Here is a 72,089-nt window from a genome sequence, read left to right as displayed (position 1 = left end):
ACAGGTTGAGGACAGCTGCCAGTGTGGACAGAGGACATGGAAGGGTTGGCACTGGACAAAGAACACCTTCAGGGGATGGACTAGAAGGTTCCAGAGTCAGGGGCTAGGGTGTGTGTGGGGGAGTGGTGATGGGAAGAAGTAGGAAGCAGCGTGATGTGTGAGTAATGGGGTTACCCATGAGTGAAACACGTTGGTATGTGTGTGCACCTGTATGTGTATGGAATTGTCAAATAATAAATTTTAAATATTTTGTAAAGTAGTGGCTTCAATTCTCTTTACTTTTTGAAGAAAAAAAATACTTAGAACACAAAATTGCCTCCTTTGGCCCTTTATTTGAAACCTTGAAAGAGAAAAAAAAAAAAGAATAGAGAACTGGTTTACCTCCCAAAGGCTTTCTGAGAAGCAAAAGGATACAAAAATACTTTTAAAATTTTTAAAAGACTTTCTAAAAGATTTTAAAATGTGAAAAATTAATTTGCTTTTAAATTCTAGGAGAATTCACTATAAAGAACTAAATTTGGGGCTGGAGAGATGGCTCAGTGGTTAAGAGCATTGCCTGCTCTTCCAAAGGTCCTGAGTTCAATTCCTGGCAACCACATGGTGGCTCACAACCATCTGTAATGAGGTCTGGTGCCCTCTTCTGGCCTGCAGGCATACATGTAGACAGAACATTGTATACATAATAAGTGAATAAATAAATATTTTGGAAAAAAAACTAAATTTGATTTTGTGAACAAGTACTGAACTTAATGCTTTAGTCAAATTTACTCAGTAAGTATACTGGATAATTTGATGTCAACTTGACACAGGCTAGAGTCATGTGAGAGGAGGGAACACCCGTTAAGAAAATACCTCCATAAGATCGGGCTGTACATCTTCGACATGTATAGTGCTGGCATAGCTGGATGTTCAAATGTAGAGGAACGCGAATAGATCCTTATCTATCACCCTGTACAGAACTCAAGTCCAAGTGGGTCAAAGACCTCACATAAATCCAGTTACACTGAACCCGACTGATAGCAGAGAAAGTGGGAACTAGCCTTGAACGCATTGGCACAGGAGCCACTTTCCTGAATATAACACCAGTTGCACAGGCACTGAGATAGACAATTAGTAAATGGGATCTCCTTGTTGTCCTCTTTTTTAATTGCCTACCTTTTAAACTATGTCTATCCTAGTCAGCAAGTGCAACTCCATGGCTAAGGCTAGGCTGCAAGAGACACTGCCTGAAGAAATTCTGTTCCCTCAAGCACCAACTCTTTCAAAACTACTAAGATAACTTATCTAAATCTCTGTCCCACTAAAGAACTCAAGATTCAAAGGTTGAAGTAAAATCCTGCTTTCCGGAGAAGCTAAATAGTAAGCAGCTCACCTAGCGGCCTCCTTGTGTCTCCCCAGAAGTTCTCCTATTTCTCCTCACCCCTCCTTATAAACCCTTCTCCCCCGGCTCCTCCCTACAACTTCCTGTCAGCTAGTTGCTGACAGCCTCCAGCCAGCAGATAAATTTTATTTAATCTAACACATCTTTGCATCACTAGACAAATGTTCCAGAGTATAAACAGAAGTAAGCACCTTAAAATAATATTCTACAACAACCTCCTGAAACTAAGAGGCTTCCATAAGGCTAAGGACGTGGTCAAGAAGACAAAACGACAGCCTCCAGAGTGGGAAAAGATCTTCACCAACCCCACATCTGACAGAGGGCTGATCTCCAAAATATATGAAGAACTCAAGAAACTAGACATCAAAAATACCAACTAATCCAATTAAGGAATGGGGTACAGTTTTAAACAGAGAATTATCAACAGAAGACTCTCTAATGACAGAGAAACAAAGAATTGCTTAACATTCTCAGTTATCAGAAAAATGCGAATCAAAACCATCTTACACCTGTGAGAACTGCTAAGACCAAAGATGCTAATGACGGCCTATGTTGGAGAGGAGTGCAAACTTGTGCAACTACTTTGGAAATCAATATGGCAATTTCTCAAATATTAGGAATCAATCTACCTCAAGACCCTGCTGTATCAATCTTGAGCATATACCCAAAAGAAGCACAATCCAATCACACCACAAGGACATTTGTTCAACTATGTTCATAGCAGCATTGTTTGTAATAGCCAATTACAAACAACCTAAGAAACAACCTAAGAATGGATAAGGAAAATATGGCACATTTACACAAAGGAGTATAATTCAGCAGTAAAACTATGACAACATGAAATTTGTAGGCAAATGGATGGAACTAGAAAAATAATCCCGAGTGAGGTAACCCAGATCCAGAAAGACAAACATGGTATGTACTCACTCATAAGTGCATATTAGATGTAAAGCAAAGGATAACCAGGCTGCAATCCGCAGCCCCAGAGAAGCTAGGTAACAAGGAGGACCCTAAGGGGGACACATGGATTTCTCTGGGAAGGGGAAATAGATGAGACTTCCTGGGTAAACTGGCAGGGGGATGGGGAGTAGTAGGGAGGGGATGGTTACATGAGGGATTGGGTTGGTTGAGTTGGGACCAGGACAGAGGGGAAGAATAATAAAAAAGATATCTTGATAGAGGGAGCCATTTAGGGGTTAGGGAGAAATCTATGCCAGGGAAACTCCCACAAATACATAAGGATGTATCCAGTGAAGACTCCTAGCAATAGTGGAGAGGGTGCGTGAACTAGCTGCCTCCTGTTATTGTCATCATAGAACCTTCACCCAATAACCGATGGAAGCAGATTCAGAGATTCACAGCCAAGCACTGGCCTGAGCTCCGGGAATCTAGTTGAAGAGAGGAAGGAGGGATTGTTTGAGCAAGGGGTCGGGGGTAAAAATCATGCTGGAGGAACCCACAGAGACAGCTGACCTGAGCTAGTGGTAGCTCATAGACCCTGGACTGACAGCTGTGGAGCCTGCATGGGACCCACCTAGGCCTTCTTTTTTTTTTTTAATTTATTTTTATTGAGAAAGGAAAAAAAAGTTTCCCCCTTCTCCCAGCCTCCCATTTCCCTCCCCCTCCTCCCATCCTTCTCCCCCTTGCCCCACTCCTCTCCTCCTCCCTCTCCAGTCCAAAGAGCAGTCAGGGTTCCCTGCCCTGTGGAAAGTCCAAGGTCCTGCCCCCTCCGTCCATGTCTAGGAAGGTGAACATCCAAACTGGCTAGGCTCCCACAAAGCCAGAACATGAAGTAGGATCAAAACCCCATGCCATTGTCCTTGGCTTCTCATCAGCCCTCATTGTTCACTATGTTCAGAGAGTCCGGTTTTATCCCATGCTTTTTCAGTCATAGTCCAGCTGGCCTTGGTGAGCTCCCAATAGATCAGCCCCACTGTCTCAGTGGGTGGGTGCACCACTCGTGGTCCTGACTTCCTTGCTCATGTTCTCCCTCCTTCCGCTCCTCATTGGGACCTTGGGAGCTCAGTCCAGTGCTCCAGTGTGGGTCTCTGTCTCTATCTCCATCCATCACCAGATGAAGGTTCTATGATGATATGCAAGATATTCGTCAGTATTGCTCTAGGATAGGGTCATTTCAGGTTCCCTATCCTCATCTGCCCAAGGAACTAACTGGGGACATCGCCTTGGGCTCCTGGGAGCCACTCTAGGTTCAAGTCTCTTGCCAGCCCTAAGGTGGCTCCCTTAACTAAGAATTGTGCTTCCATGCTCCCCTATCCAGCCTTCCTTTATCCCAATCCTCCTGTTTCCCCAAGTTCCCCCCATCCTCCCCTTCTCCCTTTTCTCTCCCCATCTCCCCTTACCCCCAACCCACCCCACCCCCAAGATCCCACTTCTCTCCCCGGCAATTTTGTCTACTTCCCATAGGCAAGAGGATAACTATATGTTTTTCCTTGGGTTCACCTTCTTATTTAGCTTCTTTAGGTTCACCAATTGTAGACTCCATGACACTTATTTATGGCTAGAAACCAATTATGAGTGAGTACATCCCATGTTCATCATTTTGGGTCTGGGTTACCTCACTCAGGATAGTGTTTTCTATTTCCATCCATTTGCATGCAAAATTCAAGAAGTCATTGTTTTTTACCGCAGCGTAGTACTCTAATGTGTATATATTCCATACTTTCTTCATCCACTCTTCCATTGAAGGGCATCTAGGTTGTTTCCAGGTTCTGGCTATTACAAATAATACTGCTATGAACATAGTTGAACAAATGCTTTTGTCATATGATAGGGCATCTCTTGGGTATATTCCCAAGAGTGGTATTGCTGGGTCCAGGGGTAGGTTGATCCCGAATTTCCTGAGAAACCGAAACACTGATTTCCAAAGTGGTTGCACAAGATTGAATTCCCACCAGCAATGGATGAGGGTACCCCTTCCTCCACAGCCTCTCCAGCAAAGGCTATCCTTGGTGTTTTTGATTTTAGCCATTCTGATAGGTGTAAGATGATATCTCAAAGTTGTTTTGATTTGCATTTCCCTGATTGCTAAGGAGGTTGAGCATGACCTTAAGTGTCTTTTAGACATTTGAAGTTCTTCTGTTGAGAATTCTCTGTTCAGTTCAGTGCCCCATTTTTTAATTGGGTTAATTAGCATTTTAAAGTCTAGTTTCTTGAGTTCTCTATATATTTTGGAGATCAGACCTTTGTCTGTTGCGGGGTTGGTGAAGATCTTCTCCCAGTCAGTAGGTTGCCTTTGTGTCTTAGTGACAGTGTCCTTTGCTTTACAGAAGCTTCTCAGTTTAAGTAGGTCCCATTTATTCAATGTTGCCCTTAATGTCTGTGCTTCTGGGGTTATACATAGGAAGCGATCTCCTGTGCCCATCTGTTGTAGGGTATTTCCCACTTTCTCTTCTATCAGGTTCAGTGTGTTTGGGCTGATATTGAGGTCTTTAATCCATTTGGACTTGAGTTTTGTGCACGGTGATAGATATGGGTCTATTTTCATTCTTCTAGAGGTTGACATCCAGTTGTGCCAGCACCATTTGTTAAAGATGCTTTCTTTCTTCCATTGTATACTTTTAGCTCCTTTATCGAAAATGAGGTGTTCATAGGTTTGTGGGTTAAAATCCGGGTCTTCTATGTGATTCCATTGGTCGACTTCTCTGTTTTTATGCAAGTACCACACTGTTTTCATTACTGTAGCTCCGTAATAGAGTTTGAAGTCAGGGTTGGTAATGCCTCCAGAAGATCCTTTATTGTATGGGATTGTTTTGGCTATCCTTGGTTTTTTGTTTTTCCATATAAAGTTGATTATTGTCCTCTCAAGATCTGTGAAGAATTTTGATGGGACCTTGATGGGGATTGCATTGAATCTATAAATTGCCTTTGGTAGAATTGCCATTTTTACTATGTTGATCCTCCCAATCCAAGAGCAGGGGAGGTCCTTCCATTTTCTGGTATCCTCTTCAATTTCTTTCTTCAATGCCTTAAAGTTCTTGTCAAATAGATCTTACACTTCCTTGGTTAGAGTTACCCCAAGATATTTTATGCTGTTTGTGGCTATCGTGAAAGGTGAAGCTTCTCTGATTTCCCTCTCTGCTTCCATATCCTTTGTGTATAAGAGGGCGACTGATTTTTTGGAGTTGATCTTGCATCCTGCTACATTACTAAAGGTGTTTATTAGCTGTAAAAGTTCTTTGGTGGAGTTTTGGGGGTCACTTATGTACACTATCATATCATCTGCGAATAACGAAAAGTTTCACTTCTTCCTTTCCAATTCGAATCCCCTTGATCCCATTATGTTGTCTTATTGCTATGGCTAGAACTTCAAGCACTATATTGAAGAGGTATGGTGAGAGTGGACAGCCTTGTCGTGTTCCTGAGTTAAGCAGGATGGCTTTGAGTTTCTTTCCGTTTAATTTGATGTTAGCTGTCTGCTTGCTGTATATAGCTTTTATTATATTTAGGTATGACCCTTGTATCCCTAATCTCACCAATACTTTTATCATAAAGGGATGTTGAATTTTGTCAAATGCTTTTTCAGCATCTAATGAAATGATCATATGGTTTTTTTCTTTCAGTTTATTTATATGATGGATTACATTGATAGATTTTCATATGTTGAACCAGTCCTGCATCCCAGGAATGAAGCCTACTTGATCATAATGGATAATTTTTTGGATGTGTTCTTGGATTCGGTTTGCCAGTATTTTGTTGAGAATTTTTGCATCGATATTCATGAGTGAGATTGGCCTGTAATTCTCTTTCTTGGTCGAGTCTTTGTGTGGTTTTGGTATCAGAGTAACTGTAGCTTCATAAAAGGAATTTGGTAATGACCCTTCTGATTCTATATTGTGGAATTAGGTATTAGGTCTTCTTGGAAGTTCTGGTAGAATTCCGCATTGAAACCATCTGGTCCTGGGCTTTTTTTGGTAGGGAGTTTTTTGATAACAGCTTCTAATTCTTCGCAACTGACAGGTCTGTTTAGATTGTTCACCTGGTCTTGGTTTAATTTTGGTAAATGGTATTTATCTAAAAAAGTGTCCATTTCTTTTACATTTTCCAGTTTTGTGGCATACAGGCTTTGTAGTAAGATCTAATGACTCTCTGAATTTCCTCTGTTTCTGTGGTTATGTCCCCCTTTTCAGTTCTGATCTTATTAAATTGCGTGTTCTCTCTCTGTCGTTTGATTAGTTTGGATAGGGGTTTATCAAGCTTGTTGATTTTCTCCAGGAACCAGCTTTTTGTTTCATTGATTCTTTGGATTGTTTTCTGTGTTTCTATTTTGTTGATATCAGCCCTCAGTTTGATTATTTCCAGTCTTCTACTCCTCGTAGGTGAGTCTGCTTCTTTTTTTTCTAGAGCTTTCAGGTGGGCTGTTAAGTCTCCAATATGTGCTTTCTCTGTTTTCTTTAAGTGGGCACTTAGTGGTATGAACTTTCCTCTTAGGACTGCTTTCATAGTATCCCATAAGTTCGAGTATGTTGTTTCTTTATTTTCATTAAATTCAAGGAAGATTTTAATTTCTTTCTTTATTTCTTCCTTAATCCAGGTATGGTTCAGTAGTTGACTGTTCAATTTCCATGAGTTTGTAGGCTTTCTGGGGGTAGCATTGTTGTTGAATTCTAACTTTAATCCATGATCTGATAAGACACAGGTGGTTACTAATATTTTTTTGTAACTGTGTAAGTTAGCTTTGATACCGAGTATGTAGTCAATTTTTGAGAAGGTTCCATGAGCTGCAGAGAAGAAGGTAGATTCTTTCCTCTTTGGGTGGAATAATCTATAGATGTCTGTTAAGTCCATTTGCTTCATTACCTCCATTAATTCTCTAATTTCTCTGTTAGGTTTCTGTCTGGTTGACCTGTCCATTGGTGAGAGAGGAGTGTTGAAGTCTCCTACTATTAGTGTGTGCGGTTTGATGGCTGCCTTGAGTTTTAGTAATGTTTCTTTTACGTTCGTGGGTGCTTTTATATTAGGGGCATTGATATTCAGGATTGAGACTTCTTCCTGAAGAATTGTTCCTGTTATGAGTATAAAATGTCCCTCTCCATCTCTTCTGATTGATTTAAGTTTGAAGTCAACTTTGTTAGAAATTAGTATGGCCACACCTGCTTGTTTCTTAGATCCATTTGCCCGATGAGCCTTTTCCCAGCCCTTTACTCTGAGTAGGTGCCTGTCTTTGTGGTTGAGGTGTGTTTCTTGTAGACAGCAGAATGTTGGATCCTGTTTTCTATCCAATCTCTTTGCCTGTCCCTTTTTTCTAGGTGAGTTGAGCCCATTGACTTTATGTGATATTAATGACCAGTGGTTGTTAACTCCGGTTACTTTTTTAGTAGTAGGGTTTGTGTGTTTTTCTTGTTTGAGTTACGCTGGAGAAGGGTCTCTAGATGTCTGAGTTATTGTATTCATTGTTGGACTCCTTGGTTTGTGATTTTCCTTCTATTATTTTCTGTAAGGCTGGATTTGTGGCTACGTATTGTTTAAATTTGTTTTTATCCTGGAAAATTTTGTTTTCTCCATTTATAGTGAACGAAAGCTTGGCTGGATATAGTAGTCTGGGCTTGCATCCATGGTCTCTTAGTTTTTGGAGTACATCTATCCAGGACCTTCTGGCTTTCATGGTTTCCATAGAGAAGTCAGGTGTAAGTCTGATAGGTTTACCTTTATAAGTAACTTGGCCTTTTTCCTTTGCGGCTCTTAATATTCTTTCTTTATTCTGTATATTTTGTGTTTTGATTATTATATGGCAAGGGGATGTTTTTTTTTTTGATCCTGCCTATTTGGTGTTCTGTATGCTTCTTGAACCTTCATAGGTACATCTTTCTTCAGGTTGGGAAAGTTTTCTTCTATAATTTTATTAAGTATATTTTCTGGACCGTTGAGCTGCACTTCTTCTCCTTCTTCTACTCCAATTATTCTTAGGTTTGGTCTTTTTATTGTGTCCCATATTTCCTGATTGTTTTGTGATGAGAGTTTGTTGGACTTGCTGTTTTCTTTGATCAGTGCATTTATTTTCTCTATGTTATCCTCAGAATCTGAGATTCTTTCTTCTATCTCTTGTATTCTGCTGGTTATGCTTGTTTCTGTAGTCTCTATTCATTTACCTAGATTTTCCATGTCCAGCCGGCCCTCTGTTTGTGTTTTCTTCTTTGCCTCCTTTTCAGTTTTCAAGTCTTGAACTGTTTCCATTATCTGCTTGATTGTTTTTACTTGGTTTCCTAGGGTATCATTCACTGATTTACTCAATTCCTTGAACTTTCTGTTATACTTCTCATCCATTTCTATAAGGGTGTTTTTTATATGCTGTTTAAGGGTGTTAATCACTTTCATGAAGTCAGTTTTTTTCTACTTCTTCTTGATTAAGGTGTTCATGTCCTCCTGTTGTGAGGTCGCTGGCTTCTGGTGGTTTCGTGTTGTTTTTCAGATTGTTGGGTGAATTCTTGCATTGGCGTCTGTCCATCTCTTCCTCCCAATACTCCCCTATGGATCTTCTTTCACAGGATCAGGTCTTCTTGCTCACCGATGTACCTTCCCAGTGATGTCACTCCCCAGTGATGTTTCTCCTGGTGTCCAGATCGGATCTCCTTGTTGCTTGGTTAGCTCGCAAACAAAGGGCCCACCCTGCTTGCTGCAGGCAGGCTATGGGGACAAAGGAGCTACAGCCCTCCCCTTTGCCCTCGCGATTCGGGTTCGGTCAGTCCCAGCGCCCGAGCAGGCTGAGCAGGGAGGCGCTATGCCACCAAAGAAGGGAGGGAGGGAGGGAGACAGGGGGTGGGGGGATCTGGATGTAAGCTGGGTGGGATAGGAAGAGATAGGAGGTATCAGGCAGTATAGCCCCTGTAGGATGACCAGGAAGTGTAGCCGGGCTGAGGTATGTTCGCGGCTGCCACAGCACTCACTCACCACAATGATGTTTCACTCGGTGCCCAGATCGAAACTCCGTGCTGCTTGGTTAGCTCGCAAACAAAGGGCGAAAACTATTCTTGAGCACTGGTTCTAGCATACAGCAGGGCAGGGTTGGGGGGGGTGCTGGGGGGCTGGGTTGTGCATAAGAAAGACAGCCCTGCAGAAGGAGCTGGGGGAGGGGGGTTTGTGCTCTCTTCCGGGACAATTCGCCCCTGGATAGCACACACTCACCCATCCAGATAGAACTCCTCAGCACCTAAACAGGGGTGACTGGTAGCCCAATGAGCCGGGGACAAAAAAAGAAAAAGCCCACCTATGCCTTCTGCATGTGTGTGACAGTTGTGTAGCTTGGTCTGTTTGTGGTGTCCCTAGGGGTGGGATCAGGACCTGTCCCTGGTACATGAACTGGCTTTTCGGAACCCATTCTCGATGCTGAGATGCCTCACCCAGTCTTGACGCAGGGAGAGTAGCCTCAACTGATAGGCCATGCTTTGTAGACTCTCATGGGAAGCCTGCCCATTTCTGAGTGGAGGAGGAGTAGATTGGGGCATGGATGGGAAGTAGGTGGAGGGAGTGGGAAGAGAAAAGGGAGGAGAAACTGTAGTTGGTATGTAAAATAAATGAAATAAAAGGAACAAAAGATCGGGCTGTAGACAAGCCTGAAGAGTATTTTCTTAATTAGTGACTGATTAGCCCATTGTGGGTGGAGCCATCCCTGGGCTTGTAAGAAGATAGGCAGAGTAAGCCATGAGGAGCAAGCCAGTAAGCAGCATCCTCTATGGTCTCTGCATCAGCTCCTGCATCCAGGTTCCTGCTTTCTTTGACTTCCTGTCCTGACGTCCTTCAGTGATGAACAGTGATGTGGAAGTAAGAGCTAAATAAACCTGTTCCTCCCTCAAGTTCCTTTTGATCATGGTGTTTCATCACAGCAATAGCAACCCTCAGACAGCAAGTTTATGATTTAAAACGACAAACTGAAAGGACAACCTACAGAACAGAAAACCATATTTGCAAGTCATATATGATATGGCTTTTGTGTTCAGAGTAAACAACTGTAAAGCTCAGGAAAACAGTGACCCCTGCTCATCAGGGAAATGGGAAGTTCTGTGAGACACCAGCTCACCCAGGTAGAATGGCTGTCACCCCAATAACTGACAGCAGAGCTGCAGAGGATGTGGAGAAAGAGGAACACTAGTTCACTGCTGGAGGGGGTGCAAATTGATACAGTCATTCTCTAAAGCTCCTGGGAGTCCCTCACAGCATTAGAAATGCCATGTGACACAGCTATTGCACAGGGCATATACCCAGAGACCCTGTACCCCACAATAGAGATATTTGCACCCCCATGAATACTGCTGCTCTATTCAATATACAAGGAGATGGAGCCAATCTAGATGTCCATCAACAGATGAATGCATAATAGAAGTCTAGTGCATATACCAAATGAAATATTATTCGTCTCTAGAGAAAAATGAAACCACAAAATTTAAGGAAAGTTGGTAGACTTAGAATGTATATAGTTAAATGAGATCACCCAATATCAGGGGGAAAACACATGTTCTTTCTTGTATGTGGATCCTAGCCTATGATGTATGCATTACACAGTAATTAAATATGCTGAGGTACAGTGCAACATTGAGGAAGGAGAACATAAAATTTTAAAGAGACCAAACACTCCCTGATGAGTTCACATACATGCTGTACTTTGTGGGTCCTCTGAATGCGCTCTCAACATGTGCACGGTTCAGATGTAAAACAGGCCCTTAACAAGCAATATCCACATGTGACTCTATGCTGCCACCTTACTGGGAGGACCGTCTTTGAAGGTTTTCATCCTTTAAATGTCTCTGTACAGTGCAATTCTTACAAGTACTGCCAACTTAGGTGCATTGTACTCTAAACAATAATTCTAGCTATAAAAGCTGTAGAGAGTGAAAGCTGTCCAGAGTATGCTTACATCATCATAATCAGGGAATTTTTTTCTATTTTTTTATTTATTATAGATTTCTGCCTCCTCTCCGCCATCGCCTCCCATTCCCCCCCCCCCCCTCCGCCATTCATCTCCCCCTAATTGTGGAATTTTTGAACTCCTGGGAATGCTGACTTACTGGCCCTGAGTCTCAAAACTAGCACAACCAGGAATTACCAACATTGAGAAGCTGGCATCATAAGGTTTGCTTTGATTTTCATTTTATTTTATGTTCTAGTTCTAAAGTGTGGTTTTCTGGGTAGATGAATGTGCTTCCCTTTGAAACTTAAAAATCATAACAAAACTATTTTAGAGTGAGCAAAGGACTTGGATATTCCTATCCCTGAAACAGATGTACAAAAAGCCAATGAACATCCGGGAAAAGGGGTTCAACCATCAGCCTTCGGGGAACTGCAGATCAAAGTGGCAGTGAGTCTCACCTCAGCTGTTATATTCTCCAGCAAAAGTCTACCTAGGTCCTCAAAGGCAGCTGCACACTGGGACCTTCCCTGGGAAACTTGGTGCCCAGCTCCACTACAGCCTTTGGAGCTTGCGACAGCACAGACATGAGCTGCAGGTCTCCTCATGGACACCAGGGGGCGACAAGAAACTACATAATCAACAGGGAAGCTCCCTGAGACCTGAACAAGTCTTGTAGCCTTGTCTCCATCTGGATTCCAAGGGACTTGGAGCTCCCTCACATAATCATTTCCTGTTGTAATAGCTTTATACCCGAAATAATTACACGGAAACTCTTATTGGCTAGCTCTTACATATTGATCTAACCCATTTTTAATAATCTGTGTAGCCCACGAGGTGGCTTACCAGGGAAGATCTTAACCTCCTTCTGTCTGGGAGAATCATGGCAACTCCTCACTCGACTTCTTTCTCCCAGCATTCTGTTCTGTTTACTCCACCCACCTAAGGGTTGGCCTATCAAATGGGCCTAGGCAGTTTTTTTATTAGCCAATGATCTTCCTCCATCATTTCTCCTTTTTCTGATTAAACAAAAAAAAGGAAGGCTTTAACTTTAACATAGGAAAATTACATATAACAAAACAATTATCAAGCAAGAATTACAGTTACAATATTTATATCTACTTTATCTTTTATCATAACTAAGGAAAACTAACTATAACTAACCATTCAACTCCATCAAAGACTCCAGAAGGATATAATATTACCTAAATAAATGAGAAGTAAGCAACTTATAAAACTCTAGAAATCACAGAGACATCTCGCTGCCTGTACAGTCACCCAAAGTTCCTCTGTACCATTGGGGCATCCATCTTCGGCCTTCAGGCCCATAGTATCCAGCGGATATTTCTATGAAGCAGGAAAATTCCAAAGACAGTTCAGTCACTATCTGCTGTGTCGTGCAGAATGTCTTGTAGACTCTTTCATGAATCAGGAACCCCAAAAGACCATCTCATCTTTAGGCAAGTTCAGCAGTCCTCTTTCTGTGGGTTCTTTGTGTCCAGTTTATGCATCAGTCCAGGCAAAAGCAGTTTCTTGCCCAAATGGCTATCAAACTCCATAAGGAGCCTCTTCAATGCCCATCTTCCTCTTGTAGTAGCTGGGGCTGCCAGGAGCAGACATGTCTCATTGCCATGAAAAACTCTAAGTTATTAAATTATTTTAAATGCCATATTCTGCAGTCTTTGAGAGATATGAAGAATGTCTATCTAACTGAAATATATATATATCTGTAAAATCTAACTAACATGACTACAAGCTTTACTATTATCGATGATTATCCATTAGCAACCTATATTTCCTATTACACATTACATTTTAAATGAACTATACAATCACAATACCTTAATCAATATCAGAAATACATATACATATAACAATATTGACCTTAAAATTCATACCAATGTAAATTATTCATATCTACATCATATCCCCCTTTAAATGTAAAAGAACGTTTATAAACCGTATTTGGGAAAATGGGCGCACGTTTTTCTCTCCAAACTGCTTCCTGCTGAATGGGGGGGTTGTTAATCAGGTCTTTCATGGTATAACCTGTGTGCCAGGGTCATCTCAGTTGGGAGTTGAGTGAAGTAATTTTTTGAGGGTGTTCACATTAACCTTTTAGGAGGGCGTGGTCTATCATACCATATTGGGATAGACGCAATCCACAGTGTCTCATCCTCTGTGAAAACAAAAGAAGAAACGCCTTTTCAAAGCATCATGTCCTTAGACCCAAATTCTGAAGTCATAATACCCTCATGAAATCCATTTTGGTTTAGCTTGGCAGCCCATATAATGAAATGTCTCTCTGTACTTAGCTCCTTCACAGTCAAAAAATTCAAAGAAAACACAATGTACATAATCCAGATTCTCTGTGAATTTTCCATTTTTACGTGGCTTATTTTTCTTAATCTATAAATATCTGTACTCTGTCTCTTTGAAGACTTTACCCTTTATTTTTTAAAGGCATTAACTTTATTCTCTCTCTATTTTTTTTCTCTCTCTCAAGCTTACGTACACTCATCCAACATTGTGACCCACAGAGGTCTTTTATATCTGAATCTGTCGTATTATGAATCTGTAATTTCTTTACTATCCAGGAGCATTTCTTAAAATGTTAAGCACTTCTTTAAAACTTAAGTTGCGCCAGATGGTACAGCCTGTTTCCTGCCTAAACCTTAACTGCGCTATTATTATGGTAATTATGGCAGTTCCTGCCTGAGGTCAGCACAGTTCAAAGTGGAGCAGCTGGTCCTGCCTCAGAGCCATTTGGTGCCCCTGAGCCACACACAGTTCCACACAGCAAGTCCACACTAGAGCCACAGTAAGCAGTTTAACTCTGAGACTGAGCGTGCAGCACAGAAACTCTTTTCATCCAAGTTACAGCCAAATCTGACACACAGAGCACTGCGCAGTCTGAAAATACGTCTCTGTATGGCGGCAGGAATCCGCCATGCTCTTCCGCCTGCCTAAGCCTGATTCTGCTATCTGCCCAGGTGCAGGTGGGGAGCGCTGAGCCATCAGCACGGTCTCAGAGAACTCTCCTTCTGATACCAAGCAGGAACAGAAACATCCATTCCCATAAAAGCCATTGAAATTCTTTAAAGCCAGAGTTCACGCTGGCAGCACAGCCCCAAGAAGCCACGCTTTAAAATGACAGTGTTTTTTCTGCTGCTGTTGCCGAATCAGGAAATCTTTCTACAGCACGCCACCAACAAACAGCAACAATCTGTGTTAAACTCTCTCTCCCTTATTTTTAAGCCTTCTCAGGTTTTTAAGTGGATTTAGTCCATCATGTCTGGGCGCCACTCTGTTGTAATAGCGGGCTGCTTCCTGCCACCTGGCTAGCTTTATACCCGAAATAATTACACGGAAACTGTATTCTTTTAAACACTGCCTGGCCCATTAGTTCCAGCCTCTTATTGGCTAGCTCTTACATATTGATCTAACCCATTTTTAATAATCTGTGTAGCCCACGAGGTGGCTTACCAGGGAAGATCTTAACCTCCTTTTGTCTGGAGTGGGAGAATCATGGCAACTCCTCACTCGGCTCCTTTCTCCAAGCATTCTGTTCTGTTTACTCCACCCATCTAAGGGTTGGCCTATCAAATGGGCCTAGGCAGTTTCTTTATTAGCCAATGACCTTCCTCCATCAATTTCCTGTGTCTCTGAGAACCCAACTATTCAAGGAGACCCTATGCAGTCTTCCCCCACCCCACAACACCCATGAGAAAAGATGGGGAGATCACAGGGCAGTCACCAAGGAGAGCAAAGGCATCCCAGAAGGGTCAGGGAGGGCATGGGCAGACCTGAATCACATTTGGTTAGCACAGGGAGCTGGGGAAAGGGGTGTCTCCTGGGGTTCTCCATAGGGAGCTGGAACACACAGTCCTCTTTCTAGTACACAGGTCACCTCCTCCTGCATGTCAGGATGTGAAACCCTGAGATAACTTGTATTCCTGGATGGGACACCTGACTGGTGACAGCAGTGACAATGGATCTGGTCCCTCTCCAGTCATCACTCAGACCTTTTCCAGCCCCTCTAGATAACTGCCTTTCTCTCCCTGGAGTAACTCCCACTTTCCCAGAGCATTGAGATAATATGGCAGACTGGGCTCTGCTGGGTTTTTGTGTCACAAGGAAATACACTCTTGGCTATAGGAAATTCAGGGACAAGGTCCTGGGGGTGAGCTGCTGTTCTCTCAGGGCACAGGACACTTCCGAACCTTGTGGCTCAAAGTATGTCTAGAACACTGAACCAGAAAGAAAGGAATAGAAGGATCTGGGGCAGCACTGACACACAGACTCCATCCCAGCCCACGTGACTCCAGGAGGCGTCCTCCTCTGGGAGGAGGCTCAGGTCTGAGAATAAAAGCAGAGCAGACACCAGGGCAGCCAGGCTTGACAGCAGCCTGACAGACAAACCTCCTCTCCAGAGGAAGACCTAGGCCACAGCAGAGACCATGGAGCTCTCCTCAGCCCCTCTCCACAAAGGGCAGCTACCCTGTAGGGGACTCCTGCTGACAGGTGAGAAGACATTCCTCAGGGGTGTGGAGAGCAGGGGAGCTCAGGGACTGGATGGGGTCTTCTGGGAGGGGGACTGAGCCTGAGAGGGGATATATGACACCTGCTTGAAGCCTGAGAGCAACAGGAAGCTTGCAATGAATGTGAATTGGTAAGTGGGGAGGAAAACTCAGGGGTTCCCCAACGCAAGGGGGTACTGGCCTCTGCACCCTGAAGACTAACTCCCACAACTGTGTCAGGGTGACTCTCCAAGTAAAACTCAAACTGGGGCCAGTAAACAGGGGTCATTTCATATATATGACCCTGAGGAATCTGCACATAAATCCCAGGCTCTGGGACAGTGATTTGCTCACAGGTGTCTGAGCCTGTTCCCGGCAGTGGGGTTTAAACCAAAATCAAACCAGTTCTCCTCACATAGTCCTGGGCAGGAAGACAGAGGAGCAAGGACATCTTCTGGAAGGTGGGGTTGGTGATGACAAGCATTTCAAAGGAAACAGAGCTGGAAAGGTCAGAAAATGAAGGCATGGAGTCTTTACAGGAGGAGGTCAGAGAAGACATGTCTACACTCACCAAAGATTCTGAATGTGAGCAGGGAACTGAGGGAGTGAGGGTTGAGCTGTGCAGATACCAGAGAAGACAGCTTCATTCAGTGGAAAGCTTAGGGGTACTGAGGAAAGGGGGCGATGCTGCTGATCTCCCCCCAATATGTCACACACAGCAAGGCTGACAATTGAACACACCCAGGTCTCAATTTCTACCAAATGCAAAGATCTAATATTGATAGATTTTTCTCTTTTCCCTCTTAGCCTCACTTTTGATCTACTGGAGCTCTCCCACCACAGCCCGAGTCTCTGTGGAGGCAGTTCCGCCCCATGTTGCTGAAGGGGCGAATGTTCTTCTACTTGTCCACAATCTGCCAGAGACACCCCAAGTCTTTTACTAGTACAGGGAGATAATGTGGATGAGAAAAAGGAGATTGTAAAATTTATAAAACCCCAAATAACATATAAAACAGGGCTTGCATACAGTGGCAGAGTAAAAATATATCTCAACGGATCTCTGCTCTTATGGAATATCACTCAGAAAGATGCAAGACCCTACATGCTACATATAAAAATGGGAAACCTTGATGTTAGGAGTGCGTCCGTGTAGTTCCATGCACACTGTAAGTCACCTCAGGGTCGTGGGTGGAGCTAATCCTACTTCACACATAGAATTGTCAGTGTTGGATGACTGTGTTATGGTCCCCACATTGTGGTTCAAGCATTTAGTAAAGGACACGGAGTTGAGGAAACAGCAATAAATCAGGATCCCTCACTTGAATCCACCCTCAGAGAGAAGGGGGGAGGTAACTCAGCCCAGGCATTTCAGACTCTGCCCAGGGACTTAGATGCTCCTCATGAACATGGCCTTGAGAAAGACCCTTCAGGACTGAGGAAGGGCCTGACTGAGAAAACCATGAGATTTTCACAGAGAAAAGAACACCAGAAGGTTTGCTCCAGATCTCTGCCCCAGACTGGACCAGGAATCCTGGGAAGCTTGTAGACTGGGCTGTAATTTGACCTCCTGTTGGAGCTGACAGGGGACAATGATTGATTGTAGGCTGGTAGCCGGCTGACCCTCAGCCTGTGAGAGCCATGTCTGAGGCAGGTCACCTGGGCATCTCCTCCTGAGACTCAGTGTGCTCAGCATAGGTGGAGGGCTATGAAAGGCAACCAGCCAGCTGTCCTGATGGTCTTCTGAGACCTCGCAGGAAGGTGGAGAGCCCTAAAGAGATGGGAGAAAAGTGTACAAATGGTGTCTCCCTGCCTCTGAGGGTCCAGCCCAGGGAATATTTACTGCAGGCAAATATTAAGAGACACTGCTTGGTGGAAGGTCAGGGCAGGTTATTGCTCACATTTCAGGTGAACTAGTAGACATGAAAATGATCATTTACCTTGTGTTGTATTCTAGGGAAACTGAGGCAGGAAACACAGTCACTGAGTCAGGGTCACAAAGGCCATGGGTGGCACAAGCTATCTGTCCACAGCCACATCTCCTGCCTCCCCACCATGGAGACTCTATTAGGTGCTCCTCAGTTTTATAGATCATTTCCTAGACTTGGGCTTCTTTTAGGGATCCCTGATTCATGTCAATCAACATGAAACTCCTGATAAGAATGTCTCATCTGTGGCCCAGTCGTACTTGAATGGCAGCCAGATCCTGACTGGTGTGGGATCTCTGACGGGCTGGCCGGTTCTTGGTTAATTCTTAAGCTGCTAGAAAGCTGCTGACAGCCTGCTCTCATTCTCCTGGGCTTACAACTTCATATTCCCTTATTTCTACATTCTTATTTCTGGAACCTACATTTCTATATTCTTATTGTTGGACTCTTCACCAATCCCCCTCAAGGTTTCTGAACACGTAAGGTGAGTGGCCTCCTAGTGTGGAATCTACACGAATACCCTGAGTCCGGGGTCACTATGGGTGATCTGGGTAGAGGAAGATTCTGCTCTTTCCTGAGAGACCATATCTTACACCAAACATGAGATCTTGTGTCTTCATTCTGTGGGCCCTGTGAGCTGGCTGAGATCTCTGAGGGTAAACGACTCTCATTTGGTCCCCTTCACTGTTTATCCACAGAGCCAGTGACTACACCCTCCATCGAAGCCACCAAATCTGAAGTCAAAGAACGAGACTCTGTGCACCTGACCTGCGACTTCAACTCCAGTGACTCTACAATTGCCTACCGCTGGTTCCACAATGGCAAGGGAATGGAATTCACAGACAGGGTATTCTTAATTCAAAACAGACTCCTCTCCATATCGCACACCAGGAAGGAGGATTCTGGAGTGTACCAGTGTGAGATATACAATGCAGTCAGTTCCAAGAGGAGTGACCCCTTCCAGTTGACCGTAAGACGTGAGTGACCTCCCCTCCCTTTTTACTTCATAGTGTTGAGGGTGGGGCAATTTTTTATCAGCAATGTGCAAACTGTGTAAAATTCACCCGGAGAAAAACATGACTCAAAATACAAACACAGCCAGCTTGGTGGTGGATGCATGTTAATCTCATGATAAAATAACGTGTAAGTTGAGCACGGTGCTGCGTGCCTTTAACCCCAGCCAGCACACCAGAGCTAGAGACAGGTGATTGTCTATGAGTTCCCAACCTCCCTGGTCTTTGATTAGCAGCACCGGCCACTGTATGCTGAAGACTGACGTTCCCACTCTGTCAGGGTGACTCTGCAAGTAAAACCCAGACTGGGGCCATTAAGCAACATCATGACATATGACCCTGAGGAATCCACAAGTAAACCCCAGGCTCTGGGACACTAATTTGCCCACAGGTATCTGAGCCTGTTTCAGGCAGTGGGCTTTAAACCAAAATCAAATTATTCCTCCTCACAGAGTCTTGGGCAGGAAGACAGAGGAGCAAGGACATCTAGAAGGTGGGGTTGGGACTGACAAGCACTTCAGAAGAAACAGAGCTGGGAAGGCCAGAAAATGAATGCTCGGAGTCTTTAGAGAAGGAGGTCAAAGAAGACATGCCTACACTCACCAAAGATTCTGAGTGTGAACAGGGATCTGAGGAAGGATGGGGTGCTCTGTGTAGACACCCGAGTAAACAGTTTCATTCAATGGAAAGCTTCAGAGGTACTGAGGAATGGGGGTGATGCTGCTGACCTCTTCAAAATACGACACACACACACACACACACACACACACTCTCAGATTTCAATTTCTACGAAATGCAAAGGTCCTAATAATAATGTTTTGTTTTTTTTCTCTTAGCCTTTCTTATGATCTACTGGAGCTCACCCAATAAGCCCGAAGTTACTGTGGAGGCAGTTCCGCCCCACGTTGATAAAGGGAAGAGTGTTGTTCTACTTGTCCATGATATGCCAGAGAAAGTCAAATCCTTTTTCTGGTACAAGGGAAAACATATTAGTGAGGAGAATGAAATTGCACGGTTTCTAAAATCTGGTAGCAGAATTCAAAAAGGGCCTGCATACAGCGGCAGAGAGAAAATATACCAAAGTGGATCCCTGGTCTTCCGGAATGTCACTAAGAAAGATGAAGGAGCCTATTTGCTACGTATGGAAACAGAAAACTTAAATTTTATGGCACATGTGCACATCCATGTGAACCCTAAGTAATTCTCTGTAACTGCTAGTGGAGGAAGCCATGCTGTGACCCCTGGGAATGACTCATACATGTTTTGCAAATGGAGCTCTTTAGAGGCAAGGCCCTTTGGATAATCCCATCCATTTGTCAAAGACCTTCAGAAACAATACTTCAGACGTCTGCGCTGATCCCAGGGGTGCATGGGCTTCAGGCCTCTCTAACTTCCACTATGCTTATTTTTAGGGTGATTCTTAGTTCTGCTTTGTTAGTCGTGATTGTGCCTGAGTTTACTGGGAATTAAAGATTCTGCAGAAAAATTAAATTTCTCTGATTTGTTACAGAAACCAGTTTCTTCTCTTGCTCCTGGCTGCCTTTGCAGTCATCCTGAGTGAGCAGGAGGAGCTCACTAAGGTTAATGATTATTGCTTTTTCAGTCCCCAAAGAGATAAATATCCTACAAAGAACTTAGAACATGGTTTCTTAAAGATGACATTAAAAACTTACAGAAACATATAAGGAAAAGATATAGGACACAAAAGGTCAGGCATTTCTTTGGTGCCAGGACATGAAAACTCAGATATTCTTCCAATATCAACTTATCGATAAAGGAATCTAAAACTCCCAGTTCCCTTAAGAGAAAAGTACACGTAGGAATTGTCAGGAAGAATAGGAATTTTGTCCAGCAGTTAAAGCGTTAGGTATTAATCATTACTATTTTCAGAACTTATAAAGATTTGAATTATAACTGTAGTCCACATAAAGGTGATACACAGATTACTTAGAAACTGGCATACACCTGAAAATGATATCCCAGGTGTGACAATATACTCATTTGGTGACAAAAATATGAAAGTATCACAGTGTGAAGAGCTAATCGCAGGGCTTAAGTCTCTTAGTTTGTAATCAGATGTTTACCACCAGCTAGGGCACAGTATGAATAAGATGTGCCTGGCCGGATATAAACATTTGGCTTGCACTATAATGATATGGGGTAAAGGTCAATGACGTCAAGGGAGTGGGAAGAAGAGAACCTGAAATGAATAAATGTTAATGATTCTAGGAGAGTGATTAAAGAGAAATGATTTGGAACTCCTCATGCTTGGAGGCATTAGGGCTTATAGAGATAAAGACTGCCTGAGCTAGATGGGAACATCAGGTAGAAAGACCAGTGGTCAGACCCTTCATTCTTTGCCAACTTCACAATCCGTCCTGGGGCACAGAATCCCACTGGACATGGACTCTGGCACTCATGGTCATGGGTGGAGTTAACTCTACTTCATGTAGGATAGTCAGTCCTGATGACTCTGTGTTATGGTCCCCACATTGTGGTTCAAGCATTTCTTAAAGGACAAAGAGTGGAGGAAACAGCAATAAATCAGGGGGCCTCACTTGAATCCACGCTCAGAGTGGGTTGAGTTCATTCAGCCCAGGAATATCACACTCTGCCCAGGGTCTCAGATAATCATCATGAACATGACCTTGAGAAAGACTTTTCACAAGTCAAGTAGGGCCTGGCTGACGAAAGCATGGGATTTTCACAGAGACGTGAACACCCGGGGTTTTGCTCCAGACCTCCATCCTAGACCTGACCAGGAATCCTTAGAAGATTATAGACTAGTTTGGAATTTCTTTCCTGTTGGACCTGACAGGGAACAATGATTGATTGTAGGCTGGTAGCCTGCTGACCATCAGCCTGTGAGAGCCATATCTGAGGCAGGTTACCTGGGCATCTCCTTCTGAGACTCAGTGTGCTCAGCATAGGTGGAGGGATATGAAAGGCAACCAGCCAGCTTTTCTGATGGTCTTCTGAGACCTCGCAGGAAGGTGGAGAGCCCTAAAGAGATGGGAGAAAAGTGTACAAATGGTGTCTCCCTGCCTCTGAGGGTCCAGCCCAGGGAATATTTACTGCAGGCAAATATTAAGAGACACTGCTTGGTGGAAAGTCAGGTCTTTGCTCACATTTAACGTTAACTTCTAGGCATGGAAAAGGATCATTTACCTTTTGTCCTATTCTAGGGAAACTGAGACTGGAAACACAGTCACTGAGTCAGGGTCACATAGGCCATGGGTTGCACAAGCTATCTGGATTGCTTGTTTTTATGTTGTATGAACTGGAAATGAGGGACCCACAGAGAAATGACTGCTGAATTTGCCTAAAGGTGAGATTGTCCTTGGGGTTCCTGCTTCATGAAAGAGTGTGCTAGACATTCTGCAGGACACACAAAAATGTTACTGACAAACTGCCCATATAGGCTGAACTGTTTTTGAAATTTCCTGCTTCATGGAAAAGTCTGGTGGATACTATGGGCCTGTCGGCTGAAGATTGGATGTCCCAATGATGTCCTGGCAGTGAGATGTCTCTATTAATTCTACATTTTTGGAAGTTGCTTCCAATGTACTTCTTGTTTACTTAGATAATATTATATCCTTCTGCAGTCTTTGGTGGAGTTGAAGAATTTATAGTTATAGTTTTCTTTAGCTATGATAAAAGATAAAGTGGATACAAATATTGTAACTGTAATTCTTGCTTGGTATCTGTTTTGTTATATGTAATTTTACTATCTTAAAATTAAAACCTTCTTTTTTTATTTAAACAGAAAATGGGAGGTGATTTGGGATTCCCCTCAGAATGCTGAAAATACCATTAATGAATAAAGAAATTGCTTTTGACCTATAGCAGGGCAGAACTTAGCTAGGTGGGGAAAACTAAACTAAATGATGGGAGGAAGAAGGCAGAGTCAGAGAGAAGACATGGAGCCCCACCAGAGACAGATGCTGGAACCTTGCTGGGAGGCCACACGCCTCATGGTAAAATATAAAATAATAGAAATGGGTTAAATTAAGATGTAAAAGCTAGCCAATAAGAAGTTATAGCTACATATCTAGGACAAAGATGTCCTGAGAAAACAAGCTCCACTGGGAGCACAAGCCAGGAGCAAATCCAGTCCTGGGAGCCAACCCAGTCCTGGGACATTGGTGGACCAGGATTGAGACTGCAACCTGACTTAGAGTCAGTGACCTCCACCAGAAATGGAGTTGGACAGCACCAGCTACCTAGGACAGAGAGCAAACAAGCTCCACTGGGAGCAGAAGCCAGGAGCAAATCCTGTCCCAGGAGCCAACCTAGTCCCGGGACACTAGCAGATCAGGATTAAGCTAGTGACCAGATCCAGAGTCAGTGATCTCCAGCCGAACAGATACAGGGGAATAACTGCAGAGTGAGCGAGCAGAGACTGCTAGGGTCCGGATGTGAATCTGGGACCTTCAAGGGAATAGACCTAAGCCAGGACCCCGGTGGGTCTGGGCATGAGTCTAGGACCTCCCAGGAAGTAGGCCTGAGCCAGGAATTCTGCCAGTCTGGGCGTGAGTGAACCTGGGACCTCCCGAGGGAATAGGCAGGAACCAAAGATCTCAGTGGGGCCAAGCGTGAGTCTTGGACCTCTGAGGAAGTATGCAGATCCTCTGTGGGTAGAGTTGTACCTGAGCCTGGGACCTCCGAGACAGTAGAATGGAGCCAGAAACATTTCCAGGTCCAACTCCAAGCCACGGACTTCTGCAGGAAAGGATCCCGACCAGTATTACAGAAACAGGTCAAAACCACCACTCTAGGCAAAGTAGACTTGAGATAGCAAACTCCAATGGAGCAGAGCAAAGCACAGGAGTGCCAAGCTATCTCCAGGAACATGGAGTAACCAACGGGGTAACTCAAACTGTGACACTGACTTACCACAATGAACAACCATCTGAGCTTTGATTCACTGACACCTAGAAGATTATTCAACAGAATCTAAGACTGCCCCAATCACTCATATTAGAGGAAAAGATGAGTAGAGAAGGTAAGAACACATGCAACACCGCAAAGAGCAACACAACACCAGTAAAACCTAAAGACTCTACAACAGCAAGACCTGAACAACCAAATATGGATGAAGCCGAAGAAAATGACCTAAAAAATAAATTCAACATAATGCTTGAAACTCTTAAAGAGGAAATGAAAAATTCCCTTAAAGAAATAGAAGAAAAGACAAACAAAAAATTTGAAGACATCAGCAAATCACTTAAAGAAAACCAAGAAAAAGAAATCAAACATATGAAATAAACTATTCAGGACTTGAAAACTGAAATAGAGATAGTAAAGAAAATAAGAGCTAAGGGAATTTTAGAAACAGACATCATAAGAAAATGATTAGGAACCACAAATGCACGCAGGAACTGCAGAATACAAGAGATGGAAGAGAGAATCTCAAGTGCTGAAGATAATAGAGGAAATAGACTCATCAGTTAAAGAAAAGTTTAAATCTAATAAAAGTTTAACCCATAATATCCAAGAAATATGGGACACCATGAGAAGGCCAAATCTAACAATAATAGGTTTCGAAGAAGAAGTTCAGCTCAAAAGCACAGAAAATATATTTAACAAAACCATAGAAGAAAACTTTCCCAACCTAAAGAAAAATATGCCTATGAAGATACAAGAATCACACAAAACACCAAATATACTGGATCACAAAAAATCCTCTTGCCACATAATAATCAAAACACTAAATATACAGAGTAAAGAAAGAATATTAAGAGCTGAAAAGGAAAAAGGCCAAGTAACATATAAACGAAAACCTATCAAAATTACACCTGACTTCTCATTGGAAACAATGAAAGCCATAAGCATTGTACAGACATTAAGGGAACATGGATGCCAGTGCAGACTACTATATGCAGAAAAACGTTCAATCGCCATACAAAGACAAAGCAAGATATTCAATGACAAATCTAGATTTCACCAATACCTAGCCACAAACTCAGCCAGACACAAAAATACTAGAAGGAAAACTCGAACACAAGGAAGTTGGCTACACCAATAAAAGCACAGACAATTGATGGTCTCACAGCAGCAAATCCCAAAGAAGGGAAAACACACAAATTAACATCAACAACAATGAAAATTAAATTAACAGGAGATAGCAATCACTGGTCATTAATATCCCTTAATGTAAATGGATTCAACTCACCTATAAAAAGACACAGGCTAGGCCCGGCGGTGGTGGTGCACGCTTTTAATCCCAGCACTCGGGAGGCAGAGGCAGGCAGATCTATGTGAGTTCGAGGCCAGCCTGGTCTATAAGAGCTAATTCCAGGACAGGCACCAAAAGCTATGGAGAAACCCTGTCTCGAAAATCAAAAAAAAAAAAAAAAAGGCACAGGCTAACAGATGGGATATGAAAACAGAAACCATCCTTCTTCTGCATACAAGGCACACATCTCAACCACAAAGACAGACATCCTCTCAGAGTAAAGGGTTGGAAAAAATATACCATTCAAATGGACCTAAGAGACAAGCGGGTGTAAGCTATCCTGATATCTAAGAAAGTAGACTTCAAGCTAAAATCAGTCAAAAGATACAAAGAAGGCCATTTCATATCAGTCACAGGAAAAATCCATCAAGAGGAAATTTCAATACTGAACATCTATGCCCCCAATACAAGAACACCCTCATATTTAAAAGAAACACTTTTGAAGCTTAAATCATACATTAAATTCCACATACTAATAGTGAGAGACTTCAACACTCCCCTCTCACCACTGGACAGTCAGTCAGACAGAAATTAACAGAGAAATAAGAGAACTAACAGATGTTATGACTCAAATGGACTTAACAGACATCTATAGAATATTCCATCCAAACAGAAAAGAATATACCTTCTTCTCAGCACCTCATGGAACTTTCTCAAAAACTGGCCACATACTTGGTAACAAAACAAACCTCGGGCTGGAGAGATGACTCAGTGGTTAAGAGCATTGCCTGCTCTTCCAAAGGTCCTGAGTTCAATTCCCAGAAACCACATGGTGGCTCACAGCCATCTGAAATAAGGTCTCTTGCCCTCTTCTGGCCTTCGGCATACACACAGACAGACTATTGTATAAATAATAAATAAATATTTAAAAAAAACAAACCTCAACAAATACAAAAAATTGGAATAACCCAATGTACCTTATTAGATCACCATGGTTTAAAACTAGAAGTTAACAGCAATACTAATTCCAGAAAGCCCACAAACACATAGAAATTAAATAATGCACACCTGAATCCTCAATGGGTCAAGGAAGAAATAAAGGGAGAAATTAAAGACTTCGTAAAATTCAGTGAAAATGACCACACAACATACCCAGAATTATGGGACACATGAAAGCAGTGTTAACAGGAAAGTTCATAGCTAAGAAGATGAAAAAAATCTCACACTAGCAAATTAACAGAACACTCGAAAACTTTAGAACAAAAAGAAGCAAACTCACCTAAGAGAACTAGATGGCAGGAAGCAATCAAATTGATTGTAGAAATTGACAAAATACAATATCCCTTCATGATAAAGGTCTTGGAGAGAGAAGGATAAAAGGAACATTCCTAAACACAATAAAGGCAATATTCAGAAAGCCAACAACCAACATCAAACTACATGGAACTTCTCTTACTCATAAATACCTTCAGTAATGTAGCAGGATACAGCTTAACTCTATTTGACAAGAACTTTAAGTCTTTGAACAAAGAAATTGAGGAGGACACCAGAAAAATGAAAGGATCTCCCATGCTCTTAGATTGGCAGGATCAATGTAATAAAATCGGCAATTCTACCAAAGGCAATCTATAGATTCAATGTAATCCCCATCAGAATCCCAACAAAATTCTTCATAGACCTTGAGGGAACAATAATCAACTTCATATGGAAAAACAGAAAACCCCAGATAGCCAAAACAATCCTATACAATAAAGGAACTTGCAAAGACATTACCATCCCTCACTTCAAATTTGATTACAGAGCTCCAGTAATATATACAGCTTGGCATAAAAAAACAAAGATGTTGACCAAGAATCGAAGACCCGGATATTAATTCACCAATCTATGAACACCTGATTTTTGACAAAGGATCTAAAATTTATACAATGGAAGAAAGAAAGCATCTTTAAGGAATGGTGCTGGCATAACTGGATGTCAAACAATAGAAGAATGAAAATAGATCCATATCTATCACCATGCACAAAACTCAAGTCCAAATGGATTTAAGACCTTAATATTAATCCAACCACCCTGAACCTAATAGAAGAGAAAGTGGGAAGTAAACTGCAACACATGGGCACAGGAGACCACTTCCTATGTATAACCCCAGTAGCACAGACAATAAGAGCAACAATGAATAAATGGGACCTCCTGAAACTGAGAAGCTACTGTAAAGAAAGGACACCATCATTAAGACAAAAAAAGCAACCTATTGAATGGGAGATTCAATACCCAACAATACCACTCTTGGGAATATACCCAAGAGATGACCAATCATACTACAAAAGCAGTTGTTCAACTATGTTCATAGCAGCATTATTTGTAATAGCCAGAACCTGGAAACAACCTAGATGCCCCTCAATGGAAGAATGGATAAAGAAAGGTGTGGCACATCTACACATTAGAGTACTACTCAGCAGTAAAAAACAATGACATCTTGAATTTTGCATGCAAACGGATGGAAATAGAAAACACTATCCTGAGTGAGATAACCCAGACCAAAATTATGAATATGTTATATACTCACTCATTAGTGGAGTCTAGTCATAAACAAAGGACATTGAGCCTATATTTTGTGATTCTAGAGAAGCTATGTAATAAGGTGAACCCAAATAAAAACAAATATACGTCCTCCTAAAATTGTAAGCAGATAAGATCACCAGGCAAACGTTGGGAGCATGTAAACCAGAGTGGTGTGGGGTGAAGGGGAGATGGGGAGAGAGAAGGAAGAAGGGGAGTGTTGGGGAGAGCTTGGGGGAGTGAGATGGTCGAGATGGAGGAAGGACAGATAAGGGAGTAGGAAAGAAGATATCTTACTTAAGGGAGCTATTTTGGGGTTGGCACAAGACTTGGCTCTAGAGAGGTTCTCAGGTATCCATGGGGATGTCCCCAGCTAGGTCCTTGGGCAGCTGAGGAGAGGGCGCCTGAATTGGCCTTGTCCTATTTTCACACTGATGAATATCTTGAATATCACCATAGAATCTCCATCCATCAATGGATGCAGATAGAGACAGAGACCCACATTGGAGCACTGGACTGAGCCCCCAAGGTCTAGTTGAAGAGCAGAAGGAAGGAGAAGCTGAGCAAGGAAGTCAGGATCACAAGGGGTTGGACCGCCCAATGAGACAGTGTGCCTGATCTAATGGGAGCTCACCAAAGCCATCTGGACTGGGACTGAACGATCATGTGATCAAACTGGACTCTCTGAATGTGGCTGACAATGGGGGATGACTGAGAAGGCAATGGTAATGGCACTGGGATTTGTCTCTACTGCATGTACTGGCCTTTTGGGATTGTATTCTATTTGGATGCATACCTTCCTAAGTTTGGATGGAGGCAGGAGGGCATTGGACTTCACACTCTTACAATTGGAGGGGAGGGGAAGAGGGTGAGTTGGGGAGTGGGAGGGAAGTGGGAGGAGGGGAGGAAGTGGAAATTTTGAATGGTATTATTTATAAAGTAATAAAATTTAATCTGCTGAAAAACAAAACAAATCAAACCTCAACAAATACAAAAAAATTGGAATATACCAATGTACCTTATCAAATTACCATGGTTTAAACCTAGAAGTCAACAGCAATACTAATTCCAGAAACCCACAAACACATGGAAATGAAACAATATTCACCGGAATCATCAATGTGTCAAGGAAGAAATCAAGGGAGAAATTAAAACTTCCTAAAATTCAATAAAAATGACCACACAACACACCCAAATTTATGGGACACAATGAGAGCAGTGTCAAGGAAAGTTCATAGCACTAAATGCCTACATAAAGAAGCTGGAGAAATCCCTCCCTAGTGAATTAACAGAACATTTGAAAACTCAATTTTATTATGTGCATATGTGCTGGGTAGGGGTGGCGAATATGCACACATGAGTGCAGGAGCCTTTAGAGATCAGAAATCTCACATCCTTCTGGATCTGGAGGTACAGGCTGCTGTGAGCTACGTCATAGGGGTCCTGGAAACCAAACTGGAGTTCTCTGGAAGAGCAGTTCGTACCTGTACATTTAATGGCTAAGCCATCTCTTCAGTCCCGTCTCAGTTTTTAACGATAAAATATGTACCTAATTCGATCTATCAGATACAAAACACAAATACTCACATTCTGTTGCTGCATAATAAATTACCATATTTAGGGAAGTGACCCTTCTTGAGCTGCCGGAGAGTTGTTAAGTCAGGGAGAGCGGCCGGCAGAGCTTTGCAGAGACACTCTCGATTCTCACAGCTTAGCAGGGATTTAACCCTTGCCCTGTTGAGCAAAAGAGCAAAGACCAAGACCACCAAGAAGCCTCCTAAGCAGGTAACATTCAACGTGTTCGTCGTGTTTGACCAGTCCCAGATCCAAGAATCCAAAGAGGCCTTCAACATGATCGACCAGAACCGGGATGGCTTCATCCACAAGGAGGAGTTGCTTGACATGCTCGCTTCAATGGGAAATAATCCAATGATGAATATCTGGATGCCATGATGAATGAGGCCCCAGGCCCCATCATTTTCACCATGTTCCTCACGTGTTTGGTGAGAAGTTGAATGGCACGGGTCCTGATGATATCATTAGAAACGTCTTCACTTGATTGGATGAGGAAGCTACTGATACTACACAGGAGGATTGCTGAGGGAGCTGCTGACAACCATGGGTGATTGGCTCATACACAGATGGAGAGGTGGATGAGCTGTACATAAAGGGTCACCACCGACCAAGAGGGGAATTTCAACTACTGAGTTCACATGCATCCTCAAGCATGGAGCAAAAGCCAAAGATGGCTGAAGAACTTCAAATTCCAGCCAGATGTTCCCTGTTGCCACTTGGGGAATTTCTGAGATTTTTCTCCTAGCACCCATAGCATGCTCTAGTTTACTGCTTTTTGATTTTCTTGTTTCGTATTTATATAATCTCACCCTCTTTAGGACACATGTACCTTTGTAATCAAACTGGAAATGGGACTTGGTGTCATTATCCGACTAGAACATAAGGTGGTTTAACTTACAGGGAGTTTTGTTCCTTCTGTGCAATAACTGCAGCCCACACAGAGTCAATCTATTTTTTCAGAGAAAGTTATCCACTCAATTTTTTTCTTAATGATAATTAAACTTTCTGAAAAAATGATCATATTTAGGCCAAAGTCTCCTTTTATTTTTTAGAGACTGGGTGTGGAAGAGAACTACTCTCTCTCTTCTCTCTTCTCTCTTCTCTCCTCTCTCTCTCTCTCTCTCTCTCTCTCTCTCTCTCTCTCTCTCTCTCTGTGTGTGTGTGTGTGTGTGTGTGTGTAGGTGAACTCATTTATGTGTATGGAGTCCAGAGATTGACCTGGGTGTCTAACAACACCTTAAATTTTTAAAAAATTTATTTTATTTGTCTGTGCGTACATGTTTTCCCAGCATGTCTGCATGTGTATCACGTGCATACCTGGTGCTTACAGAGGTCAGAAGAGGGCATCATATCTCTGAAACTGGAGAGATAGATGGTTATAAGCCACCATGTAGGACCTGGGAGCCAAACCTGGGACCTCAGCCAGGTAAAGTAATAAATACTTTGCACCACAGAGCCATCTCTCCAGCTCCTCCACCTTATTTTTTGAGACAGGGTCTTTCAGTGAACCCAGAGGTCACTGTTTTAGTCAGATTGTCTGACCAGTGGGTCCCTCAGATATGCCTGTCTCTGACTCCCCTCCTCCTGCCAGGGTTACAGGTGCATGGGATCTGAACTCTGCTTGAACGCGCGCGCGCACGCACACACACACACACACACACACACACACCATACCAACACATTGCAGAAAAAGAAGAAGTAAGACAAGAAGGACTCCTTTCCTGTCACCCTGTGAAAAGATCTGACAAATATTCCCTGTAAGGAAGATCAAGACACTGTTCACAGCAAGCATTTAAACTAATCCTGAAAAACTAAAGTTGTAAGAGGTTGAAAGACATCCTGGGGGCAGGGCACTCACTTAGCCCAAGACTTAGTTTGGCCCCAATCACTGCAACAAACACAGTAAGATGAGCTTGGTGATAGCTCAGTGAGTGAGTACCACTTGCCATGTGAGCACGGGGACCCGAGTTTGTTCCCATGTCAAAAGTTGGACATCACTGACTGTGATACCACTGCTGGGAGAGGTAGAGACAGGAGAATTGCAGGTCTCACTAATAAGTCAGTCTAGGGGAACAGGCTAGTTCTAAGTTCAAGGAGAGATCCTGTCTTAATAAATAAAGGAAGAGAGATGGATAAAGGGAGGGAGGAATGAAGGGAGGAAGGAAGGGAAAAAAGAAGGAAGGATGGAAGGAAGGAGAGGAGGTCTCTGTGCGTTCAAGCCCTGCCTGGTCTATGGAGTGAGTTCCAAGCCAACTAGTGAGCTCCTGTCTCAAAAAGAAAAGGTGAGAGTAGAAAGTGATAGCTCAGTGGCTAAGAGCCCTGGCTGCTCTCTTAGAGGACCTGGATGGGTTCAGTTCTCAACACCACATGAAGCTTAAAATTGTCTGTAACTACAGTTCTAAGGGATCTGACACCCAATCCTGAACTCCGCAGGCATTGAGAACATGCAGGATATACATATGTCCACGCAAGTAAAACACCCATGTGTGTAAATAACAGATAAAATCTTTAAAAAAAATCCTGATTTGGTAGGGGAACACAAAGAGGAAGTAGAAATAAGGAAACAATCTTGGCCTGAATCAGTGACTGGTGAAGCGAGCAATGAGTAAATGTAACATCATTTAGAACTACTTGAAGTTTTCCAGACAGTTGTAAGTCCCTGCTCTCTAGAAGCTGACAAAGCAGTCAGACCTCCCAACAAACAAAAGTACTACACTATACAAGCCTCCAGGACAGCAAGTGACCTGGGACAGATGGAGTGGAAGGCATCACTGCAGTCCCCTTTGACCAGGTGAAGAGAGTAGAAAGTGATGGCTCCCAGACATCCCAGGCCAAAGTGCAGGCAGGCGGGGCAGAAATTGCACCACTCCGCCCTTTGCATGACTTATTTGCAGCCACACTGATGACATGCACAAGTCACAGAGTCCAGACACCTGTGCTGGTTTCCTGCTCCCAAGTCCCAGCTGCTGGGAGCCCTCAACCAGGTTCTGTACATCTCTGCTCCTCGGACTCTCTATATGAAGCAGGAACTGTAGCAGTCTATACTTAAGGTAGATGGTGTCAAACATCAAGAAGTTAATCATTGTGCAAATGCTTAGAAGACAGTTTGTGGATAATAAGTGTTACCTATCACCGATGCAACTGTCATCTCTACCCAGAATAATGCCACATGTTTTGAAAACCTCAACTCACTTATTTGTAACATATTTTCTTTGTTAGACTAAAAACTTGTAGAAGCTACATTTTTTAAGCAAGACTATCAAAGGGGGAAAGGGTACATGTCACAGCGCACAAATGGAGATTAGAGAACATCTTTGGTTTTCTCTTTTTACCTTTACATGGATCTGGGACATCACAATCAGGCCACCAGGCTTACATGACGAGAATCTTTACCCACTCAGCCATCTGGTCAACCCTGTAGAGACTATATTTAATTTGTCTCTATATTCCCAGAACCTGGCCCAAGTGCATACCCATAATAGGCCCTGATGGCAACTCTCTTTCCAGGGGCAAGTGAGGGACCGCCAACAGCTGAGTGAAAACCTCTTTAAGAGAGTAAGTAGCTAAAGCAATCCTAAGCCCATAGGCATCACATGGCTTGATCTCAAACTATGCAACAGAGCCAGAGTAGCAAAATAATGGCACTGAAGTGAAATAAATAAATCAAACACTAGATCTAGATATGAATGGACACAGCTATAGCTGCCTCATTTCTGACAAAGGTGTTCAAAGCATTCATTAGACAGGGCATGGTAATACACACCTCTAATCTTAGTACTTACAATGCAGAGGCAGATAAATTCTTTTTTAGCTCAAGGTGAGCCTGGTCTACACAGCAAGCTCCAGGCCAACCGGAACTGTATTACATAGAGACCCCGTCTCAAAACCGTAACAATAACAACAAGCATACATTAGGAGAAAAAACTCTCCCACAAATGGTGCTTTGGATCGTCTCAAGGAAAAGAAGGAAACTTGATCTGTATCTCCCACCCCACACATGACCCAATTCCAGATGAAGCACAGACTGTAATGTAAGACCTGAAACTATGAAACTTTAAGAAAAGACAAGCAAAACAATTCACAATCTAGCATCTGGGACTGGTGACTCTAAGTAGAATGCTTGCATTCATGAAACCCTAGGCTCAGTCCTCAACACTGCAAATATTTTAACACTATCAATTCAGCTCATGTTGTAAACAAACCATCTCAATACAGAACACAGGCTAGCTTGGAACTACAGATCCTCCTTCCTCTGCCTTCAGAGTGCTGTGACAGTAGACCTGCCACCCCCCCTCTCATCTAGGCCCCAAGCTCTCCAGTGCTATTGCTGTGGCAGTGTTTCTCTGGTACCGTTTAGGAGAGTCTATGACTTCACAGGTTGGGCAGAAATGATCCATCAAAGCAGTAAGGACACAGGGTGCTGACCTGCCATACCATAAGCTTCAGAGGAAGAGCAAAAGGATGGAACCGAAAAAACTGCACCATGCCACAGCTGGAATTGAAAAGCCAGATGGAATTGAAAAGAAGCTGGGGAGCCAGTTGTTATCCAGAGCCAAAATTGTGAAAACCCGTGAAAACAGCAGCACCCAAGGCCTATAGCAGAATGTCTTCCAGAAACAGGCGGGATGCAAATCAGTGCGAACACTCAGGGGTCATGGACGAGGACTGGAAGTGGAGTATTATGGCCTAGCTGTATCTGGTCAGATGACCCAGAAACCAAAGAGGCCAGGGGCCCATTCTAAGCAGTGGTCATGACAAGAGAATAGAAAAAAGAAAGAGAAGAATGAAAAAAAAAGAGATAAAGAAACTGGGAGACCCTGGGCCTTCAGTCGAATGCATTGTATGGGGAGTGTGCAGTGCTAACTTGTGGGCAGACTGGGTCAGTCTAAACACAATTCCAGTTAAGGAAAGCAACTGTAGCAGAATGGGGAAACTCACCAATTGAAGTCAACCCAGGTCAGGATACTGACCCTGGGAGTTTCGGGCAGGAGCGCCTATCTGAGTCACGGAACCAATTTTATGATTTTATTAAAAATGCTGGCGGGTCCCCAGTGGGCCATGTGGCAGCAGGCAGCAGGCTCTGGATGCAGCCAGTCCCACTGGGAACACTCAGTCCCAGACAGAGACAGCTGCTGGTTCCTGGAGGTCCCTCCCAGTAAGTTTCCCAGTGGCGTGCGGCTGAGCAGGCTAGTCCCACCACATGGGCGGGTGTGAGCAGGCGGTGGGTAGAAGGCACATAAACACACCGTACTGAATAGAATTATGTATTTATTACTTAGAGAAAAGAGAAAGGATTAGATATTTATTACTTAAAGGAGAGAGAGTGTATGGGGGAAAGAGGAGAAGAGAAGAAGAGGAGGAAAGCAACGGAGATGAGGAGAAGTGGAGAGACATGCGCATGCGAAGAGGGAACAGTAAGACATCCAAGATGGTGGGAAAGAGGGAGCAGGGGTTACCGGGAGTGGGCATGGCTTGCCTCTTAGGAGACAAAAACCATAACATTCCCATCTCTTTTTTATAATAAAAAGCAGAAGATTAGACACCACAATTCGATGGAAATGACAGAGAACTTACTTGGTTGGCACCCAGAGCTACTCGTTTTGGGTCCTCCATGGTCGCTGAAGGTTGTACTTGACCTTTGTTCTTTAGCCCATGGCCTGTCAGGCTCCCGAAGACCCTGTGGGCTAAGAAATCTGTAGGAAGACAGGCCTACCTTGATCTGAGCAGCTAGACTGTTGATTCCAGTGATTCTGTCCACGTCTTGAGGTGTTTAGTTTAGATGAAAGGGATTTTTGCCCAATGGTCAGTGCTCCGCAGTCAAAGTAAACTGCAGAAGGACATTGCTCTGTGTGCCCAGTTTATTCTGTCTTCTTTGGAGGAAGCAGAGAGCTGTTTCTAGGAGCCTACCTGTCTCTTTTTGTTATGAAATGTTTTTAATAATTGAATATTTATATATCACATTCTCCAGATCTCTGAGCAGTTGAGGGCTGTTTATGAGGTATAGGTGCAGTATAGAATCTGTCTGGAAGGTTGGGTCTGAGCTTGACTGTACTGGCTCTTAACAGGTAAGATTTACACTCGTAAAAAGGGCAGAAATAAGAAAAAACTGCTTGTAATATTAGGTTAATGACAGAACTGACAATAGTGGAGAACAGCTTAATATATTTCTTTTCTTTTCTTTTTTTTGTCTTTTTTTAATTTTTTTCACTCTTTTTTAAATTTATTTAATTATTAAAGATTTCTGTCTCTTCCCCACCACCGCCTCCCATTTCCCTCCCCCTCCCCCAATTAAGTCCCCCCCCCCCCAGACCGAAAAGCAATCAGGGTTCCCTGTCCTGTGGGAAGTCCAAGGAACCCCCACCTCCATCCAGGTCTAGTAAGTTGAGCATCCAAACTGCCTAGGCTTCCACAAAGCCAGTGCATGCAGTAGGATCAAAAATCCATTGCCATTGTTCTTGAGTTCTCAGTAGTCCTCATTGTCCGCTATGTTCAGAGAGTCCGGTTTTATCCCAGGCTTTTCCAGACCCAGGCCAGCTGGTCTTGGTGAGGTTCCCAGTAGAACATCCCCAATGTCTCAGTGTGTGGGTACACCCCTCACGGTCCTGAGTTCCTTGCTCATGCTCTCTCTCCTTCTGCTCCTGATTTGGACCTTGAGATTTCAGTCCTGTGCTCCAATGTGGGTCTCTGTCTCTGTCTCCTTTCATCGCTTGCTGAAGGTTAATATTCAGGAGGATGCCTATATGTTTTTCTTTGGGTTCTCCTTATTTAGCTTCTCTAGGATCAGTAAATGGTCCTAAGAAAAAAGCAGGTGTGGCCATATTAATTTCTAACAAAACTGACTTCAAACTAAAATCAATCAGAAGAGATCGAGATGGACACTTTATACTCATAACAGGAACAATTTGTCAGGGTGACGTCTCAATCCTGAATATTTACGCCCCTAATATAAAAGCACCCACGTATGTAAAAGAAATATTACTAAAGCTTAATATATTTTTAAGAGGCTTAAAATTACATACCAGTTTAACATATGAGTCTTATGATTTTATAGTCAGAAATGATATGAAATGAACAATTATTATACATAGAAAGAGTGAACAGGAATTGGGCAACATGGGTGCTTTTGATGGGCCCTATCAAAGGCATGCCACTGCTCAAAACACATGTAACAGAGTTAACAAGAGAATTTTAGTGAAAACCGGGGGACAAGGCAAGACATACATTAAAAAAAACTGGGAGAACTTGGTCACCTGATCTGGCTCTCAGCCAAGATGTTGGCAGAGTCACCTATGTAATAAAGTTAATACTGGGTAACCCGGCAGGTAATACCTCAGTAAGATGGCAGAATTTGGTTACCTGACCTCGCCCTCAGTCAAGATGGTGATAAAGTCACCTGACCCCAGTCAAAATGGTGGCACCCAAGTGTTATATGAAAAAGTTACAATTTTTGAGCTGTAAGGATTTTAAGCTTAATGAGAGGGACCTAAAGGCGGGATCTGCCCTGTTGCTGAGCCACCATGCCATACCATAAGCCACAGAGGTGGGTCAAAAGGCTGGAACTGAAAGAACTGTACCATGTCACAGCTGGAATTGAAAAGCTGGCTGGAATGGAAAAGAAGCTGGGGAGCCAGTTGCTATCCAGAGCCAAAATCATGAAAACCCATGAAAACAGCAGCACCCAAGGCCTATAGCAGAACATCTTTCAGGAATAGGTGGGATGCAAATCAGCAAGAACACTCAGGGGTCATGGACAAGGACCAGGAGTGGAGTGTTATGGCCTAGCTGGATCTGGTCAGATGACCCAGAAACCAGAGAGGCCAGGGGCCTGCTCTAAGCGGTAGTTATGATGAGAGAATAGAAAAAAGAAAGTGAAGAAATGAAAAAAAAGAGATAAACTGGGAGACCCTGGGCCTTCAGTCAAATGCACTGTACGGGGAGTGTGCAGTGCTAACTTGTGGACGGACTGGGTCAGTCTAAACATGATTCCGGTAAAGGAAAGCAACCGTAGCAGAACGGGGAGACTCACCAATTGAAGTCAACCTGGTTCAGGATCTGACCCTGGGAGTTTCTGGCAGGAGCACCTATCCGAGTCACGGCACCAATTTTATGATTTTATTAAAAATGCTGGTAGGTCCCCAGCGGGCCATGTGGCAGCAGGCAGCAGGCTCTGGATGCAGACAGTCCCAGACAGAGACAGCTGCCTGTTCCCAGAGACAGAGACAGCTACTGGTTCCCAGAGGTAATTTCTTGTGCAGTTTCTCAGCAGCGAGCGGCTGAACAGGCTGGTCAAGCCACACGAGTGGGTGTGAGCAGGTGGCAGGTAGAAGGCATATAAAAACATCATATAGAATAGAATTTGATGTTTATTACTTAGAGGAAAGAGAAAGGATTAGATATTTATTACTTAGAGGAAAGAGATAGAATTGGGTATTTATTATTTAGAGGAGAGAGAGTGTGTGGAGGAAGGAGTAGAAGAGAAGAAGAGGAGGATAACCACAGAGAAGAGGCGAAGTGGGGAGACACGCTTGCGGAGAGGTAATAGTAAGAGATCCAAGATGGCGGGGAAGGGGGAGCAGGGGTCGCCGGGAGTGGGTGTGGCTTGCCTCTTAAAGAGAGAAAAACCATAGGAACTTGCATGAAAGAAGAGGTGTTGGAAAGATGGAGAAGTGGGGTGGATTTTTTTTTGTTTTTAATTAATTATTTGAGGGGTCATTTGTGGTGATGCTGCAGGGTAAGGGAAGGATATGGAAGGACTGGGAAGTGACAGGGATGGGGGCATGATGTGAAGTCCCCAGAGTATCAGTAAAGAATTACACTTTAAATAACAACAACAACAACAACAAACAAACAAAAGAGCCCACAGTTTAGACAACCCCAGAGAACATCTCTGATATATGTACGTCAGTCTCCACACTGTAGTTCCACCATCTTAGAAAAGATGCTTGAGAACAAAGGCAAACATTAAAGTGTAGTTTAGTCTGTGTCCTTCAGGGTGAAATAATACAATTAAGCTATAATTTGGAAAAAATATCAACAAAATCAAAATATATCTGTGTCTCCTGTGTTGGGGGAGTAGAACCAATGTCTCCTGTTTTACAATTTTCCATAACAAACAACCTGGGAAATCACACTTTTTCTTGAGCATATGCCTTCTGTGGAGTTTGGGTTTACAGGGTGCCCTGAGCACTTGGTCAATGTGCACTGAGTGGACTGAGTGGGAGGAGTGAGCTCCTATCTCCTCCTTGAGCTTAGAGTAAAGAGGCTCCATTTGCAAGACTCGAATGATAATGTTAAGTTGGAAGTGAAGCCCCCACCCCCCAGGCTGGAGAGTTCTATTGGTCTGGACTCCAAATCCTAGCATGCCAGGTCCTGACCACTCCCATAGCGTATTTAAGATAGTTCCCAAAGGAGAAACATGTGGTCTCTTTTACTTCCCCCCACACCCCGTTCCCTCTCAGGGCCACCCAAGTTCGCAGGAATCCCATTAAACCTGGACATTTCTTAATTTGGTTTGTTGTGATTTGGCTTGATTGGGATTTTTGCATTGGCAGAAAGCTCGCGTTAGGAGGTTCCACTGGGTAGGGCAGCCTTTCTGTGTTACCCTAGGCCATGCATCAAAAGCCCCCTAGTCTACAATCTGAGCTCTATATACCACACTAAAACCGGCTCCTGGGCTACAGCGGCTGCATTTTGGTGAGTCCCTTTTTTCTTGTCTATGCTATAGGGTTTTGGGGGGACCTATTCGAGCTTATTTTTGTCAATTATCAGACTCTTATTGAAGCTGCGAGCTCAGGCCAAGAGTTTAATCTCAGCAGCAGCCAAACTGGCAAGACCGGGTTTGGTTGAGGTGGGATTTGTTGCTTTGGGACTCCTAGCATTCAATTTCCACAACTCTGTTGGGCCTAAGAGCTATTTTACCAGATGCACTGTAATAGACTTAAGCCACTTGGTTGGGCATAGACTTTAAAATTGGCACTTGCAGTTCAAAGCCAGATCCGCTGTTGCCCCTAGGATGCCTCTTACAAAATGTTTACAAATTGAGACTGCCTGATAATGAAAGACCCCCGGTTGTTTCAGTACAGAGTGCTCAGCCCCTTTGTCCACTAGAAAATCCATAGGGGTTCCCTCCATAGTCAATGATACCCTAGGCATGGGGGAGGGGGTCCAAGCCCCATCCCGTCTAATCATCTTCTTCTAGGGCCAGTATCTTAGAGGCCCTTCCTTTCTTCTTTGGACATTCTCTTGCCCAATACAATTTTTCTTTGCAATAGGCACATCAGTCTTTGTCCAAGGGGTCCCTTTGTCCGTCTTCTCTCATCTTTGGTCGTCTGTTGCTAAGGTTCTATCTGTCTAGGTCCTGTCTTCCCTTTCTCTCCTACTACTGTGGCCAAAATTCTATCAAATGTCTCTCTTGTCTATGATCCCTCTGGTCCTCTCTTTCTTCTGCCTCTTTCCTCTCTCTCTCTCTCTCTCTCTCTCTCTCTCTCTCTCTCTCTTGCTTCTCTTCCTTAGTCTCTCACTTATGAAACACTTTCTCTGCCTTCTTAACCAAATCCTGCATGATATAATCCTGCAACCCTTCTAACCATTGTAACTTTTCTTAATATCTGATGCTGACTGTCCTATGAAGGCCATAGCTACCGCTGACCCTCAGAGGTTGGGTCAAATGGAGTATAATGCCTGTCAGCCTTAAGAAACACAGATGGCAGAGCCCTGCAGTGATTGACTGTAGGCTGCTCCCTACCTGCTTTAAGTTTGACCTTGAAAATAAACACAGAGAAGTAGATAAGGCCCATATCTGTTTACACATTTTTTTTAACAGAATCTCTCTTGCTTTTTAGACAACATACCAAAAACTTTCTTGCTTTTTAGACAACATACTAAAAAAATCACTCTTGCCTTTTAGACAACATAAAAACTCTTACCAAAGTCTTTTTTGTTCGTTTTTCTTAGTGGGAATGTATGGCTACATTTTAAACAAGAACAGCATATAAGATCCTGTGCCAGGGTTAAACATTTGAGACCAACAATAGGTTTTTTTTTTAACATCAACAAACAATAATTTGTAAACAAGAACAACACATAAAATCCTGTACCAGTGTGAAACATTTTGAGAACAGCAATAGGTTTTTTTTTTTAAACAATAACCAACAATGATTTGTAACCAGCCCCTATAAATGATGACAGATACTTATAAAGCATAGGATCTGAAAGAGTTCTTCACCTGTGGAACCAAGCCTTGGTCAGCTTTGACCGAAGGTTTGAGGCATGCAGCTCCCAGGGCAGGTAGAGGGAACTTGTCCATCAGCATGAGGGGGCAGGGTGGTATACAGCACTGGGGAAAAAAGATTGTTAACCTCTTTAGGCCATAGTGATTACCTTCAGATTTTTTGTTTAGTGTTTGAAATCCTATTGGGGTATATCTGCCTTCTACAACTGTGTCTGCCAGGCTCAATACCTTTTAACAGCAAAGCTGAATAGCCCAGCCATCCATATAAGCATGCTGCCCCACAGCCATGTGCTTGGGGCCGAGGCTGACTTTTTTTTTTTTTAATGAAATATACCCCTATGCTTATGGCCCTATCTCTAAAATCTTGTAAGTGTTCACAATATCAAAGTTAAAGAAGTCATGATTTGAGTACGTCAGCATCAGTCTAAGTCAGGACAAAAGCACAACACACATTTGACAGACATACAGGACAAAGGCACCAAACAAACCAAAGATTTCAAGCTGTTTCGCGGGTGTGACCCACCCCACTTTCAAAATGAGTCTGCTATCCATGCATGTCTCTACAGAGAACTGACCTCAGCACTCATGTGTCATACCACAGAACTGAGAAACGGCACTCGCGTATCTCACCAGAGAACTGAACACACTATCTGCGTGAAAGACAAAACAGAGACCGAAGTTATACAGACAAAGGCTAACAAAACTTAGAAAGACACAAACACTGATCCAGGGTCAACGTCACAGTTTGTCCCAATCGTCAAAGTTATAAATAAGACAAAACAAAAGACTGAAGACACACAAGACACGCAAACAAATGTCTGTCTCCACCTAGACAGACAAAACCATTCCAGAAATACAGACGGCTGAGAGGACATAGTTCCTCCAAACCAGGAGAACTTCCATATCCTCACCAGCACCCAGAAGGGAATCTCCCAGGCATCCCTGGGTCCCTTCTCACCTCCTGGGACGTCTCCCAGGGGGCAGTTGGTGATCTAGCATGTCTGCTGATCACTCCCTCTGTGTCCTCCCGACACACGAGCAACTGCAAAACCGAAAATACAGAAACTGAACCTGAACTTGAATTTCTTGGTGTTTGCAGCGTCTAACCAGAGTGTCAGTCATTTCAGTCATGGCAAGTTCTACATCTGTCACCACAAAGCTAAGACCTTCGCTAACCTCTTTTATTGTTGTGACATTTTCCCTATTAAAAAAAATCCAGCCTGGAGACACGGCTCCATGGATAAGGGCACAGGCTGCCAGAGTGTGCACGTTCAATACCAACACTCACAGAGTAGCTCACAACTGTCTGTAACTTTAGTTCCAGGGGATCTGATGCCCTCTTCTGGCCTCTGCGGGCACCAGGCACACAAGGGGTACCCAGACACACATGCAGAAAAATACTCATACACATAACAAAATAAAATAAATATTCACTCACAAAAACACATATATGATAACACAAAACGCTGTCACCAGGTCATTACTTCCTTTCTTTGCAAACAAGGAGCCGGCAGCTGTGTGAAACAGCAGGTCACCTCTTAACCCCATGTGATGCTACTGTGCCAAAGAGCAAAACAATCCAACGTCCCCTTGTGCAAATTGATGCAGTCATTCTCTAAAGCTCGTGGGAGTCCCTCAGAACATTAGAAATGCCATGTGACACAGGTATTTCACTGGGCATATACCCAGAGATCCTGTACCCGCAATAGAGATATTTGTACCCTCATGAATACTGCTGCTCTATTCAATATTCAAGAAGATGGAGCCAATCTAGATGTCAATCAACAGATAAATGCATAATGCCAGTCTAGTGCATATACCAAATGAAATATTATTCATCTCTAGGGAAAAATGAAACCACAAAATTTAAGGAAAGTTGGTAGACTTAGAATGTAAAATTAAGTGAGATCACTCAATATCAGGAAAAAAAAAACCTTCTTTTTTTTTTTTTTTTTTTCGAGACATGGTTTCTTTGCAGCTTTGGTGCCCGTCCCGCAACTAGCTCTTGTAGACCAGGCTGGCCTCGATCTCACAGAGATCTGTTGAAGTAGGAGCGGCGGGGCTGTATCTCCGGCACCCGGCCGCCCACATGGCTTGCTTAGCTTATGCCTCAAAATAATTACACGGAAACTGTATTCTTTTAAACACCGCTTGGCCCATTTCTATCTAGCCTCTTCTACGCTAATTCTCGCACCTGGACTAGCCCATTTCTAGTGTAGCCCATGAGGTGGCTTACCCGGGAGATTCTAGCCTAAGTCCATCCTGGGTCGGAGCTGAACCGCGTCTGCCAGGGAGAGCGGAGCATGGCGTCTCTGTCTGAGGCGTCTTACCTCACTTCCTCTTCCGCCCAGCCTTCTGTTCTGTTTACTCCACCCACCTATGTTCTAAGCTATGAGCCCAAGCAGTTTGTTTATTACTTAACCAATGAAATCAACTGATTGATATGACACTCCCACATCAGAGATCCACCTGCCTCTGCCTCCCAAGTGCTGGGATTAAAGACGTGTGCCACCACCGCCCGGACCCCATGTTCTTTCTTGTATGTGGATCCTAGCCTATGATGTATGCATGTACACAGTAATTAAATATGCTGAGGTACAGTGCAACATTGAGGAAGGAGAACATGAAATTTTAAAGAGACAAAACACTCCCTGATGAGTTCACATACATGCTGTTCTTTGTGGGTCCTCTGAATGCGCTCCCAACATGTGCATGGTTTAGATGTAAAACAGGCCCTTAACAAGCAATATCCACATGTGCTCTATGCTGCCACCTTACTGGGAGGACCATGTTTGAAGGTATGGTTTTCATCCTTTAAATGTCTCTGTACAGTGCAATTCTTACAAGTACTGCCAACTTAGGTGCATTGTTCTCTAAACAATAATTCTAGCTATAAAAGCTGTAGAGAGTGAAGGCTGTCCAAAGTATGCTTACATCATCATAATCAGGGAATTTTTGAGAACTCCTGAAAATGATGACTTAATGGCCATGAATCTTGAAAATTAACACACCAGGAATTATCAAAACCAAGAAGCTGCTGGCACGATTTGGTTTGCTTTGATTTTCATTTTTTTTTTTTTATTTTCGAGACAGGGTTTCTCCATACCTTTTTGGTTCCTGTCCTGGAACTAGCTCTTGTAGACCAGGCTGGCCTCGAACTCCAAGAGATCCGCCCGCCTCTGCCTCCCGAGTGCTAGGATTAAAGGCGTGCGCCGCCACAGCCCGGCCTTCATTATATTTTATGTTATAGTTCTAAAGTGTAGTTTTCTGAATGGATGAATCTTCTTCCCTTTCAAACTTAAAGGTCATAACAAAGCTATTTTAGAGTGAGCTAAGGACTTGGATATTCGGGTCCCTGAACGAGAAGTACAAAAAGCCAATGAACATCTGGGAAAAGGGGTTCAACCATCAGCCTTCAGGGAACTGCAGTTCAAAGTGGCAGTGAGCCTCACCTCAGCTGTTATAGTCTCGAACAAAAGTCTAAGTATGTCCTCAAAGGCAGCTGCACACTGGGACCTTCCCTGGGAAACTTGGTGCCCAGCTCCACTACAGCCTTTGGAGCTTGGCCACCATCCTTGTGACAGCACAGACATGAGCTGCAGGTCCCCTCATGGACACCAGGGGGCGACAAGAAAGCTCCCTGAGGCCTGAACAAGTCTTGCAGCTTTGTCTCCATCAGGATTACAAGGGACCTGGAGCTCCATCACATAATCATTTCCTGTGTCTCTGAGAACCCAACTCTACAAGGAGACCCTGTGTAGTCCCCTCCCCCTCACTACACCCATGAGGAAAGATGGGGAGATCACAGGGCAGTCACCAAGGAGAACAAAGGCATCCCAGAAGGGTTAGGGAGGGCATGGGCAGACCTGAATCACATTTGGTCAGCACAGGGAGCTGGGGGGAGGGGTGTCTCCTGGGGTTCTCCATAGGGAGCTGGAACACAAAGTCCTCTTTCTAGTACACAGGTCACCTCCTCCTGCATGTCAGGATGTGAACCCCTGAGATAACTTGTATTCCTGGATGGGACACCTGACTGGTGACAGCAGTGACCTTGAATCTGGGCCCTTCCCAGTTGTCACTCAGACCTTTTCTTGCTCCTAGAGATTACTGCAACTCTCTCCAGGGAGTAACTCCCACTTTCCCAGAGCATTGAGGTCACTGAGCAGACTGGGCTCTGCTGGGATTTCCTGTCACAAGGAAATATACTCTTGACTATATAAAGTGCAGGGAAATGTCCTGGGTTGAGCTGCTGTTCTCTTGGCACTCAGGACATTTCTGAACCTTGTGTCTCAAAGTTCTAGAACACTGAACCAGAAAGAAAGGAATAAGGCCGGGCTGTTGTGGCACACACCTTTTATCCCAGTACTTGGGAGGCAGAGGCAGGTGGATCTCTGTGAGTTCAAGGCCAGCCTGGCTACAAGAGCTAGTTCCAGCACAGACTCCAAAAGCCACAGAGAAACTCTGTCTTGACAAACCAAAAGAGAGAGAGAGAGAGAGAGAGAGAGAGAGAGAGAGAGATAAAGGAACAGAAGGATCAGAGGCAGACTGATACCCCGACTCCACCCCCAGCCCATGTGACTCCAGGAGGTGTCATTTTTTTGGGAGGAGGCTCAGGTCTTGGAATAAAAGCCGAAAAAGACACCAGAGCAGCCACACTTGGCAGCAGCCTGAGAGGCAAACCTCCTGTCCAGAGGAAGAGCCTAGGCTACAACAGAGACCATGGAGCTCTCCTCAGCCCCTCTCCACAAAGGGCAGCTACCCTGTAGGGGACTCCTGCTGGCAGGTGAGGAGACATTCCTCAGGGGTGTGGTAGCAGGGGAGCTCAGAGACTGGATGGGGTCTTCTGGGAGGGGGACTCTGCCTGAGAGGAGACATCTGGCTTCTGCTTGAAGCCTGAGAGCAACAGAAAGCTCACAGTGAATGTGAATTGGTAAGTGGGGAGGAAAACTCAGGGGTTCCCACTGCAAGGGGGTACTGGCCTCTGTACCCTGAAGACTGACTCCCACAACTGTGTCAGGGTGACTCTCCAAGTAAAACTCAAACTGGGGCCAGTAAACAGGGTCATTTCATATATACGACCCTGCACATAAACCCCAGGCTCTGGGACAGTGATTTGCCCACAGGTGTCTGAGCCTGTTCCAGGCAGTGGGGTTTAAACCCAAATCAAACCAGTTCTCCTCACAGAGTCCTGGGCAGGAAGACAGAGCAGCAAGGATATCTAGAAGGTGGGGTTGTGGTTTACAAGGACTTCAGAAGAAACAGAGCTGGGAAGGTCAGAAAATGAAGGCTTTAGAGGAGGTCAGAGAAGACATGCCTACACTCACCAAAGATTCTGAGTGTGAGTAGGGATCTGAAGGAGTAAGGGGTTGGCTGTGCAGACACCCGAGAAAAGTTTCATTCAGTGGAAAGATTCAGGGGTACTGAGGAATGGGGATGATGCTGCTGAGCTCCACCCAATAGGACACACACACCATGGCTGAGAGTTGAACACGCTCAGGTCTCAATTTCTACCAAATGCAAAGATCTAATATTGATAGTTTTTCTCTCTTCCCTCTTAGCCTCACTTTTGATCTACTGGAGCTCTCCCACCACAGCCCAAGTCACTGTGGAAGCAGTTCCGCCCCATGTTGCTGAAGGGGCAAATGTTCTTCTACTTGTCCACAATCTGCCAGAGACACCCCAAGTCTTTTACTGGAACAAGGGAGAAAATCCGGATAACAGTAACGAAATTACACGATTTATAACGTCAGATAATGTAAATAAAACAGGGCCTGCATACAGTGGCAGAGAGACAATATACCCCAATGGATCCCTGCTCTTCCAGAACATCACTCAGAAAGACACTGGAGCCTACACGTTCCAAATGATAACGCAAAGCTATTATTTTATTACAAGATCCGTGCAGTTCCATGTTCACCGTAAGTAATTCTCTGTAACCTCAGGGTCGTGGGTGGAGCTAATCCTACTTCACACATAGAATTGTCAGTGCTGGATGACTGTGTTATGGTCCCCACATTGTGGCTCAAGCATTTAGTAAAGAACACGGAGTGGAGGAAACAGCAATAAATCAGGATCCCTCACTTGAATCCACCCTCAGAGAGAGGGGCTGAGGTAACTCAGGCCAGGAATGTCAGACTCTGCCCAGGGTCTTAGATGCTCCTCATGAACATGGCCTTGAGAAAGACCCTTCAGGACTCAGGCAGGGCCTGACTGAGAAAACCATGAGATTTTCACAGAGACATGAACACCAGGTTTGTTTCAGACCTCCTTCCCAGACTGGACCAGGAATGCTGAGAAGCTTATAGACTGGGCTGTAATTTGACCTCCTGTTGGAGCTGACAGGGGACAATGATGGATTGTAGGCTGGTAGCCTGCTCACCGTCAGCCTGTGAGAGCCATGTCTGAGGCAGGTCACCTGGGCATCTCCTCCTGAGACTCAGTGTGCTCAGCATAGGTGGAGGGGTATGAAAGACAACCAGCCAGCTGTCCTGATGGTCTTCTGAGACCTTGCAGGAAGGTGGAGAGCCCTAAAGAGATGGGAGAAAAGTGTACAAATGGCAGCTCCCTGCCTCTGGGGGTCCAGCCCTGGGATTATTTCCTGCAGGCAAATAGTAAGAGACTGCAAATAGTAAGAGTGGAAGGTTAGGTCATTGCTCAACTTTCAGATGAACTTGTAGGCATGGCAACAATCATTGTCCTATTCTAGGGAAACTGAGACAGGAAACAGTCACTGAGTCAGGGTCACACAGGCCATGGGTGGCACAAGCTATCTGTCCACAGTCACATCTCCTGCCTCCCCACCATGGAGACTCTGTTAGGTACCCCTGAGGGTTATAGATCATTTCCTAGACTTGGGCTTCTTTTAAGGTTCCCTGATTCATGTCAGTCAACATCAAACTCCTGACAAGAATGGCCCAGCTGAAGCCCAGCCTGTCCTGAGACTAACCAGATCCTGATCTGTGTGGGGTCTCTGAAGGGCTGTCAGGTTCTCAGGGAACTCAATGGGAAGACTAATCATGACCTATCTGTAGGAGAGCCCTGAGCAGCAAAGGCTTGGAGGGCACTGGTCCTCACTGAGCAGTGGAGGTCAGTGCAGCTGGAGGGACTCACACATAGTGTCCCAAGACATGCAATGGTGTCAGTGAGGACCAGGAGATAACATGAGGTCTCTGATTCCAAGTCTTGAGTCTGTCCATCACCACACACTGCAGCTCAATTCCCTTCTGGGAAAGCCCTTGCTTCTCCTATACACAGCACAGAGGCCCCATTGTCTCTGAGAGCTCAGCTATTCCATCTGCCTGTAATTTGCTTCTTGCCTGATTCTTTGAGGATCTGGGTTTGTGGGGAGATAGGAGACAATCTCTGTTGAAAGAGGCCCTTGCAAGAATCAGAGGCACCACACAACACAACCTTCTCTCTGTTGTCCGCACACACAGCACGGCTACCCAAGCCCAAAATCACAAGCAACAATTCCAATCCCATGGAGGGTGACGACTCAGTAGCATTAATGTGTGATCCAAAGACTGAGAATACAAGCTACCTGTGGAGGAGAAATGGCCAAAGCCTCTCAGAAGGTGACAGGCTGAAGCTGTCTAAGGGCAACAGGACTCTCACTTTACTCAGTGTTGTGAGGAATGACACAGGAGATTATGAGTGTGAAACCCGGAACCCAGTGAGCACCTCCCGAAGTGACCCATTCACTCTGAACATTACCTGTGAGTATTGTCTGCTTCACCCTGGCTACATCTTTCTATACAAAAGGTTAGAGCTAGGACACTCAGTCCCCTTGGGTTGGTGACACAGACCCACTACACAGATACCTAGGCTGGCCAGGACTTCCTGGCCCATCACAAGAACATGCAGCCAGGCCCAGCATTGAGCTGGAATGGGTTTGAGGCTCAGGGTGATGGGGACAGGCTCAGGTTCAGTGCACACCCGCGTGTGCAGTGGGATGTTGGTGCTTGAGATGGATCAGGGCTTGTGACTGCTGCATGAATACTCTTCTATTGATCTGCACCTCAGCTGCAGTTATAGCACAGCTCAGAGAGATACTATGTTCTTCTGCAGACCAAGATTCCCCTTCGCTCTGCCGACATCACATGTGCCTTTATTCTGTTTGCTCCAGATGGTCCAGACATCCCGATCATATCCCCCTCAAATACTTATTTTCGTTCAAGGACAAACCTCAGTCTCTCCTGCCATTCAGCTGCTAACCCACCCGCACTGTACTCTTGGTTTGTCAATGGAGAGTTCCTGTCAACCTCCCAAGAGCTCTTTATCCCCAACATCACTACTAATGATAGTGGAACCTATACCTGCTTCGTCTATAAATCTATCACTCGCCTCAATAGGACCACAGTCAAGAATATTAAAGTCCTTGGTAAGTGGATCTCTAAAATATCAGCGACAGGTTTGTAGTGGAGTCTTTTGGCTTTCTGGTAAGATGCAGCAGAATTTAATTTCCAGCCCATGTCTAGGGAACAAGCAAAACTCCATTTTTTCCTGAGTGTCCTGCTTCATCCCTATGCTGATCTTCTCAGGATGCTATGACTCCTCCTGTCTGATAGGGTTGGAGCTTGGAGTGTGAGGAGGAGCTTCTCCCAGCCTTGAAAACCTCAGGTTGTGGGAGGGACTTCCTAGGGGAGTGAGAGCCTTAATGTCAAGATTTCTTTCTGTCACTAACACAGCCTTTCTGTCTCCTCCATTTTCCTCTTATGACCTCCACAACTTAGAGGAACATTCAGGGCTTTACTATGTTCACTTCTTTTTCCCTAATGTGAGAAGAAAACTCCCTCCCCACAGATGGGGATCAGCAGTTCAGAGCTCTGCTCCCAGTTCTGATTCTGTCTCAGGGGTGATTGGCTGAGCTCTAACTCCATTGGAGAAGAAGAGAGGGTGGAAAAGGCACCTGGGACCCTGGTTTTGACTCAGGGTAAACCATGTCATTGACGACTTGATGATACCCTCTCTCCCTTACTCTTCTCAAGGTTTATAAACAAAAGTATGGACTTCCCACAGGGCAGGGAACACTTACTGCTCTTAGGACTGGATAGACAGGGGAGAGGGAGTGGGAAGAGTAGGAGGGAAATGGGAGGAGGGGAGGAGGTGAAAATTTTTAATGAATAAATAAATAAATAAACTAAAAAAAATCCAAAAACAAATGTCGGCCAATTGTGCTGCTTTGTGCCTTTAAGTTCAGCACTAAGGAGGGAGAGGCAGGAAGATAGTGTGAGTTTGAGCCAAGTCTGGTCTACATGGCAAGGTCTAGGCTAGCCAAAACTGTACAGTGTGACCCTGTCTGAAAACAAAAAAGCAAAAAACAAAACAAAATGCAAAACAGGTATGGCAGATTAGAGTGGCAGACTGTGGTCAACTCAGTGGTCATTCACGTCTTCTCTGTGGTATTTAATCCATCTCCATGTAGCAGGACATAAATTTCTCTTCAAACAGAAATTCTTTACTTTGGGATTTCTCCAAGTCCTGAATTCTAGGAGTTAACACCTTTAAGATTAGCTGGGCTATCCTAACCCCATAACAAATAAATTATTTAATAAAAAAAACCGAGAAAGCTATTTTCTAATGCAGGGACCTGACTGTTCACACTCACAGAAAGAGTGTGCAAGAATTTGCACAAAAATCAATGGAAAAAACATTCTCCCCATTACTGGGTCTATGGGGGTCACGTAATAATTGCGGACAAACCCCCAAGGTCTATTACACCAGAAGCAAACTTTATTCCAGGAAAACATTAAAAAAATAAATTTCCATGGGGCACAAAAAGTTTATCAGAGAAGGACTTGTAAGGCTGTGGCAAAACACAGTTTCCAAACTCTCCCTTTATATAGCAAGAAGCAACAAGCATTAGGAAAGAACAAAGGAATTTTTACAATCTCGAGGTAAAACTCAGATACAAATTCTTCTTTAAAAAAAATTTTCATTGACCATGTTTTTCAGTTGAACTGGTGTTAGTGTTTAGTCCATCCTTCTCTCTGGCACTGGCTGATGGTGTTTACCAAAGCTCTGCACTCCCCTTACACTTCCCGTGTCGCATAGCAGGCGAGGAATGGGAAAACGCACAACCAAAAAGTCACATACATGCCATCATTTAAACGTAAACTCAGCTCACTTCATTTGCTGATCCTGAGTGGCCAGGGGTCATGAAGGCTGAACGTCAGCTTACAGAGGTTCCTCAGTTTGAAGAGGGTCACTTCAGTCTTGCAGATAGAGCTATGGATTCTATAGCAAAGTGACCAATGTTAACAGTTAATTCTTAAGGTGCTGAGAAAGCTGCTGATAGCCTGCTCTCATTCTCCTAGGATTACAACTTTATATTTCCTTATTTCTGCATTCTTATTTCTGGAACCTACATTTCTATATTCTTATTGTTGGACTCTTCACCAATCCCCCTCAGGGTCTCTGGACACGTGGGGTGAGTGGCCTCCTAGTGTGGAATCTACACGTATACCCTGAGTCCGGGGTCACTATGGGTGATCTGGGTAGAGGAAGATTCTGCTCTTTCCTGAGAGACCATATCTTACACCAAACATGAGATCTTGTGTCATTCTGTGTGAGCTGGCTGAGATCTCTGAGGGTAAACGACTCTCACTTGGTCCCCTCCACTGTTTATCCACAGAGCCAGTGACTACACCCTCCATCAAGGCCACCAAATCTGAAGTCAAAGAACGAGACTCTGTGCACCTGACCTGCGACTTCAACTCCAGTGACTCTACAATTGCCTACCGCTGGTTCCACAATGGCAAGGGAATGGAATTCACAGACAGGGTTTTCTTAATTCAAAACAGACTCCTCTCCATATCGCACGCCAGGAAGGAGGATTCTGGGGCGTATCAGTGTGAGATATACAATGCAGTCAGTTCCAAGAGGAGTGACCCATTCCAGTTGAACTTAAGACGTGAGTGACCTCCCCTCCATTCTTACTTCATAGTGTTGGGAGTGGGGCAATTTTTTATCAGCAATGTGCAAAATGTGTAAAATTCACCAGGAGAAAAACATGGCTCAAGATACAAACACAGCCAGCTTGGTGGTGGATGCATGTTAATCTCATGATAAAATAACGTGTAAGCTGAGCACGGTGCTGCGTGCCTTTAACCCCAGCCATCACACCAGAGCTAGAGACAGGTGATTGTCTATGAGTTCCCAACCTCCCTGGTCTTTGATTAGCAGCACCGGCCACTGTATGCTGAAGACTGACGTTCCCACTATGTTAGGGTGACTCTGCAAGTAAAACCCAGACTGGGGCCATTAAGCAACATCATGACATATGACCCTGAGGAATCCACAAGTAAACCCCAGGCTCTGGGACACTAATTTGCTCACAGGTATCTGAGCCTGTTTCAGGTAGTGGGCTTTAAACCAAAATCAAATTATTCCTCCTCACAGAGTCCTGGGCAGGAAGACAGAGGAGCAAGGACATCTAGAAGGTGGGGCTGGGACTGACAAGCACTTCAGAAGAAACAGAGCTGGGAAGGCAAGAAAATGAATGCTTGGAGTCTTTAGAGAAGGAGGTCAAAGAAGACATGCCTACACTCACCAAAGATTCTGAGTGTGAGCAGGGATCTGAGGGAGTTAGGGGTGAGCTGTGTGGACACCTAAGAAGAGAGTTTCGTTCACTGGAAAGATTCAGGAGTACAGAGGAATGGGGGTGATGCCCCAGACCTTTCTGCAACAGGACACACACACACCATGGCTGAGAGTTGAACACGCTCAGGTCTCAATTTCTACCAAATGCAAAGATCTAATATTGATCGGTTTTTTTCTTCTTCCCTCTTAGCCTCACTTTTGATCTACATGAGCTCTCCCACCATGGCCCAAGTCACTGTGGAAGCAGTTCCGCCCCACGTTGCTGAAGGGGCAAATGTTCTTCTACTTGTCCACAATCTGCCAGAGACACTCCAAGTCTTTTCCTGGTACAAGGGAGAAAATGTGGATGAGAAAAAGGAGATTGTAAAATTTGTAAAACCCGGAGAAACATATAAAAGAGGGCCTGCATACAGTGGCAGAGTAAAAATATACCTCAATGGATCTCTGCTCTTACTCAATGTCGCTCAGAAAGATGCAGTACCCTACATGCTACATATGAAAATGGGAAACCTTGACGCTAGAAATGCATCTGTGAAGTTCCATGTACACCGTAAGTAACCTCTGGGTCGTTGTAGACCTAATCCTACTTCACTCATAGAATTGTCAGTCCTGGATGACTTGTTATGGTCCCCGCATTGTGGTTCAAACATTTAGAAAAGGCCACAGAATGGAGGAAACAGAAATAAATCAGGATCGGTAACTAGAATCTACCCTCTGAGAGAGAAGGTGAGGTAACTCAGCCCAGGCATGTCAGACTCTGCCCAGGGTCTTAGATGCTCCTCATGAACATGGCCTCGAGAAAGATCCTTCAGGACTCAGGCAGGGCCTGGCTGAGAAAACCATGAGATTTTCACAGAGAAATGAACACCCAAAGCTTTGCTTCAGACCTCCATCCCAGACTGGACCAGGAATTCTGGGATCTCAAAGATGGGGTTGGAATTTGACCTCCTGTTGGAGCTGACAGGAGACAATGATTGATTGCAGGCTGGTAGCCTGCTCACCGTCAGCCTGTGAGAGCCATGTCTGAGACAGGTCACCTGGGCATCTCCTCCTGAGACTCAGTGTGCTCAGCATAGGTGGAGGGGTATGAAAGACAACCAGCCAGCTGTCCTGATGGTCTTCTGAGACCTTGCAGGAAGGTGGAGAGCCCTAAAGAGATGGGAGAAAAGTGTACAAATGGCAACTCCTTGCCTCTGGGGGTCCAGCCCTGGAATTATTTCCTGCAGGCAAATAGTAAGAGATACTGCTTGGTGGAAAGTCAGTCCATTGCTCACCTTTCAGGTTAACTTGCAAGCAACGATCATTTACTCTGTGCCCTATTCTAGGGAAACTGAGACAGGAAACACAGTCACTAAGTCAGGGTCACACAGGCCACGGGTGGCACAAGGTATCTGTCAACAGCCACATCTCCTGCCTCCCCACCATGGAGACTCTTTTAGGTGCCCCTGAGTCTTATAGATCATTTCCTAGACTTGGGCTTCTTTTATGATTCCCTGATTCCTGTCAGTCAACATCAAACTCCTGACAAGAATGGCCCAGCTGAAGCCCAGCCTGACCTGAGTGCTAACCAGATTCAGGTTGGTGTGAGATCTCTGACGGGCTGTTAGGTTCTCAGGGAACTCAATGGGAAGACTAATCATGACCTATCTGTAGGAGAGCCCTGGGCAGCAAAGGCTTGGAGGGTGCTGGTCCTCACTGAGCAGTGGAGGTCAGGGCAGCTGGAGCGACTCACACATAGTGTCCCAAGACATGCAATGTGTCAATGAGGACCAGGAGATAACATGAGGTCTCTGATTCCAAGTCTCTAGTCTGTCCATCACCACACACTGCAGCTCAGTTCCCTACTGGGAAAGCCCTTGCTTCTCCCAAACACAGCACAGGAGGCCCCATTGTCTCTGAGAGCTCAGCTACTCCATCTGTAATTTGTTTCTTGCCTGATTCTTTGAGGTTCTGGGTTGGAAGGGAGATTGGAGACTAGCTCTGTTTAAAGAGGCCCTTGCAAGAATCAGAGGCACCAAACAGGGCAAAATTCCTTCTCTTGTCTGCACATAGCACTGCTACCCAAGCCCAAAATCACAAGCAACAATTCCAATCCCATGGAAGGCGAGGACTCAGTAGCATTAATGTGTGAGCCTGAGACTGAGAATACAAACTACCTGTGGAGGAGAAATGGCCAAAGCCTCTCAGAAGGTGACAGGCTGAAGCTGTCTGAGGACAACAGGACTCTCACTTTACTCAGTGTTGTGAGGAATGACACAGGAGATTATGAGTGTGAAACCCGGAACCCAGTGAGCACCTCCCGAAGTTATCCATTCCATCTGGAAATTACCTGTGAGTATTATCTGTTTTATAATTTTTACAGATGCCTAAATACCGACAGTTTGAGCTAGGACACTCTGTCCCCTTGGGTTGGTGACACAGATCTACCACACAGATCCCTAGGCTGAACAGGGCCTCCTGGCCCAGTCCAGGTACATGCAGCCAGGCCCAGAATTGAGCTGGAATGGGCTGGAGGGACTTCTCCTACCTAGAGAGACTCAGGGTGATGGAGACAGGGGACAGATCAGTCTCAGGCTCAGTGCACACGTGAGTGTGAAGTGGGTATGTTCCTGTGCTTTGATCGAGATGGATCAGGATTTGTGCCTGCTGCATGAATACTCCTCTTCTAATCGGCACCACAGCTCTTGGAACTTGCTCAGCTGAAGTTATAGCACAGCTCAGAGAGATACTATGGCCTTCTGCAGACCAGTATGGCCCTTCCCTCTGCTGACATCACATGTGCCTTTGTTGTGTTTGTTCCAGATGGTCCAGACATCCCTATCATATCCCCCTCAAATACTCATTTTCGTTCAAGGACAAACCTCAGTCTCTCCTGCCATTCAGCTGCTCTCCCACCCACGCTGTACTCTTGGTTTGTCAATGGAGAGCTAGTGTCATCCTCCCAAGAGCTCTTTATCCCCAACATCACTACTAATAACAGTGGATCCTATACCTGCCTCATCCATTACTTTGTCACTGGCCTCAATAAGACCAGAGTCAAGAACATTGAAGTCCTTGGTAAGTGGATCTCTGGAATATCAGTGCCAGATTTAGAGTTTTTTGACTTTCTGGTAAGATGCAGCAGAATTTAATTTCCAGCCCATGTCTAGGGAACAAGCAAAACTCCACTCTCTCCTGAGCGTGCTTCATCCCTATGCTGATCTTCTCAGGATGCTCTGACTTCTGGCTGATAGGGATGGAGCTTGGAATGTGAGGAGGAGCTTCTCCCAGCCTTGGAAACCTCAGGTTGTGGGAGGGACTTCCTAGAGGAGGGAGAGCCTTAAGGTCAAGATTTCTTTCTGTCACTAACACAGCCTTCCTGTCCCCTCCATTTTCTTCTTATGACCTCCATGGCTTAGAGGGACATCCAGGGCTTTACTATGTTCACTTCTTTTTTTCCCAAATGTGAGAAGAAAACTCCCTCCCTACAAATGGGAACCAGCAGTTCAGAGCTCTGCTCCCAGTTCTGCTTCTGTCTCAGGGGTGATTGGCTGAGCTCTGACACCATCGGAGGGAAAGAGAGGGTGGAGAAGGCACCTGGGACCCTGGTTCTGAGTCAGGGTGAACCGTGTCACTGACGACTTGATGATGCTCTTTCTCTTACTCTTCTCAAGGATTATAAACAAAAGTATGGACTTCCCACAGGGCAGGGAAGCCTGACTGCTCTTAGGACTGGAGAGGGAGGGGAGGGGGAGTGGAGAGAGTATAGGGGAAATGGAAGGAGGTGAAGGATTTTAATAAATAAATAAATAAATAAACTAAAAAAAATCCAAAAACAAATGCCGGCCAAGTGTGCTGGTTTGTGCCTTTAAGGTCAGCACTAAGGAGGGAGAGACAGGGAGGTAGTGTGAGTTTGAGCCAAGTCTGGTCTACATGGCAAGTTCTAGGCTAGCCAGAACTGTACAGTGTGACCCTGTCTGAAAACAAAAAAGCAAAAAACAAAATGCAAAACAGGTATGGCAGATTAGAGTGGCAGACTGTGGTCAACTCAGTGGTCATTCACGTCTTCTCTGTGGTACTTAATCCATCTCCATGTAGCAGGACATAAATTTCTCTTCAAACAGAAATTCTTTACTTTGGGATTTCTCCGAGTCCTGAAATCTAGGAGTTAATACCTTTAAGATTAGCTGGGCTATCCTAACCCCATAACAAATAAATTATTTAATAAAGAAAACCCTAGAAAGCTATTGTCTAATGCAGGGACCTGACTGTTCACAGTCACAGAAAGAGTGTGCAAGAACTTGCACAAAAATCAATGGAAAAAACATTCTCCCCATTTCTGGGTCCATGGGGGTCAAGCAGCGATTGTGGACAAACCCCCAAGGTCTATTACACCAGAAGCAAACTTTATTCCAGGAAATAAAATTAAAAAATAAAAAAATAAATTTCCATGGGCACAAAATGTTTATCAGGGAAGGACTTGTAAGGCTGTGGCAAAACACAGTTTCCAAACTCTCCCTTTATATAGCAAGAAGCAACAAGCATTAGGAAAGAACAAAGGAATTTTTACAATCTCGAGGTAAAACTCAGATACAAATTCTTTTTTAAAAAAAATTTTATTAACCTTGTTTTTCAGTTATACTGGTGTTAGTGTTTAGTCCATCCTTCTCTCTGGCACTGGCTGATGGTGTTTACCAAAGCTCTGCACTACCCTGACACTGCCCGTTTTGCATAGCACGAGAGGAATGGGAAAACGCACAACCAAAAAGTCACATACATGCCATCATTTAAACGTAAACTCAGCTCACTTCATTTGCTGGTCCTGAGTGGCCAGGGGTCATGAAGGCTGAACTTCAGCTTACAGAGGTCCCTCAGTTTGAAGAGGGTCACTTCAGTCTTGCAGATAGAGCTATGGATTCTATAGCAAAGTGACCAATGTTAACAGTTAATTCTTAAGGTGCTGAGAATGCTGTTGACAGCCTGCTCTCATTCTCCTAGGATTACAACTTTATATTTCCTTATTTCTACATTCTTATTTCTGGAACCTACATTTCTATATTCTTATTGTTGGACTCTTCACCAATCCCCCTCAGGGTCTCTGGACACGTGGGGTGAGTGGCCTCCTAGTGTGGAATCTACACGAATACCCTGAGTCCGGGGTCACTATGGGTGATCTGGGTAGAGGAAGATTCTGCTCTTTCCTGAGAGACCATATCTTACACCAAACATGAGATCTTGTGTCTTCATTCTGTGGGCCCTGTGAGCTGGCTGAGATCTCTGAGGGTAAACGACTCTCATTTGGTCCCCTCCACTGTTTATCCACAGAGCCAGTGACTACACCCACCATCAAAGCCACCAAATCTGAAGTCAAAGAACGAAACTCTGTGCACCTGACCTGCGACTTCAACTCCAGTGACTCTACAATTGCCTACCGCTGGTTCCACAATGGCAAGGGAATGGAATTCACAGACAGGGTATTCTTAATTCAAAACAGACTCCTCTCCATATCGCACGCCAGGAAGGAGGATTCTGGGGCGTATCAGTGTGAGATATACAATGCAGTCAGTTCCAAGAGGAGTGACCCATTCCAGTTGACCGTAAGACGTGAGTGACCTCCCCTCCATTCTTACTTCATAGTGTTGAGGGTGGGGCAATTTTTTATCAGCAATGTGCAAAATGTGTAAAATTCACCAGGAGAAAAACATGGCTCAAGATACAAACACAGCCAGCTTGGTGGTGGATGCATGTTAATCTCATGATAAAATAAGGCGTAAGCTGAGCACGGTGCTGCGTGCCTTTAACCCCAGCCAGCACACCAGAGCTAGAGACAGGTGATTGTCTATGAGTTCCCAACCTCCCTGGTCTTTGATTAGCAGAACCGGCCACTGTATGCTGAAGACTGACATTCCCACTCTGTCAGGGTGACTCTGCAAGTAAAACCCAGACTGGGGCCATTAAGCAACATCATGACATATGACCCTGAGGAATCCACAAGTAAACCCCAGGCTCTGGGACACTAATTTGCTCACAGGTATCTGAGCCTGTTTCAGGCAGTGGGCTTTAAACCAAAATCAAATTATTCCTCCTCACAGAGTCTTGGGCAGGAAGACAGAGGAGCAAGGACATCTAGAAGGTGGGGTTGGGACTGACAAGCACTTCAGAAGAAACAGAGCTGGGAAGGCAAGAAAATGAATGCTTGGAGTCTTTAGAGAAGGAGGTCAGAGAAGACATGCCTACACTCACCAAAGATTCTGAGTGTGACCCGGGATCTGAGGAACTGTGGGGTGCTCTGTGCAGATACCCGAGAAAACAGTTTCATTCAATAGAATACTCCAGGGGTACTGAGGAATGGGGGTAATGCTGCTGACCTCTTCAAAATACGACACACACACACACACACACACACACACACACACACTCAGATTTCAATTTCTACGAAATGCAAAGGTCCTAATAATGATGGTTTTTTTTTTTTTTTCTCTTAGCCTCTCTTACGATCCTCTGGAGCTCACGCACCAAGCCCGCAGTTACTGTGGAGGCAGTTCCACCCCATGTTGATGAAGGGAAGAGTGTTGTTCTACTTGTCCATGATATGCCAGAGAAAGTCAAATCCTTTTTCTGGTACAAGGGAAAAAATAGTATTGAGGAGAATAAAATTGCCCGATTTCTAAAATCTGATAGCACAGTTCAAAAAGGGCCTGCATACAGCGGCAGAGAGAAAATATACCAAAGTGGATCCCTGGTCTTCCGGAATGTCACTAAGATCGATGAAGGAGCCTATTTGCTACGTATGGAAACAGAAAACTTAAATTTTATGGCATATGTGCACATCCATGTGAACCCTAAGTAATTCTCTGTAACTGCTGGTGGAGGAAGCCATGCTGTTACCCCTGGGAATGACACATACATGTGTTGCAAATGGAGCTCTTTAGAGGCAAGGCCCTTTGGATAATCCCATCCATTTGTCAAAGACCTTCAGAAACAATACTTCAGATGTCTGCGCTGATCCCAGGGGTGCATGGGCTTCAGGCCTCTCTAACTTCCACTATGCTTATTTTTAGGGTGATTCTTAGTTCTGTTTTGTTAGTCGTGATTGTGCCTGAGTTTACTAGGAATTAAAGATTTTGCAGAAAAATTAAATTTCTCTGATGTGTTATGCAAACCAGTTTCACCTCTTGCTCCTGGCTGCCTTTGCAGTCATCCTGAGTGAGCAGGAGGAGCGTACTAAGGGTAATGATTATTGCTTATTCAGTCCCAAAAGTGATCAATATCCTACAAAGAACTTAGAACATGGTTTCTTAAAGGATGACATTAAAAACTTACAGAAACATATAAGGAAAAGATATAGGACACAAAAGGTCAGGCATTTCTTTTGTGCCAGGACATGAAAACTCAGATATTCTTCCAATATCAACTTATCGATAAAGGAATCTAAAACTCCCAGTTCCCTTAAGAGAAAAGTACACGTAGAAATTGTCAGGAAGTTTAGGAATTTTGTCCAGCAGTTAAAGCATTAGGTATTAATCATTACTATTTTCAGAACTTATAAAGATTAGAATTATAACTGTAGTCCACATAAAGGTGATACAGAGATTACTTAGAAACTGGCATACAGCTGAAAATGATATCCTAGGTGTGACAATACACTCAGCTGGTGACAAAGATATGAAAGTATCACAGTGTGAAGAGCTGGTCACAGGGCTTTAGTCTCTTAGTTTGTAATCAGATATTTACTCCCAGCTAGGGCACAGTATGAATAAGATGTGCCTGGCCAGATATAAACATTGGCTTGCACTATAATGATATGGGGCAAAGGTCAATGACGTCAAGGGAGTGGGAAGAAGAGAACCTGAAATGAATAAATGTTAATGATTCTAGGAGAGTGATTAAAGAGAAATGATTTGGAACTGCTCATGCTTGGAGGCATTAGGGCTTATAAAGATAAAGACTGCCTGAGCTAGATGGGAACATCAGGTAGAAAGACCAGTGGTCAGACCCTTCATTCTTTGCCAACTTCACAATCCGTCCTGGGGCACAGAATCCCACTGGACATGGACTCTGGCACTCATGGTCATGGGTGGAGTTATTTCTACTTCATGTAGGATAGTCAGTCCTGATGACTCTGTGTTATGGTCACTACATTGTGGTTCAAACATTTAGTAAAGCACACAGAGTGGGGGAAACAGCAATAAACCAGAATCCCTCAATTGAATCTACCCTCTGAGAGAGGGGGTGTGGTAATTCAGCCCAGGCATGTCAGACTCTGCCCAGGGTCTGTCTTAGAACATGGCCCTGAGAAAGACCCTTCAGGTCTCAGTAGGGCCTGGCTGACGAAACCATGAGATTTTCACAGAGACATGAAAACCTAAGCTTTGCCCAGACCTCCATCCCAGACCTGACCAGGAATCTTAAGAAACTTATGGACTAGGTTGGAATTTACCTCCTGTTGGAGCTCACAGGGGAAAATGATTGATTGTAGGCCCATAGCCTGCTGACCCTCAGCCTGTGAGAGCCATGTCTGAAGCAGATCACCTGGGCATCTCCTCCTGAGACTCAGCATGCTCAGAATAGGTGGAGGGGTATAAAGGCAACCAACCAGCTGTCCTGATGGTCTTCTGAGACCTCGTAGGAAGATGGAGAGCCCTAAAGAGATGGGAGGAAATTGTACAAATGGCAGGTCCTAGCCTCTGTGGGTCCTGCCCTGGGATTCTTTCCTGCAGGCAAGTAGTAAGAGGCATTGCTTTGTAGAAGGTTAGGTCATTGCTCACATTTAAGGTGAACTTGTATGCATGTGATGGAGGAAGGTCATTGGTTAATAAAGAAACTGCCTTTGCCCATTTGATAGGCCATCCCTTAGGTGGGTGGAGTAGACAGAACAGAATGCTGGGAAGAAGGGAAGTGAGGCAGAAGCTATTCCTCTCCTCTCAAGGACAGTCACAATGGAGCTTTAGCCCAAGATGGATCTAGGTTAGAATCTTTCCAGTAAGCCACCACCTTGTGGTGCCACACACATTAATAGAAATGGGTAATCAAGATGGGAGAATTAGCCAGTAAGAGGCTAGAGCTAATGGGCCAAGCAGTGTTTAAATGAATACAATTTGTGTGTTGTTATTAAGGGGCATAAGATAGCCAGGCGTGCAGAAGCCAGGCAGGATGAAAAGTAGGCTTGCAGCAGCTCCTTCTACAGGCACGGAAAAGGATCATTTACCCTGTGTCCTATTCTAGGGAAACTGAGACTGGAAACACAGTCACTGAGTCAGGGTCACATAGGTCATGGGTTGCACAAGCTATCAGGACTGCTTGTTTTTATGCTGTATGAACTGGACAGGTAGGACCCATGGAGAAATGACTGCTGAAATTGCCTAAAGGTGACACTGTCCTTCAGTGTTCCTGCTTCATGAAAGAGTGTGCTAGACTCTTCTAGGACACACAAAAATGTTACTAACAAACTGTCAATATAGGCTGAACTGTCTTTGAAATTTCCTGCTTCATGGGAAAGCCTGGTGGATACTATGGCCTGTGTGCTGATGATTAGATGCTCCAATGATGTCCAGGCAGCGAGTTGTCTCTGTTAATTCTAGAGTTTTTGAAGTTGCTTACAATTTACTTCTTGTTTACTTAGATAATATTATATCCTTCTGCATTCTTTGGTTAGTTGAAGAATTTATAGTTTTCTTTATTTATGATAATAGATAAAGTGGATACCAATATTGTAACTGTAATTTGTGCTTGATACCTGTTTTGTTATATGTAATTTTACTATGTAAAAGTTAAAACCTTCCTTTTTTATTTAAACAGAAAAGGGGAGGTGATGTGGGATTCCCCTCTGTATCTTGTAAATACCATTAATGAATAAAGAAATTGCTTTAGACCTATAACTGGGTAGAACTTTGCTAGGTGGGGAAAACTAAACTGAATGCTGGGAGGAAGAAGGCTGAGTCAGAGAGAAGCCATGGAGCCCTGCCAGAGACAGATGCTAGAACCTTGCTTGTAGGCCACGAGCCTCACGGTAAATATAAAATAATAAAAATGGATTAAATCAAGATGTAAAAGCTAGGTATTAAAAAGTTAGAACTAGCTATTTAGGACAGCGAGGGCCTGAGGAAACAAGCTCCACTAGAGGAGAAGCCAGGAGCAAATCCAGTTCTGGGAGACAACCTAGTCCCAAACTCTGGCAGATGAAGATTCAGCTAGTCACTAGATCTAGAGTCTGCAATATTACCAGAACACAGGGGTGTAACTATTGTGCAATTGAGCCAGAGTCAGAGACTGCTAGAGTCCAGATGTGAATCTGGGACCTTCAAGGGTGTAGACCTAAGCCAGGACCCTGGTGGGTCTGAGTGTGAGTCTAGGACCTTCGAGGAACTAGGTCTGAGCCAGGAACTCTGCCAGTATGGGTGTGAGTGAACTTGGGACATAAGAAAGAATAGGCAGGAACCAGAGATCTCAGCGGGGCCAAGTGTTAGTCTGGGACCTCTGAGGGAGTAAGCAGGTCCTCTGTGGGTCTAGTCTCACCTGAGCCTGGGACCTCTGAGGCAGTAGACCAGAGTAAGAAACATTTCCAGGTCCAACACCAAGTTAGGAACTTCTGTAACAGTATTTATAGAAACATGGAAAAACAGCCAACTTCGGCCAAGAATGCCTGAGACAGCAAACTCCAAGGGAGCAGAGAAATGCACAGGAGTGTTGAGCTATCTCCAGGAACATGGAGTAACCAACGGGGTAACTAAAACTGTGACACTGACTTACCACAAGGAAAAACCATCTGAGCTTTGGATTCACTGACACCTAGAAGATTATTCAACAGAATCTCAGAGTGCCCCAATCACTCGTATTAGAGAGAAAGATGAGTAGATGTAAGAACATGAAACACCACAAAAGAGCAATACAACACCAGTAAAACCTAAGGACCCTACAACAGCATGACCTGAATAACCAAATATGGATGAAACAAAAAAAAATTACCTAAAAAATAGATTAAAGAAAATGTTTGAACCTCTTAAAGAGTAAATGAGAAATTCTCTTAAATAAATAGAAGAAAAGACAAACAAAAAAATTGGAAGACATGAGCAAATCACCTTAGGAAAACCAAGAAAAAGAAGTCAAACATATGAAAGAAACTATTCAGGACTTGAAAACTAAAATAGAGACAATAAAGAAAATAAGAGCTAAGAGAATTTTAGAAACAGAAATCATAAGAAAATGATTAGGAACCACAAATGCACGCAGGAACAGCAGCATACAATAGATGGAAAGAAAATCTCAAGTGCTGAAGATACAATAGAGGAAATAGACTCATCAGTTAAAGAAAAGTTTAAATCTAACAAAAGTTTAACCCATAATATTCAAGAAATATGGAACACCATGGAAAGACCAAATCTAACAATAATAGGTTTAGAAGAAGGAGAAGTACAACTCCAAAGCACAGAAAATATATTTAACAAAACCATAGAAGAAAACTTTCCCAACCTAAAGAAAGATATGCCTATGAAGATGCAAGAAGCATACAGAACATCAAATAGACTAGATCAAAAAAAGTACTCTTGCCACATAATAATTAAAACACTAAACATACAGAGTAAAGAAAGAATATTAAGAGCTGAAAAGGAAAAAGGCCAAGTAACATATAGAGGTAGAGCTATCAAAATTACACCTGACTTTTCATTGGAAATAGTGAAAGCCATAAGGTCATGGTCAAGTGTTATACAGACATTAAGGGACCACGGATGCCAGTCCAGACTACTTTACGCAGAAAAACTTTCAATCACCATACAAGGATAAAGCAAGATATTCTATGACAAATCTAGATTTCACCAATACCTAGCCACAAACCCAGCCAGACACAAAAATATTAGAAGGGAAACTTGAACACAAGGAAGTTGGCTACACCAACGAAAACACAGACAATTGATAGTCTCACAGCAGCAAATCCCAAAGAAGGGAAAACACACAAATTAACATCAACAACAATAAAAACTAAATTGACAGGAGATAGCAATCACTGGTCATTAATATCCTTTAATGTAAAAGGACTCAACTCAACCATAAAAAGCCACAGGCTAACAGATTAGATATGAAAATAGAATCCATCCTTCTTCTGCATACAAGATACACATCTTAATGTCAAAGACAGGCACCATCTCATAGTAAAGAGTTCAAAAAATATACCAATCAAATGGACCTAAGAAACAAGCTGGTGTAGATATCCTAATATCTAACCAAATAGACTGCAAGCTAAAATTAGGCAGAGACAAAGAGGGTCATTTCATATTAGTCACAGGAAAAATCCATCAAGTGGAAATTTCAATACTGATCATCTATGCCCCCAAAACAAGGGCATCCTCATATGTACAAGAAACACTTGTAAAGCTTAAATCATACAATTACATTCCACACACTAAAAGTGAGATATGTCAACACTCCCTTATCAGCACTGGACAGTCAGTCAGACAAAAAAATGAACAGAGAAATAAGAGAACTAACAGATGTTATGACTCAAATGGACTTAACAGACATCTATAGAATATTCCATCCAAACAGAAAAGAACATGCCTTCTTCTCAGCACCTCATGGAACTTTCTCAAAAACTGGCCACATACTTGGTAACAAAACGAACCTCAACAAATACAAAAAATTGGAATAATCCAATGTACCTTATTAGATTATTATGGTTTAAAACTAGAAGTTAACAGCAATACTAACTCCAGAAAGCCCACAAACACATGGAAATTAAATAATGCACACCTGAATCATCAATAGTTCAAGGAAGAAATAAAGGGAGAAATTAAAGGCTTCTTAAAATTCAATGAAAATGATCATACAACATACACAAAATTATGGGACACATGATGGCAGTGTTAAGTGGAAAGTTCATATCACTAAATGCCTACATAAAGAAGCTGAAAATAAAACCACACTAGTGAATTAAACAACATTTGAAATCTTTAGAACAAAAGAAACATACTCACCTAAGAGAACTAGATGTCAGGAAATAATTAAATTGAGAGCTGAAGTTGACAAAATACAACTTCCCTTCATGATAAAGGTCTTGGAGACAGTAGGGATAAAAGGAACATTCCTAAACATAATAAAGGCAATATTCAGAAAGCCAACAGCCAACATCAAGCTACATGGAACTTCAATGACTCATAAATACTTTCAGTAATGTAGCAGGATACAAGATTAACTCTATTTGACATGAACTTTAAGACTTTGAAAGAAAATGTTGAATAGAATACCAGAAAAATGGAAGGATCTCCCATGCTCTTGGATTGTTTGGATCAACATCATAAAAATTGGCAATCCTACCAAAGGCAATCTATAGATTCAATGCAATCCCCATCAAAATCCCAACAAAATTCTTCACAGACCTTGAGAGAACAATAATCAACTTCATATGGAAAACAAAAAAACCCTGGATAGCCAAAACAATCCTATACAATAAAGGATCTTCCATAGGCATTACCATCCCTGACATCTGTTGTAATAGGAGCAGTAGGGCTGCGTTCCCGGCACCTGGCCACCCGCACAGCTAGCTTTATAGCCGAAATAATTACACAGAAACTGTATTCTTTTAAATACTGCCTGGCGTCTTATTGGCTAGCTCTTACATATCGATCTAACCCATTTCTAATATCCCTGTAACACCACGAGGTGTCTTACCAGGGAAGATCTTAACCTGCGTCTGAGTCCCGTAAAAGAATCATGGCGACTCCTTGATTCAGCTTTTTTCTCCCAGCATTCTGTTCTGTTTACTCTGTCTACCTAAGGGTCGGCCTATCAAATGGGCCTAGGCAGTTTCTTTATTACTTAACCAATGAAACAACAGATAAGATACAACACCCACCTCCATCATTTCCCCTTTTTCTGTTTAAACAAAAAAGGCTTGCATTTTAACATAGTAAAATTACATATAGCAAAACAGTTATCAAGCAAGAATTACAGTTACAATATTTATATCTATTTTATCTTTTATCATAACTAAGGAAAACTATAACTATCCATTCTTCAACTCCATCAAAGACTCCAGAAGGATATAATATTTCCTAAGCAAACAAGAAGTCCAAAACTCTAGAAATGACAGAGACATCTCGCTGTCTGGACAGTCACCCAAAGTTCTTCTGCACCGTTGGGGCATCCATCTTCGGCCTACAGGCCCATAGTTTCCAGCAGACATTTCCATAAAGCAGGAAATTCCAAAGACAGTTCAGTCACTATCTGCTGTGTCCTGCAGAATGTCTCGCAGACTCTTTCATGAGTCATGAACCCCGAAAGACCATCTCACCTTTAGGCAAGTTCAGCAGTCCTCTCTCTGCGGGTTCTCTGTGTCCAGTTTATGCAAAGGTCCAGGCAAGAGCAGTTTCTTGCCCAAATGGCTATCAAACTCCATAAGGATCCTCTTCGATGCCCATCTTCCTGTCGAAGTAGATTGGTGTCACCAGGAGCAGACATGTCTCATTGTCGTGAAAAGTCCTAAGTTATTAAAATATTTTAAATGTCATATTCTGCAGTCTTTGAAAGATATGAAGAATGCCTATCTAACTGAAACATGACTCTATATATCCAGAAAATCTAACTAACATGAATACAAGCTTTACTATTATCTATAATTATCCATTAACAACCTATATTTCTTAATTATATAGTACATTTTTAAATGAACTACACAATCACAATACCTTAATCAAGATCAATAAATACATATACATATAACAAAATTGACCTTAAAATCCATACTAATTCAGATTATTCATACCTATATCATTTCCCCCTTTAAATGTAAAAGAACATTTATAAACAATATTTTGGGAACGTGGGCACAGTTTTTCTCTCCAAACTGCTTCCTGCTGAATGGGGGCGCTGTTAATCAGATCATTTAGGGTGTAACCTGTGTGCCAGGTTTATCTCAGTTGGCAGTTGAGTGAAGTAATTTTTTGAGGGTGTTCACAGCAACTTTTTGGGAGGTCGTGGTCTATCATACCAAATTGGGATAGATGCAATCCACAGGGTCTGGTCCTCTGTGAAAACAAAAGAAGACCCGCTCCAAAGCATCATATCCTTAGACCCAAATTTTGAAATCGTAATACCCTTATGATATCCGTTCTGGTTCCATTTGGCAGTCCATATAATGAAATGTCTGTCTGTACTTAGCTCCTTTACAGTCAAAAATTTTAAAGAAAACACAATGTACATAATCCAGACTCTCTGTGAATTTTCCATTTTTATGTGGCTTATTTTTCTTTATTTCTTTTAATCTATAACAATCTGTATTCTATCTCTTTAAAGACTTTACCTTTTTTTAAAAATCATCAACTTTATTCTCTATATTCTTTTTCTTCTCTCTCTCAAGCCTACGTACATTCATCCAACAGTGTGGTCTTTTATGTCTGAATCTGTTTTATTGTGAATCTGTAACATATTTTTAGTATGCAGGAGCATTTCTTAAAATGTTAAGCAGTTCTTAAAAACTTAAGTTGCACCATGTACAGGTAATACGGTACTGTCTGTGTCCTGCCCAGTCGAAACCTTCACTGTGCTGTTATTACAGTAATTATGGTAGTTCCTGCTGACCAGCACAGTTCAGCATGGAGCAGTTGCTCCTGCCTCAGATCCATTTGGTGCCCCTGAGCTGAGCACAGTTCCAGGCATACAGCAAGTCCACATTGGCGCTGCAGTCAGCAGTTTAACTCTGAGACTGAGCGCGCAGCACAGAAACTCCTTTCATCCAAGTTACAGCCAAATCTGACACGCAGAGCACTGCACAGTCTGAAAAAATGCCATGCCCTTCCGCCTGCCTAAGCCTGATTCTGCTGTCTGCCCAGGTGCAGTCAGGGAGCGCTGAGCCATCAGCATGGTCTCAGAGCACTCTCCTTCTGATCCCAAGCGGGAACACAAACATCCAGTCCCATAACATCCATTGAAATGCTTTAAAGCCAGAGTTTGCACTGGCGGCACAGTCCTAGGAGGCCACACTTTAAAATGACGCAGCGTTTTTTCTGCTGCTGTTGCCGAATTAGGAAATTTCTCTACAGCACGCCACCAACGAACAGCAAAAATCTGTGTTAAACTCTCTCTCCCTTATTTTTAAGCCTTCTCAGGTTTTTAAGTGGATTTAGTCCATCACGTCGGGCGCCACTCTGTTGTAATACAAGTGGCGGGGCTGCCTTCCCAGCACCCGACCGCCTGCACGGCTAGCTTTATACCCGAAATAATTACACGGAAACTGTATTCTTTTAAACACTGCCTGGCCTCTTATTGGCTACCTCTTACATATCGATCTAACCCATTTCTAATATCCCTGTAACACCACGAGGTGTCTTACCAGGCAAGATCTTAATCTGCGTCTGTGTCGGGTAGGAGAATAATGGTGACTCCTTGATTCAGCTTTTTTCTCCCAGCATTCTGTTCTGTTTACTCCATCTACCTGAGGGTGGGCCTATCAAATGGACCTAGGCAGTTTCTTTATTACTTAACCAATGAAAGCAACAGATAAGATACAACACCCACCTCCATCAGACATCAAACTCTATTACAGAGTTACAGTAATGAAAACAACTTGGCATTGGCATAAGAACAGAGATGTTTACCAATAGAATCAAATTGAAGACCCGAGTATTAATTCACCTATCTATGAACACCTGATTTTTGACAAAGAAGTTAAAATTATACAATGGAAGAAAGAAAGCATCTTTAAGGAATGGTGCTGGCATAACTGGATGTCAACCTGTAGAAGAATGAAAATAGATCCATATCTATCACCAGGCACAAAACTCAAGTCCAAATGGATTAAAGACCTCAATATAAATCTGACCACACTGAACCTGATAGAAGAGAAAGTGTGGAGTAGCCTGCAATACATGGGCACAGGAGACCACTTCCTATGTATAACTCCAGTAGCACAGACAATAAGAGCAACAATGAATAAATGGGACCCCCTGAAACTGAGAAGCTTCGGTAAAGCAAAGGACACTGACATTAAGACAAAAAGGCAACCTACTGAATGGAAGATCTTCACCAACCCCACCTCAGACAAAGGTCTGATCTCCAAATATATAAAGAACTCAAGATATTAGACCTTAAAACTCTAAATAACCCAATTAAAAATGGGGTACTGAACTGAATAGAGAATTCTCAACAGAAGAATTTCAAATGGCCAAAAGATACTTAAGGACATATTCAAGTTCCTGAGCTATCAGGGAGATGCAAATCAAAACAACTTTGAGATACCATCTTACACCTATCAGAATGACTAAAATCAAAAACACCAATGATAGCCTATGCTGTAGAGGATTTGGAGTAAGGGGAACACTCATCCATTGATGGTGGGAATGTAAACTTGTGCAACCACTTTGGAAATCAGTGTGGTGGTTTCTCAGGATATTGGGAATCAATCTATCTCAGGATCCAGTAATACCACACTTGGGAATATACCCAAGAGATGCCCAATCCTAGTACAAAAGCATTTGTTCATCTATGTTCATAGCAGCATTATTTGTAATAGCCAGAACCTGGAAACACCCTAGATGCCCCTCAATGGAATAATGGATAAAGAAAGTGTGGCACATTTACACATTAGAATACTACTCAGAGGTAAAAAAAACAATGATATCTTAAATTTTGCATGCCAATGGATGGAAATAGAAAACACTATCCTGAGTTAGGTAACCCAGACTCCAAATTATGAACATGGTATGTGCTCACTCATTAGTGTATTCCAGCCATAAACAAAAGACATTTAGCATATAGTTGGTGATCCTAGAGAGGCTAAATAATAAGGTGAACCCAAATAAAAACATATATAGGCCCTCCTAAAATTGGAAGCAGACAAGATTGACAGGAATAAGTTGGGAGCATGGGAGTAGGGGTGAGGTGGGGGAAGGGGAGAGAGGGAGAGAGAAGGGAGAAGGGGAGGGTTGGGGAGAGTTTTGGGGAGTGGGTTAGTTGAGATGGAGGAAGGACATATATGAGAGTAGGGAAAAAGATATCTTAATTAAGGGAGCCATTTTGAAGTTGGCAAGAGGCTGGCTTGGCTCTAGAGGGGTTCCCAGGTGTCCATGGGGATTTCTCCAGCTAGGAACCTGGGCAATGGAGGAGCGGATGCCTGAACTGGCCTTGTCCCATAGTCAGACTAATGTCTATTTTGAATATCACCATAGAACCTTCATCTCGTGACAGATGGAGACAGAGACAGAGACCCACATCGGAGCACTGGACTGAGCCCCCAAGGTCCAGTTGAAGAGCAGAAGGAGGGAGAATATGAGCAAGAAAGTCAGGACCATGAGGGGTTGTTCTACTCACTGAGATAGTGTGCCTGATCTAAGGGGAGTTCACTAACTCCAGCTGTACTGGGACTTAAGGAGCATGGGCTCTAACTGGACCCCCTGAATGTATTTTTCTGAAAATTGGGGCAGACTAAGAAGCCAACAATATTGGCACTGGGATTTGTCTCTACTGCACGTACTGGCCTTTTTGGATCGTATTCTATTTGGATGCATACCCTCCTAAGCCTGGATGGAGGGGAGGACGGCCTTGGACTTTACACAGGGCAGGGTACCCTTCCCTCTCTTAGAACTGGAGGGGGAGGGGAGGTGGGGGAGAGGAAGGAAATTGGAAGGAGGGGAGGAAGTGGAAATTTTGAATGGTAATATTTATAAAGTAATAAAAAATCTGCTGAAAAACAAAACAAAACAAACCTCAACAAATACAAAAAAATTGGAATAACCCAATGTACCTTATCAAATTACCATGGTTTAAAAGTAGAAGTCAACAGCAATACTAATTTCAGAAAAATCCACAAATACATGGAAATTAAACAATGCTCACCTGAATCACCAATGTGTCAAGGAAGAAATAAAGGGAGAAATTAAAGACTTCCTAAAATTCAATGAAAATGACCACACAACATACCCAAAATTATGGGACAAATGAAAGCAGTGTTAAGAGGAAAGTTCACAGCACTAAATGCCTACATAAAGAAGCTGGAAAAAATCCCACTAGTGAATTAAAAGAACATTTGAAAACTTTAGAACAAAAAGAAGCAAACTCACCTAAAGAGCTAGACTCCAGCAAATTATCAACTTGAGAGTTGAAATCAACAAAATAGAAAGAAAGACAAGAATAGGAAGAATCAATGAGACAAAGAGTTGGTTCTTTGAGAAAATCAACAAAGTAGACAAACCTTTATCCAAACTAACCAAAAGGCAGAGAGAGAGAATATTACAGAAATGAAAAGGGGAACAGAACAACAGACAGGAAGGAAATACAGAGAATCATCAAGTCATATTTTAAAAACCTGTACTCCACAAAATTGGAAAACTTAAAGGAAATGGACAACTTTCTGGAAAAATATCACTTACAAAAATTAAATTAAGAGAAGATAAGCAAATTAAACAGACCTATAAGTGCTGAAGAAATAGAAATAGTCATCAAAAGTCTCCCCCCCCCCCCCGCAAAAAAAAAGCCCAGGAACAGATGGTTTCAGCTCAGAATTCTACAAGACTTTCAAAGAAGAACTAATACCAATATTCCTCAAATTATTCCACACAATAGAAACAGAAGGAACATTGCCAAACTCTTTTTATGAGGCTACAATTGCCCTGATACCTAAACTACAGAGAGACATTACTAAGAAAGAGAATTACAGACCAATCTCACTCATTAACATTGATGCAAAAATACTAAATAAAATACTGGCAAATCAAATCCAAGAACATATTAGAACCATCATCCATTATGATCAAGTTGGCTTCATCCCAGAGATGCAGGAATGGTTCAACATATAAAAATCTGACAATGTAATCTACCTTATAAACAAGCTGAAAAATAAAAACCGCATGATCATCTTATTAGATGCCACAAAAGCTTTTGGCAAAAACAACATCCCTTCATGGCAAAGGTCTTGGAGAGAACAGAGATACAAGGACCATACCTAAACATAATAAAGGCAATATACAGCAAGTCAACAGCCAACATCAAACTAAATGGAGAGAAACTCCCAGCGATCCCACTGAAATCAGGAACAAGACAAGGTTGTCCACTTTCTCCATATCTATTCAATATAGCTCCTATATTGAGGTCCTAGCTAGAGCAATAAGACAACAAAAGGAGATCAAGGGGATACGAATTGGAAAAGAAGAAGGCAAACTCTCACTATTTGCTGATGATATGATAGTTTGCATAAGTGATCCCAAAATTTCTACCCAGGAACTTCTACAATCCATAAATTCTTTCAGTAATGTAGCAGGGTACAAGATTAACTAAAAAAAATCAGTAG

The 72,089-nt window shown here is 43.4% G+C and overlaps 2 protein-coding genes and 1 pseudogene across 2 annotated transcripts; all 3 read left to right on the top strand.

The window, feature by feature from the left end:
• Positions 1-15,697: 15,697 nt before the first annotated feature.
• LOC121449951 (carcinoembryonic antigen-related cell adhesion molecule 1-like) lies at positions 15,698-19,896 on the top strand. The gene is made up of 3 exons (XM_041654604.1): positions 15,698-15,761; positions 18,381-18,659; positions 19,532-19,896. Exons 1-3 carry the CDS (start codon positions 15,698-15,700, stop codon positions 19,894-19,896), a joined length of 708 nt encoding a protein of 235 aa, XP_041510538.1.
• An 8,892-nt stretch (positions 19,897-28,788) lies between these two features.
• On the top strand, positions 28,789-29,685 carry LOC121449949 (annotated as a pseudogene).
• Positions 29,686-44,956: 15,271 nt separating this feature from the next.
• LOC121449948 (carcinoembryonic antigen-related cell adhesion molecule 1-like) lies at positions 44,957-58,667 on the top strand. Its single transcript, XM_041654603.1, has 7 exons — positions 44,957-45,020; positions 45,796-46,155; positions 52,029-52,388; positions 53,891-54,169; positions 54,641-54,895; positions 57,143-57,421; positions 58,303-58,667. Exons 1-7 carry the CDS (start codon positions 44,957-44,959, stop codon positions 58,665-58,667), a joined length of 1,962 nt encoding a protein of 653 aa, XP_041510537.1.
• The last annotated feature ends 13,422 nt before the right edge of the window (positions 58,668-72,089 follow it).

The sequence above is a fragment of the Microtus oregoni genome, unplaced genomic scaffold (assembly GCF_018167655.1).
Source record: "Microtus oregoni isolate MIOR12 unplaced genomic scaffold, Mior012 000006F_ref0000085, whole genome shotgun sequence".
Lineage (NCBI taxonomy): Eukaryota > Metazoa > Chordata > Mammalia > Rodentia > Cricetidae > Microtus > Microtus oregoni.
Note: the sequence above shows the minus strand (reverse complement) of the source record. Positions and strands in the feature narration are given on the sequence as shown.

Excerpts from the sequence above, each read along its gene's own strand:
- LOC121449951 (XM_041654604.1), top strand. The coding sequence starts at position 15,698 with ATGGAGCTCTCCTCAGCCCCTCTCCACAAAGGGCAGCTACCCTGTAGG. Across the intron at positions 15,762-18,380 it reads TAGGGGACTCCTGCTGACAG|AGCCAGTGACTACACCCTCC; the intron begins GTGAGAAGACAT and ends GTTTATCCACAG. Across the intron at positions 18,660-19,531 it reads CTTCCAGTTGACCGTAAGAC|CCTTTCTTATGATCTACTGG; the intron begins GTGAGTGACCTC and ends TTTTTCTCTTAG.
- LOC121449948 (XM_041654603.1), top strand. The coding sequence starts at position 44,957 with ATGGAGCTCTCCTCAGCCCCTCTCCACAAAGGGCAGCTACCCTGTAGG. Across the intron at positions 46,156-52,028 it reads CGTGCAGTTCCATGTTCACC|CCTCACTTTTGATCTACATG; the intron begins GTAAGTAATTCT and ends CTTCCCTCTTAG. Across the intron at positions 54,170-54,640 it reads ATTCCATCTGGAAATTACCT|ATGGTCCAGACATCCCTATC; the intron begins GTGAGTATTATC and ends TGTTTGTTCCAG.